Raw genomic sequence first — 72,089 nt, forward strand, 5'->3', positions numbered from 1 at the left:
CATAAGCCCAGTTTAACATACTAGAAATATCAAAGTAAACCAAATTGAGAAACAGTCTTCAAAATACCTGACCAACACTGCTCAAAACTGCCAAGGTCATGAAAAACAAGAAAGATGGAAAACTGCACAGACCAGAAAAGACTACAGAGACATGATGATTAAGTGTAACGCGGGATCCTGGATTGAATCCTGTAACAGAACAAGTATATGAGTGGAAAAGTTGGTGAAATCAGTATAAAGTCTAGAATTTAGTTAATAGTAACATACCAAAATTCATCTCTCAGTTTTGACAACACTACAATAGCTACATGATATGTTAACATCAGGGGAAGCTGGTAAAGGGTATGCAGGAACTCTCTACACTCACTTTGCAATTTTTCTGCAAATTTAGAATTATTCCCAAACAAAAGCTTCTTAAAAACAATAAATGTTTTAAAATATGATAAAAAGCCCTCTAGGTCTGGATAGTATTACAGTGTCTAGATCAGGTTTTGAGAGTATGTCAACAGCAGGATAAACTATTAAATATCGTACATCTAAATTGGGCAAAACTAGATAATTAACATTAAGGTGGCTTATTTATGCCTGAATTCACCTATGAACAAGTACAATCTGGTTTAAGTAAATGATTTTTTTACAAATCTTTAGTGTTAAATCCAATTAGCCAATTACGGTAATTTAAAATAATCGGGGACTTTGGGCAATAAATAACCATTTCAATTGAACTTTCAACTTGTTTTAACATTGCATTAAGATTTTCCATAGTCCTTATGCTCCTCTGATTTTACTAGAAAATTGCCTCTGAATTTTAAAGTGTGTGTTAATAGAATGGCAAGACGTTTAAAAGTAAGTGAAAAAGTGCCCTGTGTCCAGCAGTGCGAAATTTAAGTAGAAATAGCAGGGTCCTAAGAGTCATGGAAAAATTTTATGACACTAGAAGTGTTATTTGAATATTGTCTATAAATAGTTATGAAGGACTGATATATTGTGCTACTTGAGATTCTTAAAATTGTGAATTTTTAACTAGAAAATTTGAAATGTTTGAGAAAAAATAAATAGTTCAGTGTGATTCAATCTTCCTGCCTAGATTTAAGAGAGCTACATTCCATTAAAAGAAATAATACTCTATGACATAAATCACAGCAAGATCCTTTTTGACCCACCTCCTAGAGAAATGGAAATAAAAACAAAAATAAACAAATGGGACCTAATGAAACTTCAAAGTTTTTGCACAGAAAAGGAAACCATAAACAAGACCAAAAGACAACCCTCAGAATGGGAGAAAATATTTGCAAATGAAGCAACTGACAAAGGATTAATCTCCAAAATTTATAAGCAGCTCAGGCAGCTCAATAACAAAAAAACAAACAACCCAATCCAAAAATGGGCAGAAGACCTAAAGAGACATTTCTCCAAAGAAGATATACAGATTGCCAACAAACACATGAAAGAATGCTCAACATCATTAATCATTAGAGAAATGCAAATCAAAACTACAAAGAGGTATCACCTCACACCAGTCAGAATGGCCATCATCAAAAAATCTAGAAACAATAAATGCTGGAGAGGGTGTGCAGAAAAGGGAACACTCTTGTACTGCTGGTGGGAATGTGAATTGGTACAGCCACTATGGAGAACAGTATGGAGGTTCCTTAATAAACTACAAATAGAACCACCATATGACCCAGCAATCCCACTACTGGGCATTTACCCTAAGAAAACCATAATTCAAAAAGAGTCATGTACGAAAATGTTCATTGCAGCTCTATTTACAATAGCCCGCAGATGGAAACAACCTAAGTGTCCATCAACAGATGAATGGATAAAGAAGATGTGGCACACATATACAATGGAATATTACTCAGACATAAAAAGAAACGAAATTGAGCTATTTGTAATGAGGTGGATAGACCTAGATTAGAGTCTGTCACACAGAGTGAAGTAAGTCAGAAAGAGAAAGATATACCGTATGCTAACACATATATATGGAATTTAAGAAAAAAAAATGTCATGAAGAACCTAGGGGTAAGACAGGAATAAAGACACAAACCTACTAGAGAATGGACTTGAGGATATGGGGAGGGGGAAGGGTAAGCTGTGACAAAGCGAGAGAGAGGCATGGACATATGTACACTACAAACGTAAAATAGATAGCTAGTGGGAAGCAGCTGCATAGCACAGCGACATCAGCTCGGTGCTTTGTGACCGCCTGGAGGGGTGGGATAGGGAGGGTGGGAGGGAGGGAGATGCAAGAGGAAAGAGATATGGGAATATATGTATATGTATAACTGATTCACTTTGTTATAAAGCAGAAACTAACACACCATTGTAAAGCAATTATACTCCAATAAAGATGTAAAAAAAAAAAGAAATTAACATTTAAAAAAAGAGAAATAATAGCCATCTTCTCTTACATCCATTTCTCCCTTTCCTCCGTCTGTGACTCTCCTAATCCACTGCATCTCAATGTAGCTTCCAGGTTTTGTTCTTTATCTGCTGGCAGGTAGACGTAGGGCATAAAAACAATATTACAACTCCAGGGAAATCTTTTTATAGTCAACTTAGCTGAATTCATTCAGAATCGGGTAGTAGGACCTGGAATCTCAGTTGATTTATTTAAAGTCTTACGATGCTCTCCTCCCCTTTTCAGGGCATGCTTTTGTATTCAATGGCTGTCCTCAGCCTAAAACATTGTGGTGAGTTTAGTGGGTATGAATTCTACTCTGCTGTACTTGATGTAAGGAAAGTCACATTATTTTTATTTTTCTAAATGGAATTTAGTCTGATTCCACGCATCCCCTGATTGGATAGGTACATATTCCAATGTTAGAGTTGCTGGAACTTTCCATCTCAGTTGTTACTGGGGATCCCTAACCAAAAAAGAAGACGTGATTCTTCAGGGCAGGAAACAGGTTATATACAGGCCAGATTCAAACTTAGGAAAGATCTTTGGTTTTCACTGACCCCAGTTACTGCTGTCAGGAAGGAAGAAAATGTTCCTCTACCCTTCTAGCTTCTGGCTGGCCTAAGAAATAAATTGACATGAGATAAATTAACAGGAGAATATCAGATTTAATTTTGTATGTACGGGAATGCCACATACATGGGAGGTTCAGAGACAAAGCTAAAGTGAGGTATATATGCCATTCTGAGCTCATGAATGGGATGAGGCCTAGGGCTTCCAAGGACAGGAGGGTCATTTACAGGATGATAAGAAGAAAAGCAAAGGTTTGGTAATCAGAAGTTTGCCCTGCTATATAGATGAGGCCACTTAGATAAAATTTATCTCTGATAATAACTCTTTTCTAGGAAAAATCTCCAATTTAAATTATTCTAGGTAGTTAAGGGAAGGATAGTAGTTTCTCTTGAGCCTATAGGGTCTCAACTGCCTTAAGCTCAAAATAATCCTCCTACAAAAGTGGCACATTTTGAGGAGGCTCGTTTTGAACCCCTACACTGATTTTTTTTTTTTTTTTTTTTTTTTTTTTTGCGGTATGCGGGCCTCTCACTGCTGTGGCCTCTCCCGTCGCGGAGCACAGGCTCCGGATGCTCAGGCTCAGCGGCCATGGCTCACGGGCCCAGCCGCTCCGCGGCATGCCTACACTGCTTTTTTTTTTTTTTTTTTTTTTTTTTTGCTGTACGCGGGCCTCTCACTGTTGTGGCCTCTCCCGTTGCGGAGCACAGGCTCCGGATGCGCAGGCTCAGCGGCCATGGCTCACGGGCCCAGCCGCTCCGCGGCATATGGGATCCTCCCAGACCGGGGCACGAACCCGTATCCCCTGCATCGGCAGGCGGACTCTCAACCACTGCGCCACCAGGGAGGCCCTACACTGCTTTTTAATGCTCATTTGTCCAAGCCACTGTGGTCTGTTGTAGCAGGCAGCTCTCTGCTACATTAGAACTAAGCACCAGTGTAGGAGACTTCACCTAAATTAGAAAGTACCACCCAGCCATTCCTCGCGGAGGTCCTTGTAAGTCTTTGGGACACTAAAGGACAGGGTTCTGGGAAGCAGTGTGCCAGAGGTGGCTTGAACAAGCTTACAAGAATTGATGGTTAGGGCCTCCCTGGTGGCGCAAGTGGTTGAGAGTCCGCCTGCCGATGCAGGGGATACGGGTTCGTGCCCCGGTCTGGGAGGATCCCATATGCCGCGGAGCGGCTGGGCCCGTGAGCCATGGCCGCTGAGCCTGCGCGTCCGGAGCCTGTGCTCCGCAACGGGGGAGGCCACAACAGTGAGAGGTCCGCATACCGCAAAAAAAAAAAAAAAAAAAAAAAAAAAGAAAAGAATTGATGGTTAGCTTTTCAGAAATTTTGCAAGCTGGTTGCTAAACCTGAATATTATTGAAAAGTAAATAATGTAAACTTTAAATTATGTTGAAAACAAAGGTAGTAAATATACAAAGATTATCATTCCCTAATATTTTACTATACTTTATTATTTATGCTGAGTTTACTTATGTCTACTTTATCTGTACAATGCAAATACTATATGACAGTGGGCTACTTCACTTCTTTTCCCAATTCCTCATTCAGTGTCCTCACATCGGAGCCTTGAAGCCAAGGATAGTGGGAGGATTTACAAATGGAACAAATCAGAAATCCATAAAACTTGTGGATTTCTAGACTTAAGAAAGGGATAGAGAGAGAACATGCTGATAATGCAGATTAAACTTAAGCGTGCCATGCCTACAGCCATTACATTGTGAAAAATATACAACACACACACACACACACATACACACACAAATGGTAAAAATTGAGGAATTACCCTTCCAGTTTCCAAATACCCTTCCAGGAATTACCCTATTATTCAATTCAGCAAAGAAGTTTCTCACATCACCGATGAATGAGTGAGGTTACATTACGTCTTCAATTTTTCACTTCCATCTTTTGAAATAAATCAATCAACATTCATATTGGAACTACACTTCTTGGTCAATTACAATCATAATTTGGCTACAGATGTAAGAGTTTAGCAAAAACTAATGAAGATATTCTGTGAGATTCAATTGGTTACATGGAATTTACAATAAAGTATATTGAATATTTTCTTAACATTAGTGTATTGTGTGCTACACATCCTTTATATCAGTAAAATTTATTATGATCTCATCTAGTCCTATATTTGTGCACATGGTTTTTCAAGGAGCCAATGGTTAAACATTTACTAGCACCCCACTGGATACGGGACCTGTCGACACAAGAGAACAGCTAACTCCTTCCTACCCTTCACTGATCCTAGTCACGTGGAATTTTTCTAAGACACCCCGATTCCAGCATTTTTCTACCCATCCCCCTAAAAATTCCTCTTCCCTAAATCTCCCTTAAGAACCATTTTTCCCCTCAGCGGAAATGTAGGCACAAAACTCTGGTCTTCCTTCTTGGAGGTAAAGATGGGGAAATGGATGCTCAAAATTGTTAGGTTGCCTTGATATAGAGTTTTTGGAGTTTGGTTTTGATTTACTCATCCTAACTAACCCTGTTTATACAGGATGTTAAAGAGTTGTCTAATCTTAAAGGTCTAATCTTCCAGCATGGTCAGCTTGCTCCAAAGGTTTTACAACGCATGGTTAATTTCTCTCTCCCACTCTCTCCATCCTCCCCTTCTCCCGTTGATCCATAGGCTTACTGGTATCCTAATTAAACTGCTGAAACTGTAATATATATCCCCTGGGGACCTAAACAGAAAAGGTTAGATTCTCTGCCATAATGACTTGAGAAAACTGAGCTCTGATCACCCAAATACCACATCAATATAGTGTGAGAGCTAAGACAACATCTATTAAAAATTACAGATCCATGCTTTTGAAAAATAGGCAGATGGTTTAATAGGCAGATCAAGTCATTCCCTTTATAGGCATATTTTAAATGTAATCAAAGCAACCAATTCTTCATAGATGCTGGTAAAACACCTGAGTAATTGTAATGTAATAACTGGGGTAACCCTCCAACAGTGCTGAAATAACCCCAGAATCTGTGCACAAGAGAAGAGATCCAGAAATAGTTCTGGAATAGGATTCAGTTAGCACATACCAGTATTAAATGATGTCATGATGTCAACAAGCCAATTTACTGAAAATTTAAATCAAATCAGTATCTTGGTAGTCCTGTAAGCAAAATCAACCAAATAAACCCATTAATTATTTTTTTTGCATTGTTCAACCAGCCACTATGTCTCAGAATTCCAGCTTGTATAGCAAGTGGACGTTTATGTGGACATTTCTAAAGGGGATATTTCCGAAGGTGAACTTTTCATGATGATACCAAAATAATGTATTTATTCTCTTGATTAAAAGATCATATTAAATCAATTGTATAGACATTGTTTAAAAAAACAGCTGATTGTGTTGGCATAGGAATTACAACATTAACTCTCTATTTTTTAGAAACAAATCAAGGATTTCCCTGGTGGTCCAGTGGTTAAGAATCCACCTGCCAACACAGGGGACACGGGTGCAAGCCCTGGTCCGGGAAGATCCCATGTGCCTCAGAACAACTAAACCCGTGCACCACAACTACTGAAGCTGCGCCCGTGCTCTACATCGAGAAGCCACCGCAATGAGAAGCTCGCGCACCGCAACGAAGAGTAACCCCCGCTCACCGCAACTAGAGAAAGCCCGCGCACAGCAACGAAGATCCAACGCAGCCACAGGGGGGAAAATAAAAGCGATTTAAAATTTTAAACAACAAACCATGTGAACCAAATATAACTGGGTGTATAACTTTATTTTATCTTTGGATGGTGAATCAAGAAAGTAGAGGAAGGCAGGGTTATAAGAGTTTGTGTGTATATGTATACTTGTGTGTTTTTCCTATCACACCAGCAATTGCATTTTCTCCATGATTCCAAGCCTCATTAACTCTGATTTTCTCATTCATCTCAAATTGCTATATTTATTATAATGGCTTAACACATCTGAGGTATTCTCCTTATGGGAAAAAAAGGCCCTGATCTTTGTCACTGCCATGTGGCAAAGTTTAAGATGCAGGCTGTAAAATTCCATTTCTGAGTCAATGCCTGTCGTAAGATGGCTCAGCTACATAAACAAAGCTGATTGGGACAACACCAGGCATGCACCCAAACTGTTCATTTAGACAGGATCGGAGCAGATGCACTGGGTACAGTTAGAGAAGTACTGCTTCTCAAAAGCCTCTATGTAGCAACGAAAAAATCACCTGGTTAGGCTACAGAATATTTCTCATCACCAAATCTTATCACTATACATTAGCAGTACAGCACAGCTGAGTAGCAAGTTCCGTTTTCTGCCACGGCTGAATTAATTTTTTTAATATTCAAATTTGATTTTCATTACACAGAGTCAGACTTCACAATAGAGACCTTGACCTCTCTAACACGCGCATATCAATTCCTTTCAGACCTTAAGATACCTGTAACTTCAGAGAGAATGTTTCAAGTTTAATATCCTTGGGAAATTACCAGAATGAATAAGACCAGACACTAATTTCTCTCTAAAAGTGTTGAATTTTGGAACCAACCTTTAGTCTGTAGATATTTACACCCTTGATTCATCAAACAGATAACAAACACAAGGTTGAAACAAAAATCTAACTCCCATTCTCCACTCTCTTGTTATATATCCTGAATACAGATGCCTGCTCAGATAATAGATCTGTCATGAAGGCTGTGAAAGGCAAGGTGAAAATTACACTATTTTTAAAATACCTTCAATCATAAGAGGCCTGAACATTAGGTATGATTTTTAGGGGAGCTGCAGAGATCTCATCGAAACTCATTTGCATGCGTAGCTTCTAGACCTCAAAGCAGAGATGTTATCAGCTTTCAATCAACAGGTATTTATTGAATCCCTGATAGTCTCTTAGAAAGCTGCTAAGTTCTGTGGAAAATTCAGGAGCAATAAAAACAAATAGCATTTACTCACAAAGACTTGATAGGTTGGGTGTGAGAGATAAGACACATAAAATCCTCAGTAAATAAAAGTGCATATAATCAGGTTATCAGCACCAGAGTTAGCACCCTGGTTGCTATAGCTCACGGGGTCCTGAAATAACAGACTATGCAAGAACCCTGAAGATTATATCAATAGTTTGGCATCAACCAAATCATGAGATTTTACAGTGCCTGGTGCCTGGTTCAAATCTGAGTTTACAGAGCAATTTGCAAGAATTGTCTAAGCCCCAATATTTCAGTAGCTTCCGAAGTTCAGCTTCTTTCTATGATAATAAGAGGAAGGGCCACAGTTATCTTTCTGAGACCTTGCTCCTTTCTCATTTTATGAGTAAGTTCAGAACGCACCTTGTGATTCTAAATTTTCCAAACTTTATCTAGCATTAGGACTGAATTCTTATAAGAGGAATTTGAGGACAAGGGGGAGATATCAAAATCAATTAGTTGAGTCTAGAGAAATAACAAAAGATAAAACAGGGAAGTCATTACTAGATGTACCGCCATCAGATGCTACAGAGGGGAGATGGTTAGATAATAGGCAAAGAAGCAGACTCAAAAGTTCTCTGCCCATCACTCCAAATCTCTTTGAATATAAGGTACTGTTAAGATTAAGCTTTTGTAACATTAGCCCCCTGCAGCTTTAAATCATTAAAATTCCACAGCTGTGCCAAATATTATAAACAGACACAGGAGAGAGTAATATATGCAATAGGAGGAGAGGTGGGAGAGATGGAGAAATAAACCAACATTGAGTAATCATTTTTCTACGGGTAAAGCCATGAGCGAGGCACATTCAGTATTATTTCATTAACTGCATCTGGGATATGAGGTGCCCACATAATTCCTATTAGCACATGAAAGAAGTGACTCTCAAAGAGAAGATGAGGTCACATGCCAAAGCTCAGCCAGCAAAGTTTCCACTTTGGGAGCCAAAGGAGAGGTACAAGATGAGGGAAGGAAGATCGGCCCTCCCAGTAAGGAGATGAAGAAGGAGTGTAGGACGGCTTGCAAGGTGTGAGGACAGTCAGCTGCTGAGCCCACGGGCAGCCTTCTACTTACTTCTACTGACACTCGTCCTTAAAAGAAAAATCCACGCCCATCATGTGTATGCCACAGTTTATGAAGCTCAGACAGGTCAGAGGATAGAGGGTTTTGTCTTGTTTGTCTTTGTTTTTTAATGTACAGCTGTGCTTATTCTCTTCTGAAGGGGGACTGCGCCCACTTTTCTCTTTGTGTCTACTAGTCTCCCTCTTGTTAAAAAACAAAATTCAACTGAGTAAATCTGAAGTTCTAATTGGCTTTATTCAACAATTCATAAATCGGGCAGCATCCCATCAAGCAAGCAGAAAGGGGCTTCAAGGAGTTGTTAAGATTAAGCTTTTGTAACATTAGCCCCAAAATAAGAAAAATAAACCCAAAATAAAAGGTTTATTTTTTGGTTTGGTTTGGTTTCGAGTTTTCGTTTGTTTACTCTAAATTTACTTGGTAATTGGAGCAGCCACCTGTGTTGCTAATGCCTTTTAAAAAATAATAATTTTATCATATCTCTATGACCTGAACTAGTTTGCAACTTGGAGCCAGCACCAGCTGAAGTTAGGGTCCCACCTTCCCAGGAAACTAGGGGACAGGGGGCCCTCTCTTCCTTGATGATTACATTTCAAAGAGATGGTTCCCAGGTCCTTAAGGAAAATACTCCTGAGTTACAAAATTGGCAGGAGGCTTATTTAGCTTTTAAAAAGATTTTCATACCAAAATGGGAGGGTTTTAAAGGCAGAAAGGGGGTGGGACAACGAAGTCACAAACAAAAGAAAGGATTATTTCAGACAAGGTCAGCTTCCTTTGGGGGAAGTTCCTGGGGTCTGTCATGCAGATTACCTAACTCTGTGGGTCTCAGTGTCTGTGTATGTGTGTCTTGTCTGCCGGCTTCCTCTCTTCTCTAAGTAAGCCAGAACCACCTTTTTCCCCAGCATTATTAAACACGGGAGTGAACAACAGGAGAGGAGGTCAGCGTACCCAGAGTGAGTTTACTATCTACCTATAATTGAGGACATGTCTCTTAAAGGGGAGCAGACTTTGTCACCCCAAAGTATACCTCTTTGGCATAAGGATTCTTTTAGGCTAATTATTTTTAAGAAACAGCAGACAGGAGAAACTCTGAAAACCAAGTAGAAGTGACCCTTTTGTAAGAGACATTTACATTTATAAGGGAAATCTCCATTTGAAAGGCTCTTTCCCTCTCTCTCAAGAGGACGATGCTCTAGAAACTCTTATCAATGGAGAAGGCAGGGACTAAAATCTGCATAACAACCTTACCCTTGTTTACTGGGTTTTCCTGGTCACCTCCCATAACTGCGCCCCACCAACGTCTTCTTTTGTCTAGCTGGAGGTAGTATTCAGTGTGGTAGCTTGGGCCATTTGGGGGAGTTACTCACTTTTCCTGAGTGTCTCCCATGTATACAGGAGGTATACATGTTCTTAAACATCTGCTTTCTTTTTCCTGTTAATCTGTCTTTTATTATGGGGGGGGGGTCTCAGCCAAGAACCTAGACGGGTAGAGGGAAAACTCTGTTTCTTCCCATACACCCTGTTGAGCCTACTACCTCGAGCCATCTCGAGCTCCCTCTTCTCATTCCCAATATCCCAGAGGGGAAAAAAGAACAATTCGAAAGGAAAACACGGGCACGAAGATAACTTAGAAAATAAATGAAGGTTCAAATGTCCACCACTTTCTAGATAAAAGAAACAATTAATACAACAAAGTACAAATTTCAACCAAGCTTCTACATCTTTCCTGTGTGTGCCGTGAGAATCTTCACTTGAACTTTAAAGAACCAGGAAAAAAAACTGCAATTCTTACTTCTCAGGCCAAATACCCTAAGCAAATACACTCGTTTGCAATTCATTAAGAGGAAACAATTTGGAAAGATGGGCTAGTTTTACATAATGGGTTTAATTACACATGCAAGTTTTATTTGTTTGCACCATGATAAAAATCTTTCTTTCAAAGAAACAAATTAAAAAGGAACCATCATTTGCATTGTATCTAATTTCTGATTTTTAATCTGTTGTTATCTAAGAGCTAATATTTCCATTTCTCATATTTAATTCAAACAGATAGGCAGAGTCCTAGCTACAAAGCATCCTCAAAGATTAAGAAACGTCCCTGCAAATATCAGATCAATTATAAGAAGAATACTCTGATTAGATGTCATTTGAATTGCATTACCATTCACCAAAGGGTATTTTGGGCAAGTATTTGCAGTAGGGTAGAAAATGAATTGGAACTGCTAAAGGTTGACACCATTTGAAAATAAGCCAATATGGTCTTTGAAGCCCAGGGTGAGAACTTCCTCTTCTCTGGAAGATGTGCTCTCAGCCATTATCTCATCTGCATCGGTCCAATCTAAACAGAGAGATTAGGACTGCACACTAGAGCCGACAGAGATTCAAGGCAAATCCTACAATATCCTTGTGACAACTAATCTTTAAACAAAAGGTCAACATTTTTTAGATCATAGTTATAACATTTTTCTAACCAGGGCACCAATGAAGGGCCTTTTGAAAAAGTTATACCTGTAGCCCAAGTCTTCCAGAACTTTTTTTTAAGGCATTTTTGCAGTCATTTGAAGTTCATAACCTTCATTTTGGAGCAGTTTTACGTGGAAGGACATATCCTGTGCATTCTGCAACTATTAGAGAATTTATCGATAGGAGTGCATCCTCCTTCCCTTCCCACCTTCCTCCCTTCTTATTCTCCCTTCCTTTCTTCCACAAAAATATATTGAGATCTGAATATGAAACACTATAAAGCAGTGTATTGTTCATATACTTTTAAATTTTCTATATATTATATTTTGATTTTTTTTTTTTTTTCCAATTTTCAACATCTGACAAAACCTTTCTGGCTGCGGGGAGACTCCCCTCCCAGGGCTAGTCAATGCTTAGAGCAAAGGGCCAGCCTGGAGCCCTCCTTTGATATGTAAACCAACCCAGAGCCACACTTCCTCTACCTGGCCTACACACCCCAGGAGGTAACAATATCCCTCTACCTTATTCATCCCAGGTCCAGGTGCCAAGCAGCCAGGGACCACGCCTGCAGCCCAAAGCCCACTGAATTGATTCACACTAGCCAGTCTTACACTGTTTACTTTGCCCCACTTTGCCTTTCCTGCAGAAACCCCAGTAAAGGCCCTAGCCCTGGCTTTCTACTCCTGTCTTCTGAAATCTGACCAAAACCTGGCATTTCCCCTGTGACGCTGGGTGGCACATGGCGACACCTTCCCTGGAAACTAGGAGTATCATGAACTTTGTTTTTCTGAGTCTTTCCTGTGTCTCCTCTTGTGGCCACACCTGAGTGACCATCACATAAAGGAACATAGAACAAGTAGCCATTAAGCGCACAGGGTTTGGCAACAGGGCAAAACTTGCTACCACAGGAGCAAAACTACTTGATAATGAAATTGCCCAAGAGCAAAGAAGAGTGGCAAAGTGGACAGGAAATTACAGAGAAAGGGAAGAGATTCAACCAAGATGAAATTATGTGAGCCCTGGAATAGAACTGAGCCCGGACTTTTAAAGTTGTGTTGACAGATTCTCTCCAAGGCCAAACTTTCATCAGGCTCTTCTGAGGTTTTTTTAAATTAGGCCTGACTTTTGGGCTTTTGTGTTCCTCCCTGCATTTTCCAATTGTAGTAAGAATCCCGCTAAGTAATTTTAGCCAGAATTCCCCATCTTCCCAATCTAATTGCCCTGCATCACCTGGATCTCATCAGTCCTTCAGCCTCCAATATGCCCCAGGTGATGTCTGATCATCCTGGTCTGTTTGCAGCAAAACTCCTGTTAGGTCAGTTTAGCCAGATTCCCTCCCTTACCCCTAATGCCTCCTCTTAGTAATTTTCCACCCACTGTGCCCACCCTGCTCCTAGGCTATCAATTCCCACTTATCCATACTGTATTTGGAGTTCAGCTCATTCTCTCCCCACCACAAGACCCCATTGCTTTGGTCCCTCCATCCATCCCAACCATACCCCTTGAATAATGTCTTCCCGATCATCTCTAACAAGTGTCACGAATATTATTTTTTCTTTGACAATGTGCTCACGAATTCCCCTCTTTACTTATAAACACATTTTAAGTTGTGCTCATATCATTGGCAACCGAATCCTAATTAGTAAAGCATTTTGTTTTTACCAGAGAATTTAATGTATTTCATCATTTATTCAGTATACCACACCCGTAATATATTTTAGGTCTTATGTGGCAAAGAATGATAAGAGTAGGAAGATATGGTCCCTTGATGGGAACACAGACAAACAAATACTTGCTTCTGAAGTGTTAAGTGCTGCTCATATTATAGATTTATGTCAGGAAGGATTTTACTAGGAATATTGAATTTTTTTCTGATACTCAGTGGCTTAGTAATCTGAAGTAAGTAAAGACGTAAGAAAGAAATTCCAATAACTCTGATCTATTGAATGGCCTCCTCAGTATATTTCACACTCAGTATATATCAACACCAGGGTAGAGTGGTTCCTTAAACTCACATTTTATTTCCTTCATTTGGGAACTTAATTCTACCCATACCTATTACTGAATTTGTTTTCTGTGCCCGGTGTAGCTATATCTCAATCAGATCTCCCAGGTTTCAAGGTTTCCTTTCCTTACTCAAGATACTTTGAATGGTGTTCTATACCATTTATAGAACAGGTAAAATAATGAATCTCATACAGATAAAAAATCAGCCTGCATTAAAGTTTTTATTTAATATTCACTGATTAAATGAGGAAACCAGGCAGATACAACCAGTTCAATGGAAAAGTCAAAGAAGCATAATATATAAGGAGTAAAACATTGAAATGAATTATCAAATGGGCACCAAAACTAGCTTTTATTGGGAGTGGAGCAAAATTCATTTACACTTCAACGGACAGGACTTATTTTGCATTGTTTCGGTTATTTACAACTTAGAGAGTTATAGACTAGATTCCATAAAATCAGAATCAGATAACACAAAGGGTGTGCTCTAGATAATGTACAATTTTCAATAAGGAACAAATTTCTCCTACAGTACTTTGTAAACGAGCAACATCAGTTTTAATGAAAATAAAAAAGTCATCATTGATGAAGTGCTTATATTGGTCAGGGTCTGTGCTAAACATCTGACAAAGTATCCCCTCATTGGATCTATACAACTACACTCTCTTCACAGACAGAGAAACTAAGGCTTAAGAAATCTCAAAGTCACATAGTTAATTAGCGTCAGTTTTAGGAACTGAACCCAGAACCCCACTGTTCTTATCCTGAAATTGGCCAGCAGGCATACATTGTGGAGGGTATTTTGTTAAACGCCCAATATACTTAAAAGATGACATCAGTTTGTAACTTAGTGTATATTTTCTTCTATCTGACTGCTTCATTTACTTATGTTACCTGCAGGCTCCCCTGAATGTGTTTGTGGTCTCTCTCTATACTTCCATTCAAACACATATGTACCACATATTAAAAAAGAAAGCTTAGAGTCTTGGGGGAGAGAGGGGTGCATGTTGGTTGAACAATGATTTCCAAAAAGCAAAAACTGTAAGTATCGTTGATTTTTCCTTTTCCCTCTACTCCGTATCCAGTGAATACTATAGATCTACATAATAGTATGAAAATAACAATATAAACTAAATCAAATTCCAGACAACTCTACTTCTGCCATGCCTTTTGTCACAATCATATTCCAGCAGAACCAAAGAATTCATGCTCTTATTCATAGCAGGTTGCAGTGGCATCTGACATCCATTTGGCTTTGACTTAAAGAAAACCTTTGGGAGCAAGCATACATCATTTCCCTAAGCAGGCGCAGAAAGGTAGTTTAGCGAACTAAAGACTGGATTTACTGGATTAAGCACCTGGTTTAGGGAGATTTAAATCTGATTTAATGATACTGCCAGTCCCTGGAGCCACTGGTTCAAATCCTGACTGAAGCTTTCGCTCTTCAACAGAAAATGCCAGCAAATTTGCCTTATTCTGTGTAGGTCGGGGTAAACCTCAGAAACGTTTCCATGTCTCCTCTTCACAAGATAAATACGAATTTTCTGAAAAGACAAGTCACTGCCTCACAGAGGATCTTGTAAATTCCACCAGGCCAGATTCTAGCTCAGAACCCACTCTGTTCCCAAGAAAGAATTTAAGTAACACTGGACCAAGCGTTTTGTCTTCCCCATCCCTCTCTCAGCCCTTCTGGGTCTTTGCTCAAATGTCATCTTCACAGTGAAGCCTTTACTTTAAACCTTTTTTTTTTTTTTAATTGCCACCACCTCCATTTTCATATATTCCTTCCCTGCTTTGTCGTCACTGTTCTTACTACCATCTAGTATGTTACATATTTTATGTATTTTAGCATCTGTTTCCCCATCTAGCATTAAAGCTCGATGAGTATCAGGACTGCATTTGTTTAGCTATATAACCAGAGCCCAGAACAAGGGCTGAACATAGCAAGGTTCAATGTATTCTTGCTGAATGAACACATGAATCTCAGTAAATGGCTTCAGCTTTCTAAGGCCCACAAGGTATCTCCCACCTCTGCTCCTGTCCATATATTTATCCCATCCCTGTCTCTTCATCTTGTTTGTGGTCCTACACAGCCCCACCACCCATGCAACTGCATCTTTTCAATCCTACTCCCTTTCACTTCCTTGATTACTAACTCAGTGTCTCTGTTCAAATACTCAAACAGGGGAATCTGACTGATCATTGATTATTCAATGGACTGGCTAGTTTTGGGTCATGTGTCTATTCCTTGCATGTCTAAAATATGGCACAGATACCATGGACTATGTCACTTTGAAAGGAATGTTGGGCTCTCACCATTCTTCCCATGGACAGACAGTTTCCTTGACCAGTACTGGCTAGTAGACCAGGCACCATTTACCAGCCAGATAGGACTTCCACCAATGGCCTGCTATCAACAAGACCTGCTGTTTTACCTATTTATCTAGGTTTCCTCATTATGATCATTCACACATTTATTCAATAAATAATTACTGAGGGTTAACTATCTGCTAAACCCTCTGCTACCTGCTAGGGACACAGTAGTGTCTGTTTTTATGAAACTCACTGCCTAGTGAAAGATAAATAAGTAGCTTTCCCTTAACATCTCATAGATAAATCTGTGAGCTATGGAAACACGTAAGTAAATAATTTACACCTGGCAGAGGGACATGGGCACTGGGGGATTTGAGATAGAGGTCTTACCGAAAGAAAATGAAATTTCATTGAGGCTTGAATGGAAAAAAAAATAAAACTTAAAAGAGTCAGCTAGGCCAAGAAGAATAGGAGTGGGAGGAGATTTCAGATAATAAGAACAGCACGGTCCAAGTCCAGAGGTGAAATGTGCACTGTGCTTTTTGGGGAGCTAAAAGAAATTCACTTTGGCTGCCATGAAGATAGTACAGTAGTTCTCCCTGATCCACAGGGGAAATGTTCCGAGAGCCCCAGTGGATGTCTGGAACCAGGGATAGCATCAAACCCTATATATGCATGTTCTATGTTTTCTCCTACAATGATGGGTGGGTAGCACATACGGCGTGGATAAACTGAACAAAGGGATGATTCATGTCCTGGGTTGGATGGAGTGGGACAGCATGAGATTTCACCATGCTACTCAGAATGGTGTGCAATTTAAAATTTATAAGTTGAAATAAATTAAAAATAAAAAAATAAAAGTTATAAATTGGTAATTTCTGGAATTTTCCATTTAATATTTTCTGATCCCAGTTGATCTCAGGTAACTGAAACCACAGAAAGTGAAACCATGGATAAGGAGAGACTACTGTATGGGATAAAGTGTTGAAGAAGTAAATAGATGTCAGATGTCAGCAGGACTCATGAACCAACTTAAGAAACCTGAGTTTTGTTATGAAAAAATGAAAGGATATTATGGGTTAAAAAAAGGATATTAGGGTTTTAATCAGATTAGTACCACCATCTTGCTACTTGCTTCTGGATCCAACACCATGTATCAACTCCACACCCAGCCTCTGAATTCTAATCTGTTCTTAGTGCTAGTGAATGCTTGGTAAAATCTGACAATTTCTAATGTCTTCCTTCCCACAATATTTGAAGCCGTAACGCTTAGCTGAAGGAGCACAAGCTAGGCATTTTTGAAAACATTACCCTACCTTTTTCTGAGCTTCAGTTTCCTCATTGATAAAATAGGGATAGACCTTTCCTCACTGTGTTATCATGGTCATTAAATGAGACAACATATGTGTAGAACAATATCTGACATATAGAGATCCTCAATAAATGACAATTATCAGTCAGCCTACATCATTTCTGATGGCTGTTATTGTTGTTTTCATATGCTAATAGAACCAAAACAACTATTAGAATCACCAATTTAGTTCTGGGAGTAGAATAAAATAAGTACGGTGAAGGGACCTTCAAGATGGCAGAGGAGTAACACATGGAGATCACCTTCCTCCCCACAAATACATCAGAAATACATCTACATGTAGAACAACTCCTAAAGAACACCTACTGAATGCTGGCAGAAGACCTCAGACCTCCCAAAAGGCAAGAAACTCCCCACGTACCTGGGTAGGGCAAAAGAAAAAAGAATAAACAGAGACAAAAGAATAGGGACGGGACCTGCACCAGTGGGAGGGAGCCGTGAAGGAGGAAAGGTTTCCACACACTAGGAGCCCCTTCACTGGCAGAGATGGGGGGTAGGCAGGGGGAAGCTTCGGAGCCATGGAGGAGAGCGCAGCAACAGGGGTGCAGGGGGCAAAGAAGAGAGACTCCCACAAAGAGGATCGGTGCCAATTAGCACTCACCAGCCCGAGAGGCTTGTCTGCTCACCCACCGGGATGGGTGGGGGCTGGGAGCTGAGGCTCAGGCTTCGGAGGTCAGACCCCAGGGAGAAGACTGAGGTTGGCTGCGTGAACACAGGCTGAAGGGGCTAGTGTGCCACAGCTAGCCAGGAGGGAGTACGGGAAAAGGTCTGGAGCTGCTGAAGAGGCAAGACACCATTGTTTTGGGGTGCGCGAGGAGAGGGGACTCAGAGCACCACCTAAACAAACTTCAGAGATGGGCGCGAGCCACAGCTATCAGCGCGGACCCCAGAGACGGGCATGAGACGCTAAGGCTGCTGTTGCCGTCACCAAGAAGCCTGTGTGCAAGCACAGGTCACTATCCACACCTCCCCTCCCGTGAGCCTGTGCAGCCTGCCACTGCCAGGGTCCCATGATCCAGGGACAACTTCCCCGGGAGAACACACAGCATGCTTCAGGCTGTTGCAACGTCATGCTGGCCTCTACCACAGCAGGCTCACCCTGGATTCCGTACCCCTTCCTCCCCCAGCCTAAGTGAGCCAGAGCCCCCTAATCAGCCACTGCTATAACCCCCTCCTGTCTGGGTGAAGAACAGATGCCAGAGGGCGACCTACATGCAGAGGCGGGGCCAAATCCAAAGCTGAACCCCAGGAGCTGTGTGAACAAAGAAGAGAAAGGGAATCTCTCCCAGCAGCCTCAGGAGCAGTGGATTAAATCTCCACAATCAACCTGACATACCCTGCATCTATGGAATAACTGAATAGACAACGAATCATTCCAAATTGAGGAGGTGGACTTCAGGAACAACGGTAGACTTAGGGTTTGTGGTCTGCGACTGACTTGTGTCTGATTTTTATGTTTATCTTAGTATACTTTTTAGCGCTTGTTATCATTGGTGGATTTGTTTAATGATTTGGTTGCTCTCTTTTTTATTATTATTATTACTTTTTATTTTAATTATTTTTTTATTTTAATTTTTTTGACTTTTTTTTTTTTTTACTTTTTTTCTCCCTTTTCTTCTGAGCCATGTGTCTGACAGGGTCTTGGTGCTCCAGCCTGGTGTCAGACCTGTGCTTCTGAGGTGGGAGAGCCAAGTTCAGGACACTGGACCATGAGAGACTTCCCAGACCTATGTAATATTAATCAGCGAGAGGTCTCCCAGAGATCTCCTTCTCAACGCTAAGACCCAGCTCCACCCAACAGCCAGCAGGCTCTGTGCTGGACGACCCATGCCAAACAACTAGCAAGACAGGAACACAACCCCACCCATTAGCAGAGAGACTGCCTAAAATCATAATAAGGTCACAGACACCCTAAAACACACCACTGGATGTGGCCCTGCCCACCAGAAACACAATATCCAGACCCATCCACCAGAACACAGGCACCAGTCCCCTCCACCAGGAAGCCTACACAAGCCACTGAACCAACCTTACCCGCTGGGGGTAGATACCAACAACAATGGCAACTACAAACCTGCAGCCTATGAAAAGGAGACCCCAAACACAGTAAGTTAAGCAAAATAAGAAGACAGAGAAATATGCAGCAGATGAGGAGCAAGATAAAACCCACCAGACCAAAAAACTTAAGAGGAAATAGGCAGTCTACCTGAAAAATAATTCAGATTAATGATAGTAAAGATGATCCAAAATCTTGGAAATAGAATGGAGATAATACAAGAAACATGTAACAAGGGCCTAGAACTATAGAGCAAACAAACAATGATGAACAACACAATAAATGAAATTTAAAATTCTCTAGAAGGAATCAATAGCAGAATGACTGTGGCAGAAGAACAGATAAGTGACCTGGAAGATAAAATAGTAGAAATAACTACCGCAGAGCAGAATAAAGAAAGAAGAATGAAAAGAATTGAGGACAGTCTCAGATACCTCTAGGACAATATTAAACACAGCAACATTTGAATTATAGGGGTCCCAGAAGAAGAAGACAAAAAGAAAGGGACTGAAAAAATATTTGAAAAGATTAGAGTTGAAGACTTCCTTAATATGGGAAAGGAAATAGTCAATCAAGTCCAAGAAATGCAGAGTTCCATAAAAGATAAATCCAAGGAGAAACACATCAAGACACATAGTAATCAAACTATCAAAAACTGAACACAAAGAAAGAAAAAATATTAAAAGCAGCAAGGGAAAAACAACAAATAACATACAAGGGAATCCCCATAAGGTTAACAGCTATCTTTCAGCAGAAACTCTGCAAGCCAGAAGGGTGTGGCAGAACATATTTAAAGTGATGAAACGCAAAAACCTACAACCAAGATTACTCTACCCAGCAAGGATCTCATTCAGTTTTGATGGAGAAATTAAAAGCTGTACAGACAAGTAAAAGTTAAAAGAATTCAGCACCATCAAATCAACTTTACAACAAATGCTAAAGGAACTTCTCTAGGCAGAAAACACAAGAGGAGGAAAAGACCTACAAAAACAAACCCAAAACAATTAAGAAAATGGTAATAGGGACATACATATTGATAATTACCTTAAATGTAAACAGATTAAATGCTCCAACCAAAAGACATAGACTGGCTGAATGGATACAAAAACAAGACCCGTATATATGCTGTCTACAAGAAACCCACTTCAGACATGGGGACACATACAGATTGAAAGTGAGGGGATGGAAAAAGATATTCCACGCAAATGGAAATCAAAAGAAAGCTGGAGTAGCAATTCTCGTATCAGACAAAATAGACTTTAAAATAAAGACTATTACAAGAGACAAAGAAGGACACTACATAATGATCAAGGGATCAATCCAAGAAGAAGATATAACAATTATAAATATTTATGCACCCAACATAGGAGCACCTCAATACATAAGGCAAATGTTAACAGCCATAGAGGGGCAAATCAACAGTAACACAATAATAGTAAGGGACTTTAACATGCCACTTTCACCAATGGACAGATCATCCAAAATGAAAACAAACAAGGAAACACAAGCTTTAAATGATACATTAAACCAGATGGACTTAATTGATATTTATAGGACATTCCATCCAAAAACAACAGAACACACTTTCTTCTCATTGCTCATGGAACATTCTCCAGGATAGATCATATCTTGGGTCACAAATCAAGCGTTGGTAAATTTTAAAAAATTGAAATTGTATCAAGTATCTTTTCTGATCACAATGCTATAAGACTAGATATCAATTACAGGAAAAAAACTGTGAAAAATACAAACACAGGGAGGCTAAACAATACATTACTAAATAACCAAGAGATCACTGAAGAAATCAAAGAGGAAATCAAAACATACCGAGAAACAAATGGCAATTAAAACACATGACCCAAAAGTGACGGGATGCAGCAAAAGCTGTTCTAAGAGGGAAGTTTATAGCAATACAATCCTACCTGAAGAAACAAGAAAAACTTCAAATAAACAATCTAACCTTACACCTAAAGCAATTAGAGAAAGAAGAACAAAAAAACCCACAGTTAGCAGAAGGAAAGAAATCATAAAGGTCAGTTGAGAAATAAATGAAAAAGAAATGAAGGAAATGATAGCAAAGATCAATAATACTAAAAACTGGTTCTTTGAGTAGATAAAGAAAATTGATAAACCATTCATCAGACTCACCAAGAAAAAAAGGGAGAAGACTCAATTCAACAAAATTAGAAATGAAAAAGGAGAAGTAACAATGTCACTGCAGAAATACAAAGGATCATGAGAGATTACTACAAGCAACTATATGCCAAAAAAATGGACAACCTGGAAGAAATGGACAAATTCTTAGAAAAGCACAACCTTCTGGAGACTAAACCAGGAAGAAATAGAAATATAAACAGAGCAATCACAAGCATTGAAATTGAAACTGTGATTAAAAATCTTCCAACAAACAAAAGCCCAGGACCAGATGGCTTCATAGGCGAATTCTAACAAACATTTAGAGAAGAATTAACACCTATCCTTCTCAAACTCTTCCAAAATATAGCAGAGGGAGGAACACTCCCAAACTCATTCTACGAGGCCACCATTAGCCTGATACCAAAACCAGAAAAAATGTCACAGAAAAGAAAACTATAGGCCTATATCACTGATGAACGTAGACGTAAAAATCCTGAACAAAATACTAGCAAACAGAATCCAACAGCACATTAAAAGGATCATACACCATGATCAAGTGGGGTTTATCCCAGAAATGCAAGGATTCTTCAATATACGCAAATCAATCAATGTGATACACTGTATTAACAAGTTGAAGGATAAAAACCATATGATCATCTCAACAGATGCAGACAAAGCTTTTGACAAAATTCAACACCCATTTATGATAAAAACTCTCCAGAAAGTAGGCATAGAGTGAACTTACCTCAATATAATAATGGCCATATATGACAAACCCACAGCCAACATCCTTCTCAATGGTGAAAAACTGAAACCATTTCCACTAAGATCAGGAACAAGACAAGGCTGCCCACTCTCACTGCTATTATTCAACATAGTTTTGGAAGTTTTTGCCACAGCAATCAGAGAAGAAAAAGAAATAAAAGGAATCCAAATTGCAAAGGAAGAAGTAAAACTGTCACTGTTTGCACATGACATGATACTATACGTAGAGAATCCTAAAGATGCTACCAGATAACTATTAGAGCTAATCTATGAAGTTGGTAAAGCAGAAGGATACAAAATTAATGCACAGAAATCTCTTGCATTCCTATACACTAATGATGAAAAATATGAAAGAGCAATTAAGGAAACACTCCCATTTACCAATGTAACAAAAAGAATAAAATACCTAGGAATAAACCTACTTAAGGAGACAAAAGACCTGTATGCAGAAGACTATAAGACACTGACTAAACAAATTAAAGATGATACAAACAGATGGAGCGATATACCATGTTCTTGGATTGGAAGAATCAACATTGTGAAAATGACTATACTACCCAAAGCAATCTACAGATTCAATGCAATCCTTATCAAACTACCACTGGCATTTTTCACAGAACTAGAACAAAAAATTTCACAATTTGTATGGAAACACAAAAGACCTCGAACAGCCAAAGCAATCTTGAGAAAGAATAAAGGAGCTGGAGGAATCAGGCTCCCTGGCTTCAGACTATACTTACAAAGCTACAGTAATCAAGAGAGTACGGTACTGGCACAAAAACAGAAATACAGATCAATGGAACAGGATAGAAAGCCCAGAGATAAACCCATGCACATATGATCACCTTGATAAAGGAGGCAAGACTATACAATGAAGAAAATACAGCCTCTTCAATAAGTGGTACTGCGAAAAGTGGACAGCTATATGTAAAAGAATGAAATTAGAACACACCATAACACCATACACAAAAAAAACCTCAAAATGGACTAAAGACCTAAATGTAAGGCCAGACACTATAAAAGTCATAGAGGAAAACACAGGCAGAACACTCTATGACATAAATCACAGCAAGATCCTTTCTGACCCACCTCCTAGAGAAATGGAAACAAAAACAAAACTAAACAAATGGGACCTAGTGACACTTAAAAGCTTTTGCACAGCAAAGGAAACAATAAACGAGATGAAAAGACAACTCTCAGAATGGGAGAAAATATTTGCAAATGAAGCAAGTGACAAAGGATTTATCTCCAAAATATACAAGCAACTCATGCAGCTCAATATCAAAAAAACAAACAACCCCATACAAAAATGGGTGGAAGACCTAAATGGACATTTCTCCAAAGAAGATATACAGATTGCCAACAAACACATGAAAGGGTGCTCAACATCACTAATCATTAGAGAAATGCAAATCAAAACTACAATGAGGTGTCTCCTCACACAGGTCAGAATGGCCATCATCAAAAAATCTAGAAACAATAAATGCTGGAGAGGGTGTGGAGAAAAGGCAACTCTCTTGCACTGTTGGTGGGAATGTAAATTGATACAGCCACTATGGAGAACAGTATGGAGATTCCTTAAAAAACTAAAAATAAAACTACCATACGACATAGCAATCCCACTACTGGGCATATACCCTGAGAAAGCCATAATTCAAATAGAGTCATGTACCACAATGTTCATTGCAGTTCTATAGCCAGGACATGGAAGCAACCTAAATGCCCATTGACAGACGAATGGATATAGAAGATGTGGCACATATATACAATGGAATATTACTCAGCCATAAAAAGAAACGAAATTGAGTTATTTGTAGTGAAGTGGATGGACCCAGAATTTGTCATACTGAGTGAAGTAAGTCAGAAAGAGAAAAACAAATACCATTTGCTAACACATATATATGGAATCTAAAAAAAAAAAGTGGTTCTGAAGAACCTAGAGACAGGACAGGAATAATGACGCAGACGTAGAGAATGGACTTGAGGATACAGGGAGTGGGGGAAGGGGAAGCTGGGACAAAATGCGAGAGAGTCATTGACATATCTACACTACCAAATGTAAAACAGATAGCTAGTGGGAAGCAGCTGCATTGCACAGGGAGTTCACTTTGGTGCTTTGCAATGACCTAGAGGGGTGGGATAGGGAGGGTGGGAGGGAAGCTCAAGAGGGAGGGGATATGGGGATATACATACACATATGGCTGATTCACTTTGTTATACACAGAAACACAGCATTGTAAAGCAACTATACTCCAATAAAGATGTTAAATTAAAAGAAATGAAAAAGAAACAAAAACAAAATAAAATAAAATAAAATAAAATAAGTACAGTTATAGTTACTCTTGCAACAACAAACACATAAAATCAATACTCAGTAATATACCATCAATAATCAATGCACTCCCTTGGCCTTAGTCCCAAGTACAAAGGAAAGAAATAAGTGTTATCATTAATATATGCAATTCAGTAGTCATTTTCAATATAATTCAAAGGAATCAAAAATAATCTTCCCAATTATTGTGCTTTGTTTTCTCTCAATTATCCATCATTTCTCAGTGAAATCTTACTTTGTCTTAAACCATTCTTGATAATAGAAATGCATAGAAAAGCGTAGCTGGAAGGTATCTCTCGCCAATGTTCAGCAGGAGTTCATAAGTACTCAAATTATGTTAAACTAACCCAGATCCTTCCATGATTGTTTTGTATTCAGTTAATTTATTCCTTCCTGTGTCTCTACTTAAGCATAACTCCCTACTGTTTCATTAACAACTGCAGCTGTATTGCTGCCTGAGTACATTAACTTAATGGAAGAATCTATGAAAAACTGAACGCTTTCTGGTTGGCCTGGAAAAGTTAGGTATCTCTCAAACTCATTCATTTGTTCATTCACTCATGTCACAAAAACTATACGAGCAAGAATGTCTAACTTTGGTACCTCCACAAGTAGACCGAAAGACAACAAGGACTTGAGTGCAGGTAGATTATTTGGGAGCTGATGCCAAGGAGCACAGTGAGAGAGTGAGGAAAGTGAAGAAAGCAAATCAGGGAAGGGGAAAAAGCGATAAAGCATGAGGCAATGAGCAAGTTCTAGGCACCGGCACGCAGGCAGTAATCCCTGGGGGCCCTTTATGAAATCATGTAAAACATGCCTTAGAATGATCCCACTAGGGGCTGCGGAGGCTGTGCCATTTATGCAATATCTCCCATCTGCCATTGGTTGAGAGTTGTGCATCCTTCTGGTCCAGCAAGCTCCCAGGATGGAGAAACCAGAGAGACAGGAAGCGTTGCAGGTGCCCAGGGCTGAGATGGGAAGGTGCCTTCTGCAGCTGCTAGTGAGTGCAGGTGGGCAGCGGTGGGGCAGAACATCTGCTACAAAGAAGCACCTTCCAAAAGAGTGAATGAATTCATACATTTAAGTGCTTTAAAGCAACGCCTGGCATGGAATAACTGCTGTATAATCTTAGCTCCTGTTATCTTGTTTAAGATACACTAGGCCCTATTCTAGGCACCTGAGAGAAGAATGACCCAGTTCCTGCCCTGGATAAGCACATAACTATACTCAATTTCAAAAACAAAACCACCTCTCAGAGAACAGTGTCCACCTGCATGTATATTCACTGCAGTTCCAGAACTACAGTCTTATAATTTAGGGTTCTTTGGATGTCCAATTAATTTCTGGTTTTTATTATATTCTTGTTGCACAATGGAGACAAAGTTCAAATGAAGAAGAAGAAGGACCAGAGGATACATATTTTTCTTTCTTGTGCATCAAGAGAAGAATAAACAAGGAAAAATTCCTGAACTTTCAGACCTCCTGTTCCCCACTTACAGTGTTTCAGAATACAAAAGTTACATCTTTAGGCTTTAGAAACGAGTGAATCTGAATCCCTTAGAAATATGCTCTAAATTTCACCTATAGGAACGCATTTCCGTAATTCCATTAGGTATTATCTTCAAAATCGCAACCCTGGAAATATGACGGGGAAGAGAAAAGCAAAATGAACACAAAACATTCACGTCTATCTGACACCTACTGTCTCGTCAGTGGGTTCGTATATGATCAGAATTAATGTGGCAGATGGAGCCAAATGAATAGTGACTGCTACCTTCCTGGAATTATTTCAGGTTATTCTATAGCTCCAGCCATTTATCAGGAACAATAAAATGGGACAGACACACGGACACACACACACACACACACACACACACACACACACACACACAGTGATCACTTATGAAAAAAGAAAAGTTCGGGAAGTCATGACTACAGATCTAGCAGACCCAAAATCCTTTAATTTATTCACTTTTTGTTTCTGGCTATAACATAACTGCTAGTGATTTGTAAACCTCTCAATATAATTGCCCATGTGCATTAGCCTTCAATGAACTTCCAAGTCAGTTTTTCCAAGAAATGTGAAGTAATCTCCTCTAGTCTCTGACATATTTAATGGCCCTCTCTGCATCAAGAAAACCATGTCTGTGTAGCTGGGGGAAGCTGTGCATTGGAGGCATTATCCAGAGACGTTGATATAAAGACTTTAAAAATGGATAAGCTGGGTTTTCCATCCTCTGAAATATTTTTCGATATGCATTATATTTTGATTTTCAGATATTCAATTGGTATTCTTGCTTTCTAATACTTTGTTAATCTCCAGGTATCTTTTAAGTAGCACCCTGTAAGTTTTCTGGTTAGAATCAAAGCCCATATTTGAGTAATCAACCTCTTGTGAAATTGGCTGTTAATACAAATTAACTTTTTTTTTGAATAGTGGAAAAGGTGAAGTGGCCAATGGGTGAAAAAAAAAAAATAGAAGCATCTAAGGTTATGGATCTCATTAGAACCAAAGACTTCAAGTGTTTTAATTGAAAAAAGGCTAATATTAAGGTTTCAAATGAAGCCCTTGAAGAAGCAGAAGTTAAATCTCAAATTTGATGCTAGGAATATTCTAGCTTAAAATTAAAGAAAATATTCTCATATACCTTTACCAATCTAAAACAAAGAAACATAATTCATAGTTTAAGATGAGCAAATCTTACTGTTTTCTTTATTGGTGTTTTAAGTGTATTTGTTTTAAATCAGAAAAAAAATCAAAATAAGAACTAGTCCAAATGGGTTTTTTTCCATCAACTTCAGAATTATTTGTTATCCATTTATTCCAGACACACATTCTTTAAGAATTTCCACCTCTCACTCAGCTCCCCTGTCCAGCTTTGACAAGATCCAGTTCACATGGGAGAAAAGAGTTCTAATGTTTGGGACAACTGAGTCTTCTTTGCTGAACAATTATTGATCATTCAAACTAATTTTCCTTGTGATAAAGCCATGTTAAGACAGCCCACTAACATCTCTTTTTATATTTGAACAACCAAAAGAGAATACCTTAGCTATCTCCATATCACAATCCTTCACCTTGCATAATTGCATTATAGCACTTATTTCTACAAATTATATGGTCATTATTTAGATATAGGATATGTGTTTAGATATAAGGTGTCTTTGACTCCACCCTTAGATTGCACATGCCATGAAGATAAGGTTAGTATTTTCTCACTGCCCCATATCTGGAAAAGTTAGTAGTGAACAAATAATGGTTTAATGAATGCTATTTGAAAGGTTATTGGGCTTTAAGATACACTTGCAGGGAAAAAAAGATGCACTTGGCTTCTAAATCATAATGGTAGACAACTAATCTCTCTTGTGATTAAGCTTCTTCATCTGTAAATGAAAGTCATACTTATACCTACTTCACACTGTTTTGAGAATTAAATAAGTTATTAGCTATTAAACACTTAGAAAAGTTCCTGGCATATTGAAATGAGACTTCTGTAACTGTTAAATATTGATGTTATTATTTTTTAAATTATTATTATTATTAGTTTCTTCCAAGCATCTATCCCCCTAGTTCAGTAATAATTCCTCTCCCTCACCCCCCTGCAGTCCTTGAGCTACCCTAACTCTCCCTGCAGCTTCAAGGAGGTAGGGTAGGGAACCCAAGTGCACCAAATGTTCATGCTCTGTACCTAAGGGCACAAGGCCAGGTGGGGTCAATATGAGCCATTTTCCCATTTAAACAAGGCCAACAGAAAGTAAAGCTGAACATAAGATGGTTGGTAATATGCAGAGAGGGAAAGAAAGAAAAGGAAAGGGAGGAAAGGGGAGGTGAGGAAAGGGAAGAGGACAGAGAGAAAAGGAAACCAATGACATCATTTGAGCCCCTGAATCTATCAATCTATCATCTAGACTTACACGAGCCAATACATTTCTTAACTTCTCTTTTTCAAGTTTTAGCCAGTTTGATTTAGATATAGACTCAGATTAGATCTAGACTTCTATCAACTGCAGCCAATCAGAAGCCCTGACAAAGACAACCATTGATTCTTTGTCTGACAAAGGAAAGAGATGACAAAATTATCTCCATTGAAATTCTAGAGACTTCCGGGTAAGATGGCGGAAGAGTAAGACGCGGAGATCACCTTCCTCCCCACAGATACACCAGAAATACAGCTACACGTGCAACAACTCCTACAGAACACCTACTGAACGCTGGCAGAAGACCCCAGACCTCCCAAAAGGCAAGAAACTCCCCACATACCTGGGTAGGGCAAAGCAGAGAGATTCCCGCACAGAGGAGCGGTGCCGAGCGGCACTCACCAGCCCGAGAGGCTTGTCTGCTCCCCCGCCAGGGCGAGCGGCGCTGGAGCTGAGGCTCGGGCTTCGGTCAGAGCGCAGGGAGAGGACTGGGACTGGCGGCGAGAACTCAGCCTGAAGGGGGCTAATGTGCCACAGCTAGCCGGGAGGGAGTCCGGGAAAACTCTGGAGCTGCCGAAGAGGCAGGAGACTTTTTCTTCCCTCTTGGTTTCCTGGTGCGCGAGGAGAGGGGATTAAGAGCGCCGCGTAAAGGAGCTCCAGAGACGGGCGCGAGTCGCGGCTGAAAGCAAGGAGCCCAGAGACGGGCGTGGGACGCTGGGGCTGCTGCTGCCGCCGCCAAGAAGCCTGTGTGCGAGCGCAGGTCACTGTCCACACCGCCCTTCCGGGAGCCTGTGCAGCCTGCCACTGCCGGGGTCCCGGGATCCAGGGGCGGCTTCCCTGGGAGAACGCACGGCGCGCCTCGGGCTGGTGCAACGTCACGCCGACCTCTGCCGCTGCAGGCTCGCCCCGCACTCCGTGCCCCTCCCTCCCGCCCGGCCTGAGTGAGCCAGAGTCCCCGAAGAGGCTGCTCCTTTAACCCTGTCCTGTCTGAGCGAAGAACAGACGCCCTCCGGCGACCTACACGCAGAGGCAGGGCCAAATCCAAAGCTGAGACCCAGGAGCTGTGAGAACAAAGAAGAGAAAGGGAAACCTCTCCCAGCAGCCTCAGAAGCAGCGGATTAAAGCTCCACAATCAACTTCATGTACCCTGCATCTGTGGAATACATGAATAGACAACAAATCATCCCAAATTGAGGAGCCAGGAGTCAGTGCTGTGCCTCTGAGGTGGGAGAGCGAACTTCAGGACACTGGTCCACAAGAGACCTCCCAGCTCCACATAATATCAAACGGCGAAAATCTTCCAGAGATCTCCATCTCAACACCAGCACCCAGCTTCACTCAACGACCAGCAAGCTACAGTGCTGGACACCCTATGCCAAACAACTAGCAAGACAGGAACACAGCACCACCCATTAGCAGAGAGGCTGCCTCAAATCATAAAAAGTCCGCAAACACCCCAAAACACACCACCAGACGTGGACCTGCCCACCAGAAAGACAAGATCCAGCCTCATCCACCAGAACACAGGCAGTAGTCCCCTCCACCAAGAAGCCTACACAACCCACTAAACCAACCTTAGCCACTGGGGACAGGCACCAAAAACAACGGGAACTACGAACCTGCAGCCTGCAAAGAGGAGACCCCAAACACAGTAACATAAGCAAAATGAGAAGACAGAAAAACACACAGCAGGAGAAGGAGCAAGATAAAAACCCACCAGACCTAACAAATGAAGAGGTAATAGGCAGTCTATCTGAAAAAGAATTCAGAATAATGATGGTAAAGATGATCCAAAATCTTGGAAATAGAATAGACAAAATGCAAGAAACAGTTAACAAGGACCTAGAAGAACTAAAGACGAATCAAGCATCGATTAAAAACACAATAAATGAAATAAAAAATACTCTAGATGGGATCAATAGCAGAATAACTGAGGCAGAAGAACGGATAAGTGAGGTGGAAGATAAAATAGTGGAAATAACTGCTGCACAGCAAAATAAAGAAAAAAGAATGAAAAGAACAGAGGACAGTCTCAGAGACCTCTGGGACAACATTAAACGCACCAACATTCGAATTATAGGGGTTCCAGAAGAAGAAGAGAAAAAGAAAGGGACTGAGAAAATATTTGAAGAGATTATAGTTGAAAGCTTCCCTAATATGGGAAAGGAAATAGTTAATCAAGTCCAGGAGGCACAGAGAGTCCCATACAGAATAAATCCAAGGAGAAATACACCAAGACACATATTAATCAAACTGTCAAAAATTAAACACAAAGAAATCATATTAAAAGCAGCAAGGCAAAAACAACAAATAACACACAAGGGAATCCCCATCAGGATAACAGCTGATCTCTCAGCAGAAACTCTACAAGCCAGAAGGGAGTGGCAGGACATACTTAAAGTGATGAAGGAGAAAAACCTGCAACCAAGATTACTCTACCCAGCAAGGATCTCATTCAGATTTGATGGAGAAATTAAAACCTTTACAGACAAGCAAAAGCTGAGAGAGTTCAGCACCACCAAACCAGCTTTACAACAAATGCTAAAGGAACTTCTCTAGGCAAGAAACACAACAGAAGGAAAAGAACTACAATAACGAACCCAAAACAATTAAGAAAATGGGAATAGGAACATACATATCAATAATTACCTTAAATGTAAATGGACTAAATGCTCCCACCAAAAGACACAGACTGGCTGAATGGATACAAAAACAAGACCCATATATATGCTGTCTACAAGAGACCCACTTCAGACCTACAGACACATACAGACTGAAAGTAAGGGGATGGAAAAAGATATTCCATGCAAATGGAAACCAAAAGAAAGCTGGGGTAGCAATTCTCATATCAGACAAAATAGACTTTAAAATAAAGACTACTAGAAGAGACAAAGAAGGACACTACATAATGATCAAGGGATCAATCCAAGAAGAAGATATAACAATTGTAAATATTTATGCACCCAACATAGGAGCACCTCAATACATAAGGCAAATACTAACAGCCATAAAAGGAGAAATCGACAGTAACACACTCATAGTAGGGGACTTTAACACCCCACTTTCACCAATGGACAGGTCATCCAAAATGAAAATAAATAAGGAAACACAAGCTTTAAATGATACATTAAACAAGATGGACTTAATTGATATTTATAGGACATTCCATCCAAAAACAACAGAATACACATTTTTCTCAAGTGCTCATGGAACATTCTCCAGGATAGATCATATCTTGGGTCACAAATCAAGCCTTGGTAAATTTAAGAAAATTGAAATTGTATCAAGTATCTTTTCCGACCACAATGCTATGAGACTAGATATCAATTACAGGAAAAGAGCTGTAAAACATACAAACACATGGAGGCTAAACAATACACTACTTAATAACGAAGTGATCACTGAAGAAATCAAAGAGGAAATTAAAAAATACCTAGAAACAAATGACAATGGAGACACGACGACCCAAAACCTATGGGATGCAGCAAAAGCAGTTCTAAGAGGGAAGTTTATGGCAATACAATCCCACCTTAAGAAACAGGAAATATCTCGAATAAACAACCTAACCTTGCACCTAAAGCAATTAGAGAAAGAAGAACAAAAACATCCCAAAGTTAGCAGAAGGAAAGAAATCATAAAACTCAGATCAGAAATAAATGAAAAAGAAATGAAGGAAACGATAGCAAAGATCAATAAAACAAAAAGCTGGTTCTTTGAGAAGATAAACAAAATTGATAAACCATTAGCCAGACTCATCAAGAAAAAAAGGGAGAAGACTCAAATCAATAGAATTAGAAATGAAAAAGGAGAAGTAACAACTGACACTGCAGAAATACAAAAGATCATGAGAGATTACTATAAGCAACTCTATGCCAATAAAATGGACAACCTGGAAGAAATGGACAAATTCTTAGATATGCACAACCTGCCAAGACTGAATCAGGAAGAAATAGAAAATATGAACAGACCAATCACAAGCACTGAAATTGAAACTGTGATTAAAAATCTTCCAACAAACAAAAGCCCAGGACCAGATGGCTTCACAGGCGAATTCTATCAAGCATTTAGAGAAGAGCTAACACCTATCCTTCTCAAACTCTTCCAAAATATAGCAGAGGGAGGAACACTCCCAAACTCATTCTACGAGGCCACCATCACCTTGATACCAAAACCAGACAAGGATGTCACAAAGAAAGAAAACTACAGGCCAATATCACTGATGAACATAGATGCAAAAATCCTCAACAAAATACTAGCAAACAGAATCCAACAGCACATTAAAAGGATCATACACCATGATCAAGTGGGGTTTATTCCAGGAATGCAAGGATTCTTCAATATACGCAAATCAATCAATGTGATACACCATATTAACAAGTTGAAGGAGAAAAACCATATGATCATCTCAATAGATGCAGAGAAAGCTTTTGACAAAATTCAACACCCATTTATGATAAAAACCCTGCAGAAAGTAGGCATAGAGGGAACTTTCCTCAACATAATAAAGGCCATATATGACAAACCCACAGCCAGCATCGTCCTCAATGGTGAAAAACTGAAACCATTTCCACTAAGATCAGGAACAAGACAAGGTTGCCCACTCTCACCACTCTTATTCAACATAGTTTTGGAAGTTTTAGCCACAGCAATCAGAGAAGAAAAGGAAATAAAAGGAATCCAAAGGGAAAAGAAGAAGTAAAGCTGTCACTGTTTGCAGATGACATGATACTATACATAGAGAATCCTAAAGATGCTACCAGAAAACTACTAGAGCTAATCAATGAATTTGGTAAAGTTGCAGGATACAAAATTAATGCACAGAAATCTCTGGCATTCCTATATACTAATGATGAAAAATCTGAAAGTGAAATCAAGGAAACACTCCCATTTACCATTGCAACAAAAGGAATAAAATATCTAGGAATAAACCTACCTAAGGAGACAAAAGACCTGTATGCAGAAAATTATAAGACACTGATGAAAGAAATTAAAAATGATACAAATAGATGGAGAGATGTACCATGTTCTTGGATTGGAAGAATCAACATTGTGAAAATGACTCTACTACCCAAAGCAATCTACAGATTCAATGCAATCCCTATCAAACTACCAATGGCATTTTTCACAGAACTAGAACAAAAAATTTCACAATTTGTATGGAAACACAAAAGACCCCGAATAGCCAAAGCAATCTTGAGAACGAAAAATGGAGCTGGAGGAATCAGGCTCCCTGACTTCAGACTATACTACAAAGCTACAGTAATCAAGACAGTATGGTACTGGCACAAAAACAGAAATATAGATCAATGGAACAGGATAGAAAGCCCAGAGATAAACCCACGGACATATGGTCACCTTATCTTTGATAAAGGAGGCAGGAATGTACAGTGGAGAAAGGACAGTCTCTTCAATAAGTGGTACTGGGAAAACTGGACAGGGACATGTAAAAGTATGAGATTAGATCACTCCCTAACACCATACACAAAAATAAGCTCAAAATGGATTAAAGACCTAAATGTAAGGCCAGACACTATCAAACTCCTAGAGAAAAACATAGGCAGAACACTCTATGACATAAATCACAGCAAGATCCTTTTTGACCCACCTCCTAGAGAAATGGAAATAAAGACAAAAATAAACACATGGGACCTAATGAAACTTCAAAGCTTTTGCACAGCAAAGGAAACCATAAACAAGACCAAAAGACAACCCTCAGAATGGGAGAAAATATTTGCAAATGAAGCAACTGACAAAGGATTAATCTCCAAAATTTATAAGCAGCTCATGCAGCTCAATAGCAAAAAAACAAACAACCCAATCCAAAAATGGGCAGAAGACCTAAATAGACATTTCTCCACAGAAGATATACAGACAGCCAACAAACACATGAAAGGATGCTCAACATCTTTACTCATTAGAGAAATGCAAATCAAAACTACAATGAGATATCATCTCACACCAGTCAGAATGGCCATCATCAAAAAATCTAGAAACAATAAATGCTGGAGAGGGTGTGGAAAAAAAGGAACACTCTTGCACTGCTGGTGGGAATGTGAATTGGTACAGCCACTATGGAGAACAGTATGGAGGTTCCTTAAAAAACTACAAATAGAACTACCATATGACCCAGCAATCCCACTACTGGGCATATACCCTGAGAAAACCATAATTCAAAAAGAGACATGTACCAAAATGTTCATAGCAGCCCTATTTACAATAGCCCGGAGATGGAAACAACCTAAGTGTCCATCATCGGATGAATGGATAAAGAAGATGTGGCACATATATACAATGGAATATTACTCAGCCATAAAAAGAAATGAAATTGAGCTATTTGTAATGAGGTGGATGGACCTAGAGTCTGTCATACAGAGTGAAGTAAGTCAGAAAGAGAAAGACAAATACTGTATGCTGACACATATATATGGAATTTAAGAAAAAAATGTCATCAAGAACATAGGGGTAAGACAGGAATAAAGACACAGACCTACTAGAGCATGGACTTGAGGATATGGGGAGGGGGAAGGGTAAGCTGTGACAAAGTGAAAGAGCGGCATGGACATATATACACTACCAAATGTAAGGTAGATAGCTAGTGGGAAGCAGCCGCATAGCACAGGGAGATCAGCTCGGTTCTTTGTGACCGCCTGGAGGGGTGGGATAGGGAGGGTGGGAGGGAGACGCAAAAGGGAGGGGATATGGGAACATATGTATATGTATAACTGATTAAATTTGTAAAATAAAAAAATAAAAAAATAAAAAAATAAATAAATAAAATAAAAAAAAAGAAATTCTAAAATCCTGTGTTGCTTTGGCAGTAATCTCAGGCGAGTCCACAAGTGGCTTAGCGGGTCTGTAATAAGCTCACCATCTCCTACTCCCTAAGGATGGCTGAGGTTGTGGGGTTCTCCTACAAGGCTGGCGCTGACGCAGAACATTATTTCAAATACCAAGTCCTCATCCCAGGTAGAAAGGGAAAAAATGGATAAAATGGCTACACTTCCTACTAAACAGAAGTGCACTTCATAGTGAATGCGGCAGGATGGCAAGATGTAAAAAGAAAATGCCAACGTCCTAATATGCCACAGTGTTTCATAAAGGGAAACTCTTTTCATCTGGTCACAGTGGGTTTTCAAAGCAATTGAGGAAAAGTAGACATCTGTGAACTACAACTACAGCAAGCTGCCAAGGGATTGTTTTTTTAATTTTCTGAATTTAGAAAAAGAGCCGGTCAGCTCTGTGGTAGCCAAGAGCATGGCAGTGAACCTGAGTTCTAAACTTGACACAATCACTCAAAAGGTAAAAGTAAGTTGAGTGAACTCACTTGAAGCTTGAACTTCAGTTTCCTTACCTGGGATATATGAGCCTTGGGAAAGGTGATATCCAAGATCCACAACGGCTCTTCAGTTCCACAATTCTACAAGCTCCTAGAAGATTGGAAGTGTGGGCAGAACCTCATCGTAAAGAGGAAATCTTTTCAGATGAAAGCTGTAAGAAGGAAAAAATCATTTTACGCGTGAACACTGAAAACAAGGTATGACAAGTAATCATGGATTGGTAAACCAGAACTGTCAAGGAGAGACAGCTTTTTAGAGAGGAGTTATTTAAAGACCTTTGTAGAAAAATGCCCCATAACATCTCCAATCTTCAAAGCCTGGAGACTGAAACATATAATATTCCTTGGGAAAGTGTCATTTTATTTTTTAAGTGTTTTTTTTTTTTTTTTTTTTCTTTTTGCGGTATGCGGGCCTCTCACTGTTGTGGCCTCTCCCGTTGCGGAGCACAGGCTCCGGATGCGCAGGCCCAGCGGCCATGGCTCACGGGCCCAGCCGCTCCGCGGCATATGGGATCCTCCCAGACCGGGGCACGAACCCGTATCCCCTGCATCGGCAGGCGGACTCTTAACCACTGCGCCACCAGGGAGGCCCTTTTTAAGTGTTTTAAAGGGGATTTTTCCTTCTCATTTTTTAAAGATGTGTATTAGCAAAGGACAACATTTACATAAGAGGCACAGGAAAAAAGATAAACAGCTTCCTCTTCCTGCTATCAGGGCTTAAGTGTTTTTTCTGTTTGCTTTCCTCTGTTAAACTAAGATAAAGGTTGGTGGGGGGGGTATAGAGGAAAGTGAAAAGGTGCTGGAAAAGTTCCTCTTTCAATTAGTATCTTTATCTGGAGCTTTGGCCACACTGAATGCAGTAATGTTCCTTGACTCTAATGCAGTGGACACAGCAGGGGGAAGAGATTTCGGGTTAGTGACTCCTGAGTGTCCTCCTTACATTTCCTGACTCCCAGGCTCATCCTCACCCTGCAATTCTGTCTTGGAGATTCAAACTTCTAACCTCAATATTTGTTCTTATAGACGCTGATGTTAATTCACAGTTTTTAAATCTTATTCACTCCAATCTTTGTCAGAGTTTGTCTCCACAGCACAGATGACTGGGGAAGTCATTTACTGAGTAAGCCCCTTGGAAATGGAGACTTGGAAGTGTGATTTCTATTGGCTGTAAAAGCCAAGAATGTCAATATTCATTATCCTGGCTTAGCAGGAAGCTACTTTTCATCAATTGTCCCAGAGATCCACCTTAGCAAACCAACCCCACCACAAGAAAAATTTAAGAAGAGTACCTAACATATTTAATTGATTAAGTCAAGAGAAATTAATAGGAAGGTCTTTTTTCTATCTTATCATAAATCAATTGCCCTGAAGAGTTGATAAAATGATTTTGAGTAGTTATCAAACTTCACTTATCAAGGACTCTAAGGAACACTGGAAGAAATTAAACCAATGCTTTGTTTTTCCTCTACGTCCTGAATCCATGTCTGCTCCCATGTACTTCAGCATATAATTTACACATCCAACTCAGTTTTGCTTAAAAATACACTTGTTTGCTAGAAACAATAAATGCTGGAGAGGGTGTGGAAAAAAGGGAACACTCTTGCACTGCTGGTGGGAATGTGAATTGGTACAGCCACTATGGAGAACGGTATGGAGGTTCCTTAAAAAACTACAAATAGAACTACCATATGACTCAGCAATCCCACTACTGGGCATATACCCTGAGAAAACCATAATTCAAAAAGAGACATGTACCAAAATGTTCATAGCAGCCCTATTTACAATAGCCCGGAGATGGAAACAACCTAAGTGTCCATCATCGGATGAATGGGTAAAGAAGATGTGGCACATATATACAATGGAATATTACTCAACCATAAAAAGAAACGAAATTGAGCTATTTGTAATGAGGTGGATGGACCTAGAGTCTGTCATACAGAGTGAAGTAAGTCAGAAAGAGAAAGACAAATACTGTATGCTGACACATATATATATGGAATTTAAGGAAAAAAATGTCATGAAGAACCTAGGGGTAAGACAGGAATAAATACTAGAGAATGGACTTGAGGATATGGGGAGGGGGAAGGGTAAGCTGTGACAAAGTGAAAGAGCAGCATGGACATATATACACTACCAAACGTAAGGTAGATAGCTAGTGGGAAGCAGCCGCATAGCACAGGGAGATCAGCTTGGTGCTTTGTGACCGCCTGGAGGGGTGGGATAGGGAGGGTGGGAGGGAAAAAAAATACACTTGTTTGGATATCTCTCAACATTTCAGATCTGGCATCTTTGAAAAAATCAGTTTCCTAGGTACCCTATAAGATTCTATAAAGATTCATTACAACCAGAAATCAAATTCATCATCTACAAAACCTCTTAAAAGTCAGAGGAAAAAAAAAAAAAAAGTCAGAGGAACCACACCCTTCCTATGCTGTAATGTGAAATGATTAGGTTGCAATACGGATATTAACAATTGGTTTCCTGTACTGTGGCATGATCCTATCTTTTTGTGGCTGGAGAAAACATTTTGCAGTACCTTTAAATCTAGTTATATCAACACCCACAGTTAATTTTTTAGAGGTGCCAATAGCTTGATTGATTAGAGTATCAGCTCTTGATATATTCTTTCATTTGAATACACACCCAGGGTTATAGTAATGAGATGTAAATGGCCTATACCACTTATTCCTACATAGGCTTTTATTTTTTAACTAAGAGTACAAGTAACACCCAAAAATCCATCTGTGTCTGAAAAAAGGAAGAATACTTATACGCATAACATAGGCAGCATCTGGCAGCCAAATGTTTATGAGCAAAGCACAGTTGTCACTGAATAGCTGCTAGTCTGGAATGAATCTATAAAATAATTTCTAGGAGCTAAAAATCCTTAATTATTTGTGGATAATGGTTGCAATCTTTTTTGGTGACTATTACTAACTCACATTTTACCGTCATAGTAGTAAGTAGTACTAGTAATAATAACAGCAACAAGAACCTAAGTTGAATATTTTATAAGGTGTTCTCCTATACATCATCTCATTTGATCTTTACAATGTCTCTGAGAGGCAAGCATAATTATTCTTATTATTTCACACATGCAGAAATTGAGTTTCAGAAGACTTAGGTAAATTGCCCAAAGATGTTCATAGCAATTCCAACCTGTGTTTTCTGATTCCCAAGCTCCTTTTCTGTCTACAAGATCACATGGCCACTGAAGGTCAGCAGAGCCTGGGCCACAGTCACCTGCCTGAAACACAGGGCAGGAGCGAAGCTCAGCAGAGGATGCTGGTCAAAGCAGGGTTTACAAGCCTCAAAGATCTGGGTTGAGGCTTAGCTCTACCACTGACTAGCTGGGGTGGCCTTGAGAGGTACTTTACTGTTCTGTGCCTCTAGTTGTTCATCTCGAAAGTGGACTTGTTAGGATTAAATAAGGTAATACATGTAAAGATCTTGGCCAAGTAATTGCTCAATAATTTGTAACTGTTTCAGAACAGTCCTATCACCTTTTATAGTCATCTAGTCTTTATGATTATTAAAATTTTTAATTACTAAAAATAGTCCTATAGTCTTTATAATTATTACCATCACTAATAGAGAATGATAATAAAAAGGATGAGATCAGTTCTAGGAAAAACTTTGAATGGCAGGCAAAGGAGTGTGGGTATTAAGTTACTCATCTTCAAGATCATCCCTGCTGTGACTGATTCTGTGAAACCTTCCCTGACTGCAGCCAATTGAGTTGTCTCTTTTTTCTTCCTTCTCTTATAGCCTTTAATAGGCCCTACTGCAATATTGCGGTCTCCTTTTAGCATCTTCTTCTTTAGACTAAGCTTTCCATAGCCAAGGATTCCCCAAATTCCAGCATAGTACCTGGCATAAGACAGACACGCAGCTAACAAACGTTTGTCAAATGGAATTAATTAGAGATGGCTGCATGGCATCAGTTACAATTGCTATCTATGGGAATGGCCTTATGATGGTTTGAGCATTAGGAAGATTTTCAACAAAGTAGTTTACAGGGTGGTTGGTAAAGAGAGAAGGACCAACAGAAGAAGAGAGCATAGATAGGAAGGAGGATGCTACAATTGGCAAAGTAATATGGAATTCAAAACTAGCATCATGGACAAAGAATTCAACATACAAAGGTGAAGCTGTAGGCTTGGGGCATAAAGAAGGGGCAGATTATGTCATGGTGACTCGGGGGATAGGTACTGGTGGTGTTATCAACCCAACTGAGGGGACAAGAGGATAAGTTTGCAATGAGTAATTGATTATTATAATTTTGAACATTATCATTATTTATTTAATGATATGAATAATTCTATACTTTTTTCAGAATCACTATGAAAATTCATATCAGCCTAAACATAGACAATAATACCATAAAAGCAAATGCTTATCCTGTCTAAAAACACAATGTATAAGAAGCTATGTTTATAGGACTTCCCTGGTAGTCCCGTGGTTAAGAATCTGCCTTCCAATGAAGGGGATGCGGGTTTGATACCTGGTCAGGGAACTAAGATCCCACGTGCCACGGGGCAACTAAGCCTGCGCTCCACAACTACTGAGCCTGCGTGCTCTGGAGCCCATGCGCCACAACTAGAGAGAAGCCCGCATGCTGCAATGAAAGATCCCACATGCCGCAACAAAGGTCTCCGCGACCCGCAACTAAGACCCGATGCAGCCAAATTAATAAATTAAAAGAAAAGAAGCTATGTTGTTTAAACCTTTTAGATTATCCTCAAAGCCCAAATGTATTTCCACCCACTATATCCTTGAAGTTTGAAAAGTATTTAAAGCCTTCAACAATCTTTTTCCATTAAAAATTACGGTCCTCTTGAACTAAGCCATAGAGATAACAAAATAGCAAGGTAGGATTCTTTTAATATTAACAGTAAAACTATTATCTACACATTTTAGATATCACTTCCTGACTCAGTTCTCCACCCCTCAAGTTATAATGCCTGAAAAATAAGGAACTGATTGAAGGATTTTATTTGGAAATACAAATACATGTTTTACTTTGGCTTAAAGGAGATTAGATAGCTTTAAAACATTGTCTGTGATCAACTATACAGAAAGAATTAATTTTAAACTGCCAAAAACTAACACACTAGAAAAAGAAAAGTATTCCCACCCAGACTACAGAGGGTTTGTTAAAAATGTCATGAATAACTTATCAAGCTATTAAACAAAGTCATTCACAATTAAGTGGCTGAGTAGAGACCTATCCATGAAGCAGCAGGAAAATCATCACTGAGTACTCAATGTGTGATGTTAAAAAGAAAACATTTATTTTCAAATTAAAAAAACAGTAAGAACTAGAAAAAAAATTATTAAGAATTAGAAAAAGCAGTGTAGAAAACTGACCAATCTCTTTCATCAGCATCCATGAGCCAATTGGTCAGCAAAGAGGGCTTTGACTGCCCTTCCTGTCTGCCCTGCATAAAAGAAACACATTTCACAGCTGCTTAATAACATGTTTTCTCAAAGTTTCTGAGTAATGAGATTGTCTGGGCAAGGAAAATAGAACATCATGCTCTAGCAAGAAAAATTAATCAAGTAACTGAAACCATCGCCAATCCTGTTCTTTCCTACCTGCGGCAGGTCTCAGCCAAAGCAAGACGGGACACCTGTAACTGAACACTGGCCTCTGCTTACTATTTAACACAATGAGAACAGTCCGGACTTTTATGATTTAAAGCTCTGAGAAAAATATTGTTTAACCTCAGCCCACTTGACTGGGAAGTTACTGATAGCAGAGCCACCTCAGAAACTTTGGTCTTAGGGAAGCCACAAACTACAGGGCAGAACTGGCCCAAACTTCCTCCACCTGCCTCTCCTCCCACTTTTGTTTAGAAGGAAGCTTGTTTTCTCCTCTGAATACCACAGCTCCTCTGCTTAAGTTCCGGAAGCATATTCTGATGCTCAATTCACAACCACAAGGCTTGGCCTTAAAACAGAACAATAAGCACATACACATACATGAAGACAGAAATACACACATACATACTGCATGTATAAACACCTATAAATATATACACACACACATGTAATTGTGCACATAAACATACACATATGCACATGCATGGATACACACATATACTATATATATATATGCGCACACATACACCTGAATATCTATATACACACATACAAACATAGATATATAGTTATATAAATATGTACCTATACATATATTTGCATATATAGATGAGTATGCATATACATATAAACATGTATACATACATGCATGCATTTATATATATAAACATGCATATAAATGTACACATACACACTTAAACACACAAAGGCATCTATGTGAACCCATGTATCTATATACATGCATACATGCATTTATGTGTACATTACAGATATGCATATGTGTAGTACTTAATGCATATATATATGTATACGTGTAAATAAACCTATATATACATATACACATTGACAAAGGTGATACAAAGTTCATAGTAACCAGTATGGTTTACAAAACCCATGAAGGAGAACTATCTCTCTTCTCTTGGAAGCACAAATCTATATACCTCTACATCAAGTAGGTATTGCCCTGGATGGAGCAGACAATGAAATCAGGAAATGGAAAACCATCATGGAAACCAGGTAAAATATTTTAAAGAAAATGGGGAGTAGAGATTTATGAGTTGTGAATGATTCGAGCACTAGATCTTTTTTTGTTTGTTTTTAAACATAGACTCCTTGGCAATACAATGAAAGTATAGGCCTTTTGCCCAGAAAAAAAAAAAGTAATACACTCAAATCTATATATAGGAACTCAGTCTGTTCCAGATCCCCCAAAAGTTACGAATACTTTGGCCTGGAGATTTTTTTAATTAATTAATTAATTTTATTTTTGGCTGCGTTGGGTTTTTGTTGCTGCACATGGGCTTTCTCTAGTTGCAGCGAGCGGGATCTACTCTTCTTTGCGGTGCGCGGGCTTCTCACTGCGGTGGCTTCTCTTGTTGTGGAGAATGGGCCCTAGGCGTGCGGGGCTTCAGTAGTTGTGGCACATGGGCTCAGTAGTTGTGGCTTGCAGGCTCTAGAGCACAGGCTCAGTAGTTGTGGCGCACGGGTTTAGTTGCTCCGTGGCATGTGGGATCTTCCCGGACCAGGGCTCGAACGCATGTCCCCTGCATTGGCAGGCGGATTCCTAACCACTGCGCCACCAGGGAAGTCCCTGGCCTGGAGATTTTTTTTTTTTTTTTTTTTTTTTTTTTTGCAGTACGCGGGCCTCTCACTGTTATGGCCTCTCCCGTTGCGGAGCACAGGCTCCGGATGCGCAGGCCCAGCGGCCATGGCTCACGGGTCCAGCCGCTCCGCGGCATATGGGATCCTCCCAGACCGGGACACGAACCCGTATCCCCTGCATCGGCAGGCGGACTCTCAACCACTGCGCCACCAGGGAGGCCCCATGGCCTGGAGATTTTTAAGTAAGTTCTTCTAACCTCAATTTCTCTTCCTGAGAGAGCACAAATTCATCAGAAAAATATTGGTCATAGTACAAACCCTCCCCTCATTTGTATTTTCGTAAGTCTCTGAATTTTATTTGCTATAACTGTCTAGTATTAAAATATGTTAAATATACTCAGAAATGTAATAGGGGCTAGTGATTTTTTAAAATATGGAACTAGAAACTATGGTAAAATCTCTAACTCAAGTTTATAACATCTTTTATGAACTTGATGAAAAAGAGAAGTCAAATGTTAATATGAGAAGCATACACAGGATCTATATGTTAGGAGATATTTTCTCAATATTAAATTACAGCTGCAAAACATACATTTAGACTGATCGATGTGGGCAAATCCTTCGTTTCGGAAAGGGCACTGGGCAACTATTAGTATTTACAAACGCAATTCCTTTCTTGAGATCAGTAAAACACATCTCTTTACTTTTGAAATTTGGATCTGATTGTACTTTAAAGCCTTTCTCTAGAAGACATCTAACTTGAAAGAAAAATCAAACCAGTCAGGCACAAGAGAAAAAGATTCTGTAATGAGATTTAAAAAGAGCCAAAGGCAGAACCACACTTTTGAGGAGAGAAATAACTAAAGGGCACCCACTTCTGTCTGTACTGCCGACACCATCCATGATTGCCAATTTCAGAAGGTGACAACAAAAATCTCTAACCTTCAAGAGCAGCAACCGTTCTCTTGTCTAGCTATGTAGTAAACTATTTGAGGAACAGGAACAAAGGAGAAACATTTTTGACTTGACTACCTGAGAAAGGAGGTATAGATACACAGGGGGAAATGCTTTTGTCCTAATGAATGAGAGATTCACAGGGGCCAGCTGGACAGGTGGACAATTTTGGAATATGTTAGCTTGATGTTACCATATCACTCAATCTCCCATCCTCCTCCACTCTTGCCAGACAGGTATCTGGAAAGCAAATATGTATCCGCTACCCAGATGTAATGAAATGCAATTAAGAATTTATCTTTCTCTGACAATTATAAGAGCAATCTTCAGAGGAAACCATCTAAACTTACAAGGATCCTACTTTATCTTAGAGTTCCACTTTAACTAATGGTTTCTAAATTACTTGAGTGGAAAATTAAGAATGCAAAACTTCACTTAAGGATGCATTAGGAACAAAGTGCTTTTGCAGTAAAACTTTCATTAAGGAAGCTATGTACACATGCATTTAAAAACACACATCTCTTTCTTAAGAATATAGGTAAAGAGATAAAGTAATCTGTTTGAATTATGATCTCTGGGACCATGACTTGGTTTAGACTTCTAAAATGGATAAATATCCAATTTTCAAAAATTACTGTTATCCAACATTGAGTTCCAAATGCAACCACTTTCTCCCCTACTTTCCCATTTAAGGTCTAAAATGATTTCTTCTTCAAAAACCATTTTGAACTGTTTTGAGGGGGGAAAATGGAGGCACTACTTTGTCAAAAAACTGCATTGGAAAATTGGCAAATAAAAGGCAAAATGTAACAAACATCAAATGCCTTCTAAACTAGTGCTTCTTAAACTTTAACGTGTGATGTACATTTGGATCCTCCTGGAGATCCTGCTAAAATGCAGATTCTGATTCAGTAGGTCTGGAAAGGGGCCCAAGATTCTGCATTTCTAACAAGATCCCATGGGGATACCAATACTTCCCACCCTCCCAGGACCATAATTCCAGGATGAAGGAGCCAGAAAAATAGCTCTCAGCCTGCCCTCTGTCACATAACCCATAAAGAACATATGTAAGTGTATAGGAAGTACTTTCTTAAGCATACCCGGGGGCTCCAAGTTCCCAAGATAGTTGGTGAAATTTCACCCCTATGCACTCAAGAGAGCATATTAGGACACTGTCACAGTGAAGTAATTATAAGTAAAATCTTGAGTTGGCACTACTTTATAATAACAACAGTAAATCATCTGCAAGGCCTACTACTTTATCATCACCATACTGGCTAGCCTCCTGGCTATTGCTGTTCCTCGGAAGAATTAAGAGGCATTATTAAATGAGTAAATACATTCCTGCTGCCATTTATCCTGGAGCAACTCTACAGAGCTGCCCATAGGAGAAGCAGCTCATTAATCAATCAGTTTTTGAATCTGGGAGCCAATACCCATGTAACTATTATCTGAGTCTCCTATAAATGTTAGTGATTCTTTTTCTTCTCTGGAGTCACTTAATAAGCATGGCCTGCCTTTTCTGACCAGAAGACATGTAGGCCTTTCCCATCTTGGTTTCAGCTGGTCTGAAGGATGACAGTGTCATTGAGGAACCTTCCAAGATACACACACCCACAACAACTTGTCTTTATACTACTCAGAATATTTTAAAAATTATCCATCCCAGAAGTGTTCTCCAAAATTGGTAAAGAAAAAAAAAATTCCTCGAGCCATTTATATGGAAACAGACATAGAAATTTCACTTATTTCTCAACTCAATTCCCAAGTATTATTTGATGACTTTTATGATACTGTGATAAGAACTACTGTTCTAAATAAGAAAATAAGATGTCCTAACACAGTTATATTAACAGGATTAAGCTTAACAATAGAATGTTGGTCCGATATTCATATGACAATGCCTGGCACATGGTAAATGCACACAAAAAAGTTTGATCGTTAAATAAATCTGGAGACTCAATAAACAGTATTGCCTTAGAAAACATCATCAGACTAAAACACACTCTCCCACTCATGACAGGTACACTTCAGCTATAACTCATTGAATTAATCAGGATTTTTCACTTAGACTCATCATTTTTAATGCAAGAGGCTAGGAGCAGGAAATTAAAACAGCCTCCTCCAGATCCTTTGTTCCAACAGCCTGTAACTAAAAAAATGACACAACAATTTACTCAAGATATATTTATCCAATCACAACACCACGTACCATGGCTTATGTCAGTGATTGCATTCCATTCTTCATTTTCAATCTATTACATTATATTACGTTCTATTACATTATATTTACATTGAAAATAAGACAGATGGACCGTAATTTGAGAAAACAAGAATGCCCTGAACGTATCTTCCTCTTGGTTTGCAAACTGGCCCCTGAATACGGAGGTCAGAGAGGGTCAGAAGAAGGAGCCATACTGCTCTGGATGGGTAGGTGATGATTTTAACAAACAAGGGAACTTATACCTGGAAGAGGAGGAGATCTCCGCACATGTGTGCCAGAATCTTGAGTTTATACGGTAACCTTAACGGAGTTCAGGCACTTAGTCCAGATGGTCTAACAACACTTTGCTACCTCAGGGCCACATCCTCCTAACAGCTTCTACTGTGGGAACATCTGGCAGAGTGTAGATTCCAAGGATGGGGAGGGGTGAGGAGCCTCTGATTGCCTGGGTCCACTCCAGGATGAACTGGCGGTCACGTCCTCTCCATGACCTCCTCCAACACTCACTTCTGTCCTCATACAGCAAAAGCACAGCTAAAATCTTACAGCAGGGCTTCCCTAGTGGTGCAGTGGTTAAGAATCCGCCTGCCAATGCAGGGGACACGCGTTCGAGCCCTGGTCCACGAAGATCCCACATGCCGCAGAGCAACTAAGCCCGTGCGCCACAACTACTGAGCCTGCGCTCTAGTGCCCGTGAGCCACAACTACTGAAGCCCACGTGCCTAGAGCCCGTGCTCCGCAACAAGAGAAGCCGCTGCAATGAAAAGCCCGCGCACCGCAACGAAGAGCAGCCCCTGGGTTTCCCTGGTGGCGCAGTGGTTGAGAGTCCGCCTGCCGAGGCAGGGGACACGGGTTCGTGCCCCGGTCTGGGAGGATCCCACATGCCGCGGAGCGGCTGGGCCCGTGAGCCATGGCCGCTGAGCCTGCGCGTCCGGAGCCTGTGCTCCGCAACGGGAGAGGCCACAACAGTGAGAGGCCCGCGTACCGCAAAAAAAAAAAAAAAAAAAAAAAAAGAGTAGCCCCCGCTCGCTGCAACTAGAGAAAGCCTGCGTGCAGCAACGAAGACCCAATGCAGCCAAAAATAAATAAATAAATAAATTTATTTTAAAAATAAAAATAAAGATAAAATCTTGCAGCAGAGGCCTTCCGGGTGTAGTCAACTGAGAGTCACCCAAGGACCACTGAATGATGGAGAACCATGTTGGAGAAAAATAATTGAGGTAAAGGGAAAAAAATAAAATAAAATCCAGAAATGGCCATTTTTAAAAGAACGAGGCAACTGTAGATGCAGGCGGCTAGACTGACCTTTAATCACGCTGAACGTTTTTTGCTGTGTCCACGCGAAACCAAAATGACTCATCAGTTGCAAGGGTCAACTCTAATAATAGCAAACCAGAGCAGGCGTGACCCTTTCCTCGGCTTCTACTAACGATGGATTCGTGTTCCCACTAGTCAGAGTGACACCGTAGGGGCACAGCTTGTGCTACCCACTCGAACAATCGCACAAAATGAAAACAGGCGGAGCTACTGGACACAAGAATGACCCTGAAACACCTTCCCTTCTGTCTAGTGTTTTCCATTTCCGTTCTGATACACTTTCCAACAGAGCTTCTAGAAGGAAGGAGAGTTCTGACTGGTGCTTCTCCCTAAAGAATCCAGGTGGCTCTTGAGGTAAAAGTGACACCTTACAGCCTTCTCAACCCCAAAGCAAATCCATTTTCCGAAAGGACCAACACTCACTCAAGGTCAGGAATTACACAGGGAGAGGGAAAATGTGCTGCTTTGCTATTCTGTCAGTTTGCCCGCTTGTCCTTGAAGAAATAAAAGCCCACTCTGAAGAAACACTTCAGGAAAACATCTGTTCAAGAAAAAAAAAAGTACTTTTCTTTTTCCCTTTTTTCATGTTGTTTTTGCTTCTGTAGTTGTCCACATCGGTATCATGGTTTAAAAGAAAAAGCTGGAAAACAAGACAATGGAGCAAACTTTTGAGATGTGGTCTAGACAAGAAAGGCGATGAGGTGCACTGAGAAGCGGATGCTAATTTTGTGTGAAAATCGATCCGTTTGTTACCAACCTTTTCAAGCCGGGGTCCCACAAGGGTCCTCCTGCCGGGTGTTGCTGGCCCCAAGGGAAAGCTTCGTTCTTTGATGAACGAACTCCGAGACGAGAGCTCGGACACAAGCGAACCCCGACTCCACACACGCGGTGGGCGGGGCTGCTTCACAGGGTCTCTCGCGCGGGGGTGGGGAGGAGTTCTCGCGGGATGTGCTCAGACGCTCCAGGAAGCGTCTCTGCGCACAGCCCGGCGCTGGCATCTCGAGTTGAGGGTCGTGGGCGGGACTTCTGCACACAGCCCGCCAACGTGCCATGGAGACCATGTTGCACCAGGGTCTCTGGTCTGAAGGGCCAGGTGCAAGGCCTCTCTGCACACGGTCCTCAATGAGCCAGTGACACCAGACGAAGCACAAAGGGAAAAAAAGGATAGACTTTATTACCCCAATCATATCTTTATTTCCCTGGAATTGTAAATGGGCTTTGCTGGTGACACACTGAGGTATTTTATTAAATTAAATGGTTGGATTGGTTAAAAGTAGTGCTTTTTAAACGTTTGGGAGCTGGAGATGTTTCCCTTTTCACTCAATGCTTGTGATGACTCACTGGTAGGGACGAAAGCAGATCAGTGCCCCGCCAGACGTCGAGAGGAGCCGGCAGCGCACAGGGGAGGAAGGAGCCCTTGCTGTGCAGCCAGTTTCATGAGGATTCTGGAAACTGGGCCGAAGGGCTCAGAAAATACGCACCTGTGGCTTCCAGACAGAATATCCTTTACCATCAAAAGGAGGGGATAAAAATCAAAGAAAGTTGATTCTCACTTGGCTTGAGGAGTATTTTAGCAGTCATTTGAAATGTATTGAAAATATTCCTATAGATAATCAGAGTCAATAATCATTATATAACATGTACGCATCTCAGTCCAGATTTTAAACTATATGCTGTTTTGAATAAAATACAACCTCGTCTAGAGATATTTATTATGAGACATCTTGAGATAGTCAAGTCAGAGACTTAGGCATCGACCTCGTGTCTTTCCCTCCCCCTTCTAGATTACATCAAGCTCTGTGCCAGATCAGATTCGTCGTCTCTTCTCTCTCTCTGCCACTGCCTGGGTTCAGGCCTCGATTACTCCTTGTCTAGATCTAGGGCAGCAGCTTCCTACCTGCATTCCCCATTACACCCCACAGGGCTGATCGTCACGCAGGTGTTGCCCACCAAGGGGGACCAGGGTTGCTATCCAGTTATGACTTTACTCCTCCTCCCCCAAATAGTGAATTAGGCACCAGGCTTTGCAGTCTCCCTAGAGAAATGAGCGCACTTTCAAAATGTATCAATCACTCAGTGTGTGCTTGCTAGTAGTAGCCCTACTATCCATCAAAGTTAATTTTCTAAGATGACCCTTGCTGAAAACCTTTCTTTTCAAAGGCTTTGAGACCATTGCTCTTAGGATGAAATGAATAAAGCCCACCTTCTTTTTAACATGGATTACAAAGCTTTTAGTAATGTTTGCACGCTGTATCTCCTTACATTCACTCTCTACAACTCATGCTGCAGTCATATGACACCAACTGTAGGTACCCAACCCAACATATGGCTCCATGACTCAGTTCAGAGCTCTTTCCCCCAAACGTGAACCTCGAATATGCATCCATCAGTGCACTTACTGGATGGACACAGTCCATGCTGAATTCATCTTAGAGCCCCTATTGTCTGGTATGGACTTTGGTACCCAGGAAACATTGAATTAGTAGTTGCTGAATTGATTTAATTGGACATCAAAAGTTACAGATTTTTTCTTCTAATGATGGTCCCAAAGCCTCGAAGGTGCTCAGGTGGAGAGAGTTGACTGGAGAGGAAGTAGAATGGATTTGGAAGATTCAGGCTCTGACACTTATATTAAAAATCTGTCAAGGAGAGGGAATGAGAAGCATATTAGTTGCATTTACTCCACTGTGACTTTAAATGATATCCTTGTCAAGAAAAAGCATGTGGGGAATTACTCAGGATAAAATGATAGAAAAGAGTCAACCATTAGCAAGAAGTTAATTTTGCTTTCAAATCCTCGGTTAACTTTTGAGTTGATTTTGATATGTTCATTTGTAGCTCTCTTTATAGTAAAACTTCTAAAGATGTATGAAAGGTGTGGCAATTATAAAAGAAAGAGTTCAATGGAAGAATATGGGGGTCTTTGTGTGACACACGTGTGCACATGCGCACACGCACACACACACACACAGAGTAAATAAAACTTTACGATAAGGTCATTTTGGTTGCCTAGATCTTATAAACCTTAGCATCAGCATTACCTACCTACCACACTGTAGGTATCCATATAATTAGAAACCATGTTCCACTTGTGCTTAAAATTCTCCCATGGCTCCCCACCAAATCCTGAGCATGGTGTGCTGTATTGTTCATTATCCAGGTCGTTCCCACCTCTCTAATCACGCAAAGCACCGTCCTTTGCTATGTTACAAGAAGCTCCTCACAGTCCCCAAAGTAGGCTGTGCTCTTTCCGACATCCTTCGCTTTATGCCTATTCCCTCTGCCAGTCCCTTCTGCAATATATCTGCCTGTCGGAAATGCCTTTTGCCTTTCAAAATGCCACGCTGATATAATCCCTTCTGTAAAATCTCACTATAGTGAACATCTCTTACTTTTGTTTGCCCAACAACGTTATGTGTCAATTATATCTCCATAAAGCTGGAAAAAAATTTTAAATAAAATTCTCTGTTTCCCAGATGGAGGTCCTTGTATCAATATTTCTCCATCCTAAGGTTGGACTGGACCCAGATCCTGGGCCAGAGTTTAGCCCATCCAAATCCTCAGGCTCAGCTAAATGATCTCACATTGGAGATGAATGGGCTAAAAGTAACCAAGCAGGGCCTCCCTGGTGGCGCAAGTGGTTGAGAGTCCGCCTGCCGATGCAGGGGATGCGGGTTCGTGCCCCGGTCTGGGAGGATCCCATATGCCGCGGAGCGGCTGGGCCCGTGAGCCATGGCCGCTGAGCCTGCGCGTCCGGAGCCTGCGCGTCCGGAGCCTGTGCTCCGCGACGGGGGAGGCCACAACAGTGAGAGGCCCGCATACCGCAAAAAAAAAAAAAAAAAAAAAAAAAAGTAACCAAGCAGATCTTCACACAGTGTGGCACAGCACAGCATGGTAGAAAAGGGATAGGCTCTAGAATAGGCAGGCTCTGGAACTTTCCAGCTTTGTTACCATGAATAAGATATCTGGATTTTTCTGAGCCTCAGTTTGCCCATCATTAAATGGGGATAATGATGTTGGCCTAGCAGAGCTTTTGTAAAGATTATAAATGATATACACAAAGCACTTAGCACAGCGTCTGAATCATGGTAGTGTCTCTGTAAATCCTAGGTTTCATGATTATAATCTTTAAGGAAGGAAGAGTTTCTGACAGTGCAACCTGCCTAGGTGCCTATTAAAGGTGCCAATTCCTGGGCCCTACAACCAATCCACTGAGCCCACTGAACCAAAACTGAGGCCCCCAAATTGCATTTCAGCACACTTCCCAGGTTGTTCTTAAATAAGAATCATACATCTGAAAGTCCCTGAAGTAAGGTGGAGACCAAAGAAAGGAAAAAGATAGAAGGGACATGAGGCTTGCTACTGCTGTTGACCATCACAACGATGATAATAGTAAGAACAACAGCAAAAACAACAGCAATAACATCAATAGGAATAATAGTAATATCAGCTGGTACAAAACACTATTGCCAGATTGTTCTAAATGCTTTAATATATTAATTTTTTAATCCCCACAACCCCACGAAATATGTCCTATCATATTCGCACATTTCAGATGAAGAAATTGAAGTTCAAAGAGACCAAGTAACATAGCCAGGATCACAGAGTGAGTCAGCGGTGAAGCTACAAATAGCCAGGCAGGCTGTTTCCAGGGGACAAGCTCAGCCACTGTGCCAGCATCTCGCCCACACAAGCACAGTTGCTCACCCATGTCTGGCCCAATGTGGCAGCGCTCACCCCTCCCATGTGTCTCTGCTGACTGCCAGGCATTGTCCCTGTTTTCACCCCCCTATCCCCAGGGCCCATAGGACAGCATGTCATACATAGGGAGGCACTCAATAATTAATATGTGTTCAATAATTGATCCCCCAGGGTGAGCTCAGAACTCCACCTACTGTAAGTTCTTCAGACTGCAAGAATAAACATTTGCAACTTTATTTTTCGCTCACGGAATTTCTTTCAAGTCCCTTATATAGATATCATCTAACCTATAAACCCAGCTCTCCCTCCTTCTCCAGCCTTCTTCAGAGGCTCCCCTTAATAATGTGTATCTGTCCCCTTAGACCCAGAGTCAGGTTCAGCTGGTGTTTATTGCATGCTACTGTGTGGCAGGCACCATGCAGGCAGTATGACTAGTGGTTTCCAGAGGGCACCACATAGTAGGTACTTAGTCAACATTTGATAAACACTGAGGTTCACATTAGGCCCCCAATGAACAGGGGATGAAACTGAGTCAAAGATGATTTGAGAACTTACAAGACTTAGGGCTTCAGGCTGTAAATTCAGTGTCCTCTCTACCAAGTAAGGTAGAGATGGTTTAAAAAACAAAGAGTTTAACACAACAGCACTACAAGCTTTGGGTAAATCTTCTAACTACAACAGTTTACATTTTCTTTCAGGCCTACGTATCATGAAATATTTATTATCAGCTAACAGTACCTTAAATGTGTGTAGTACTTAGTATCTCTTGACTGGATTTCACGTGAATTAATTTTAAATGGGCAGTCCTTGAAAAAGGTATCAAGTGATTTATTCAGATGTTCTCTCCATGTACCCTGTAGTGCCTTAAATTTACAGAAGTTTCAAACATCGGAAAAGCACATCTAAAATTGACAGGAAAATCACCAGAATATGGGGCTTCCCTGGGGGCGCAGTGGTTGAGAGTCCGCCTGCCAATGCAGGGGACACAGGTTCGTGTCCCAGTCCAGGAAGATCTGATATGCCGCGGAGCGGCTGGGCCCGTGAGCCATGGCCGCTGAGCCTGCGTATCCGGAGCCTGTGCTCCACAGCGGGAGAGGCCACAACAGTGAGAGGCCCGCATATGAAAAAAAAAAAAAAAAACCCCACCAGAATAACATTTAATATAACATTTTATCATGACACGAATCCATGGCTGATTTATCAAATTCTGATAATGGGTCACAGAGATGACTATCAGGATTGGAAAACGATGGATCCTTCCCTCTCAAGTGTGGGCTGGATCTAGTGACTCACTTTTAATGGACAGAATACAAAAGAAGTGAAAAGCTGTCACTTCTGAGATCAGGTTACAACAGACTGAATCCGTCTTGCTTGTTCACTCTGGTGAAGCCAGCCACCGTGTTGTAAAAAGCTCTATGGAGAGGCCCACATGGCAAGGAACCCAGGGAGGCCAACAGCCAGCAAGGAACTGAGGCCCACAGTCCAGCCACTCCTGAGGAACTGTCAGTGACCACATGAGTGAGCCAGGAAGCATGTCCTTTCCAGTCAAGTTTGAGATGAGGTCAAAATCTCTGTAGGAGCCCCTGAGCTGGGAAGGCCCTGCTAAGCCACACCTGGATTCCTGACCCACAGAAACTATGAGATAATAAATGTTTGTTGTTATAACTACATAATTTACTATTGGGGCAATTTGTTACACAGCAGTAGATAACTAATACAGCCTGGAAAGGATGCATGCAGTGAATGCCTCTGGCCTCATTCCATCCTGGGCCCACTGTGGACATGAGCTGTGGCTGCAGAGAACAGTTCCACGTGAGCTCAGGCTCACTTCTAACTGACAGAATCCCACCTGGAGAATACAAAGTGCTGCTTCTTCCTGGCCCAGGAGGCTGCTTCAATGCCACAGGATCCCTTGGCTGGAAGAGCAAGGAAATTAATGACCATGGAGTCAACTACACAGAGGAGGACCCAAGCAGGTGGATAAATGCCCAGACTTCCACCCTTCAGAGGGACGGTTTTAGGAGGGTTTCTGCACACTTCTCAGAGGCTGCCAGTGAGCCAGCAGAATTGCGCTGCCCTTGCCAATAGCAATAACCTTGCTAAAAATTTCTTACGTGGTCCTTTTTTCCCTTCCCTGGCTCACCTCCCATACTCCTTTACTTGTTTCCCATGATCACCTCTCAAAAAAATCACCTACATTCAAAGTCTTGTCTTAGGCTCTATTTGAGGGGAAACCCATACTAAGACCATGCTGATTGAACTGTCCACTATGGTAGGATTTCGGTAAGCACAATGGCTAATGGTAAGCAAAGGGCATGGGAGAAAGGAAGTATGGGTCATGTTTAGGGGATGGCAAATGATGTGGTTTGCTTAGGACAGTTTCCAAACTTGTCTGAAAGATTTGGGTCAGTTGTTACAATGTAAATTCCAAGTCCCTTTTCCTAGAGAATCTGATCCCCGGGAGGAGGCTTAGGAATCTGAATTTTTAACTCATATGCATCTGTTTTGTTTTTTTTTTTAGCAGTCAAGTTTGGGGAACAGTGAGCTGGTGAAGGATTGGCCTTGGAGGCAAGGGAAGGAGGAAAAGAGCAAATTTGGTTAAAGCCATGTTTATGAAGAACCTCAAAATCTTTCTTTAAAGACTGGAATGTATTCTGAGAGCAGTGGAGAGCCATTGAATGTTTCTGAGCAGAGGACTATGATGATTGAGTTATTGTGAAATTATTTGAGAGCAGCAAGACATAAATGGATTTCCGGAGATGTGAGTTTAGGTGAGATACACTATGAGGAATATGAAGGCCAGTAAAGAGGTTATTGCAAGTGTTCAGGTGATGTGGAATAGAGATTCAACTAGATAATTAATCAAAAAAAGAGAAATAGCTTTTTGTGAACTAAGCCTGAAATTTGAATTAAATAGGCTCGCTTCACAACATTTCCTTCTCTGTACCGCCTGCAGACTATGTAGGGCCTCTGTGCATTTTGTTATCATTCTTGGCATGCAGTATTAATCTCTCTCTTTTTCGTAAGTAATTACCCTTACATTATTCTCAAAGTTATGGAATTTTCTCAGAGGAAAACTACCGTGCACTTAAGAAATGGATGATTATTTATGTAGTTGGACCGCTTGGAAACATTTACATTTTCCCTTTATGATGATTAAAGCCTAATGCAAATAGAGTTTTTAACATAAGTTCCAAACATATTTTAATGTGTATAACTGGAAGTTTGACACTTACCTGAGTGTTAGTTTGGAAGTGAAGCAGATTTTCTAATTAAATCAAAGAAGAAATTCACTACTGCCTTAAAACAAAATATTATAACAAAAAGAAAGAAAGGAAAAATACCAACATAGTCTTTTGGTTTGGGCTGCATTTTGGTTACATGTTTTTGTCTTTCGGGCAAAAGGATTAAGCAGTAACTATCACGATATGGTTACCCGCATTCGTAAGACTGAGTAATTTTATTATTTTAACAGCAAATACATTTCTCTCTCCTCCTCCTCTTCCTCCTTGTTCTCCTCCTCTTTCCCTCTCTTCTTCCTCCTTGTCCCTCTCCCTCTCTCTCATTTTGTAAGAGTACTTATAAGTATATGGCACAAGAATAGCCCATTAACCTCAAATGAGATGGAGCCTTTCTCTCTGTGACACGCATCCCAAGTAAAATATAAGAATGTGGACTGTAGAGTATGGAGTCAGCCTAGTAATTGTCATCCCAGCCATGGTGTTGGCATGCTGTGTGCCCATGGGCAATCATGTTAGCTCCAACCTCATGGGGTGTCTATATAAAGATTGAATTAAGCCACATGGATGAAACTCTTGGAAGAAAGCCTGGTGCCTGGTAAGAGCCCATATAGTGGTGCTCTGTCTTTATTATACCTCACCCCCTGGCGCGGAAGAGCCTAGCCACCATCTCTGATGCAGGCAGTGGTGGTGGTGGAGGTGCTGGGGCACAGGGGCTCCCCATGGACCTCTTACGGCTACCTTGTTCATAGATTCCTCTCCAGCACCTTCATGAATAATGTTAAGTCCCCATTAAATGAAAGTGTGTTTATTTACTGTGAATGAGGAAATTTGTGTTTTGTGTGAATCCCTAAACTTTTATTAGCTCTGAAATAGGTTGTGCTTCCTTCTTCTTCAGTTGATTCAGCAGATAATCTTTCCTCATTCATCTGCTATAATGGATGGCTGAGAGGATACTGAAATTAAGCAGCATCTTATTTGTCCTTTCAGAATGGTCTAACGGGGGTGGGGGGAGGGGGGCGTTGAGGAAGGAGAAAGATACTGCTATTTGTATAGTCTAATTGTATTCTCTTTAGGGCAAAAGCTCAGAAGAAGGCCTCTAAGGGAGCTTCTTGCCCTAGGTCACCTAATTGTCAATATGCATAAGTCACACACCCTCAGCCTGTCTCTAGGAGGTCAACTAATCAATCTATTAATGCGCTATTATTAAACCTTTAGTGGAATTGATGGAGAAAGAAAGCCTAAAGGAAAGCAGAAGCATTCCAAAAAGGAAGATAAAAGCCAGAGAATTAAGAAAGGGAGACAGGGCTTCCCTGGTGGCACAGTGGTTGAGAATCCGTCTGCCAACGCAGGGGACACAGGTTCGAGCCCTGGTGCGGGAAGATCCCACATGCCGCGGAGCAACTAAGCCCGTGCGCCACAACTACTGAGCCTGCACTCTAGTTCCCGTGAGCCACAACTACTGAAGCCTGCACGCCTAGAGCCTGTGCTCAACAAGAGAAGCCACCGCATCACAACGAAGAGTAGCCCCCGCTCGCCGTTACTAAAGAAAGCCCACGCCAGACACAACGCAGCCAAAAATAAATAAATAAATAAATTTACCAAGAAAAGGGGGAAAGAGAGAGACAGAGATATGACAACACTCAGTAGGAAAAAGATCAGAACGATTAGTTTTAGATGCAGCACATCAGGTTTAGTTAATAAGAAAAGAAAGCATTAAGTCAGGGAATTCAGGCAAACATATACTTAGGAAAACAGCCAGAGAAATGGGCAAGAGTTCATGCTGTTGCAACCAGTGCAGAATATAATTAACACTGAAGGCACCCACACCACTCCTGGTGGCCTCAGCAACCAGAACTCCCCTTCATGCAAATAACGCAGAGATTAGAAAAGGCATATGTAAATAAAATAAGCATTCTTCACAGAAAGAACCAGCACCACGTGGGGAATGGTCCAGAGAGCAACATGGGAGAGGTATGTGCAATAGACTGAGAATGAAATCTTGAGGGCATGGACTTGGGTTGGCCATACAAGTGATTGATTAACAACTCCCCAAACTTAAGCAATTTTGTGTTGTGAATACATGTCAAGTGGCTTCTAGTCCTTATACATAAATAAGTATTGGCAAATCACTGGCCACTGCTCCAGGGAAGCAAAGTCTCAGATCTGGGGAACACCAGGGCTAATTATTCTAGGGGCAAAAATTTGCCTGAGTAGCTATGAATATCCTCCCTGGCTTATTCTCCAGTCGGGGACTGGGGTAGATGGACACGGGCATTAATAAGAACAGTGGAGAGAGACAGGATATAGGTTTGTCTTCTCTTCCTCAAACCTGCCTGTTTGTCAGGTAGTGTGTAGTTTTCTCAGAAGGTGAGGCAACAATGAGCATGGTCATGAACACATACTAGACCTGAAGGTTAAATAAAGTTGAGAGGAAGAACACTTAATGGCTATCCTTGTGTATTTAGAAAGGGAGACGTGGAAAAGCCAGAGTGAAAACACACCAGTGCTTTTAGCCATGATGATCATTACCAGCCTATGAATTTGGTGGTGAGGGAAAAGGTAATTTGCCACATAAAACACTATACAGAAATGTCTGTGTTGCTGCTGTTTGCCAGCTTTGAGGCTTACTATTTGCCCAACTCTGTGCCGAAATCATATGCATAATCTCATTTAGTTCTCCCTACAGACATGTAAGATAGATACTGTTATGATAATCCCAGTTTTGCGGCTGAGGAAAAGTTGAGCTCAGGAAGTTTTAATACCTTGACCAGAGTCATAAATGGATTGTAAATGTCAGCACTGGGTGCAGATCACACTAATCTTCATCCAAAACTCATTCTCTTAGCTTCCCTGCTGTATTCCCTCCCAATTTAATCTTGCTAAATAAATATACTAATGTAATCTATAGTGAGAATCTAAGCTACCTGTATCAGATTTATCTATGATGAGGGATCCTGAAAGATTTAGAGGTATAATATGACAGCATTCACAGTCTATGAAACCAATTAGCTGGAGACACCTGTAATGATTAGAGTGTTGTTCTGGAAAGAAAACAGAGGAAAAGAGGAAGCAGAGACATAGGATCACTTATTTGGGGGAGCATATCACTCTATGAGAATGTAAAAGAATCACCTATGTTTGCTGCTATAACTTCCCTAAAGTTATCTCCTGTTGGAGACTTTCCAAAAGCATATATCTATATTTTATTTCACAGGGAAGACGAACCGTAGGGCCCTTGGTATAGAGATTAAAAAGAGGGCCTGCTGAAGGAACACATACAGAAGGGCAACATCCACAAGGGAAGAGCAGAAGAGGTTATTTTAAATTACATTTTCTTTGGATATAAAGCCCGCCACCAAGATAAACCACATTCTTCTTTCAAAGAATACATTTAACCAAAAGAAATCAAAGTTGTTTTCTTTTTCCTTTTTGAAGTCACGCCTGTGTTGACTTCTAGACAGCTTTACGAGATACGTGCCAAATGCAAAGTAGATACTGAATTTTGATAATACACGGGTTTGGCTTATAATCATGTGAACCACAGGGACTGCTAATTTTATTAGGTAAATAATATAGAGCACAATGCTCATGCAGGCTTTGATGTCATTAGGAAATAAAGAGAAAGAGGAATAACAGTATTATTGAAAGAAAAACGCCACAGTGTGTTTTCAGCTCAAAGTGGCAATGTGAACTTACCTATTTACCTAAACTCTTTACCCAAATTCTCATTCAAATGACCAAAATCCTATAAAAATAGAAAGTAATCTATTTCAGAACAGAAGCCATAGAGGAATCAGCCACCTGTTTGCAAGAAAATCTACCATTGTAAATTAGAGTTAATATGTGATTACAGAAGAAAGATACAGATTGTGAGTAGCCTCAACACATGAAAGAAGAGTCCTCCAGGTGGAAGGACTACGAGAGAATCCATATAAAGATGCAACTGAGGAAAAGCCAAATGGTGGGAACCAGGGTAAACGAAGCCATGTTGTTTGAGGGTGGAGTGGGGTATGCTTTAATCTTCTACTGCAAAAGTCAAGAGTCCAGATAATGTTTTGTATGGGTGGTATGATATATACAGGAAAGAATAGGAAATATCTGAACACAGAAACACATAAACATGCACACACAAGAGCACAGACAAAAATGCTAAAGTAAACCCAAATAACTTGTGAATAATAAATATGAAAACAAACAGCCTTATTACAAGACAGAAGATTTTAGATTGTAATAGAAAAAATAAGTTTAACCAAATGTTGATTACAGGAAACACAACTAAAATAAATGGTAGAGGAGAAAAAGAAAAGAAAAACAATCATTTATGGAGCATTTAATACCCGGCATTCACTGTTCTAAGTATTGTACAGATTTTTATCTTATTTTAATGTTTTTGTTTGTTTGTTTTTTGGTGGTTGTTTTTTTTTTTGCGGTATGCGGACCTCTCACTGTTGTGGCCTCTCCCGTTGCGGAGCACAGGCTCCGGACGCGCAGGCTCAGCGGCCATGGCTCATGGGCCCAGCTGCTCCACGGCATGTGGGATCCTCCCAGACCGGGGCACGAACCCGCGTCCCCTGCATCGGCAGGTGGACTCTCAACCACTGCGCCACCAGGGAAGCCCTATCTTATTTTATATTAGTAACTACTACACAAGGTAGTACTATTTTATTACTGTGTTACAAGTGAGAAAATAGAATCACAAAGAAGTTAAATAACTTTCTTAAAGCCACACAGTTTACTCAGTGGTAGATTCATGAAATTTCTGCCTTAGAGGCAAAAAAGAAAAAAAAAAAAGGCAAAGCATAGTTGGCAGATTCAAACAAAAGAAAGACATGCAATATTAATATAAACAGTACTATTTCTCCATTTGTTTGGTGCTGAAATATTTCAACAGGGAACTACACACATTTCGCATAAAACAAAAAACTTTCTTTAAAAAGGACAGAAAAGATAAGGAGGACAAATAGTTATAAAAAAATCAAGTGAATTAACAATACTTATTAAAATATATAGAATACAAGGTAAATCAACCAGGTACTTAACAGTATCTACAGAATTTTTTTCTTTATTCTTTTTTTTTAATTTGAAGTATAGTGATCCACAGTGTTGTGCTAGTTTCGGGTACACTGCAAAGTGATTCAGATATATATATATATATATGTATATATTTTCTTTTTCAGATTCTTTTCAATTGTAGGTTATTACCTACCCATAATTTTAAATTGATAAAAGGTCATACATGTAAATGTCATGAGTTTTTACGTAAGGAATCTTCCTAGAAAGAGCAGGGACCAACCATGCATGATTTTCCCATAAGTAAATGAAAGAATACATGAATGAATGAACACCCATTTGTTTTTGACAGTCCAAGTTGATAAGAAAATTATTTCCTAAATATAATACATTTTAATTTAAGAAAACACACACAGGGCTTCCCTGGTGGCGCAGTGGTTGGGAGTCCGCCTGCCGATGTGGGGGACGCAGGTTCGTGCCCCGGTTCGGGAGGATCCCACGTGAACGGAGCGGCTGGGCCTGTGAGCAATGGCCGCTGGGCCTGCGCGTCCGGAGCCTGTGCTCCGCGACGGGAGAGGCCACAGCGGTGAGAGGCCCGCGTATCGCAAAAAAAAAAAAAAAAAAAAAAAAAAAAAACACACACACACACGCACACAATTAAATCCTAAAGGCAGAAAATAAAGGCAGAAATTTCCTGACTATAGTGTAACAAATATTTTTAATTAGAAATAACAAAATAAACCACTTATTTTAAGCATGCATAATGCAATATGATGTATATAACTGTATATAAATGTAGTGAGAAAAAGATGTGGGAGTTGGTGGGTCTTAAGAACATATAGATGAGTTTTTTCATCAGTGCTTTTATGCGCATGCATTTTTATGTATTTGCATTACAAAGTTGGTAAAAATGTGTTAAATATACCAATTTTTTGTAATTCCTTGAGTGTATTTCATGTTTTTTTCTAATATTCTGTCTATTGTTTCTCTATAAAGTCTTCAAATTATTCTAAGAAAAATACAGCCTTGTCATATAATTAAAGAGATCCTCCTTCCCACCTCAAAAAAATCTCACTGCATGTTAATTTTTCAAGAAATTTTAAAATTGTGGAATAAATTTTATAAGTAAAGGGTGAGTCTTTTAACCAGGAGTTATTGAAGTAAAATGATTGTCCCACGACTGCCTTTAAGAGACTCATTTTTAAAAGACAAAGTGTGACATATATTTTTATATCCTACTGTATTCCTTTAAGAAAAAAGAAACTGTCTCTTTTTCCTAATAAGTTAATTACTGTGCTGTAATTGTGAAATTGGCTTTTTTAAAAGGAATCTATCTCATCATCTTTAAATTTAAAATAACTTGATGACAGTAAAAGTCATCATTACATTCTTCCAGTGTCAGAGTCCCAGATGGCATGATAAAAAAATGAATAATCAATAACAATTCAGTACTCATTATATGTATAAAAAATTATAATGATTAGATTCAACTTTTGCATATATTTTCCAAAGATGCACTTATGCATAAAATTCGGTTTTGTTTAATTTTAATTACATGTTACATTCTTTTAAACATAATTATCAAGGTATATTCTTCAGTTCCCTAAATTACTACATGAATAAAACAACAATTCAAAGTACTGTTAAAGAGGTACAGATGAAGGTATACATGATCCAAAGAAACAAAGCCTTTTGAAGGCTTCGTGAAGATGACTGCAATTACTATGCATGATGAATAATGACCAGGGTTTCCAAGAATATAGTAAGGGATGAGGACAGCCAATGACGTGACATATAGATCCCTGGGCGGGGAAGGGCGCAGGGTCAGGGGGAATGCATTCTGTCTGCAGTAAGTTAGCACTTTTACTGGAATCACATGATTTGAAAAAAAATAGAAAATAAAAGAAAAATTTAAATGAAGAATATGACTAAGACAGTATTTTCAACAACTTCAAATAACTGACTCAGATGCTTTTACTCAATTCATTAGGCGATGGGGAGTCATGATGGTTGTTTTAACAGAACAGAATATATATATATATATATATATATATATATATATATATAACTTCACTTGAGGGATATTTGATATTATACTAACAAAAGGTCAAGGAAAGAAAGCCTAAATTCAAGGCAGTCAATTGAATCATTATTCTATTCCAATGGTTCTCAAACTTTAGTGTGTGCATTAGCATCACCTGCAAGGTTTGTCAAAATATAGGTTGCTGGGACCCATTCCCAGAGTGTCAGATTCAGTAGGTCTTGCATTTCTGTATGTTCGGATGCGGTGCTGATACTGCCGGACTGAGGACCACACCTGGGGAACCACTGGTCCAGTAGTTCAGTGAGAGTTAAGGGTACCTGGACTAGTGTGCTTCATTAGGATCATACTGAACTAGAAATGACAGAAAATCTAACTGTGGCTAAATAGAGGGAGTTTATTTTCCTCCCTTACAAATTCTAAAGGAATATCTCTGTGGATCATGCAGTTGCTCAAGAATGTCATTAAAAATCCAGGCTCATTTGACATTTCTGATCTGTATGGTATGTGGCTTTAATCCTCGTGTTTTCACCATGGCTGCTGTACCTCCAGGCATTGTGTCCCTGTTCAGGCCATTAAAAAGGCAAAGCCTCCTAGAGAGGCTTTTTAAAATTTTTGTTTAGAATGACTGTCTTATCCAGGGATTTATACCAACATCTCAATAGCCAAGCATGTCATAGGACTTTCTCTCTCCAGCTCTAAAGGTGGTTGGATAGAAAGCAAAGCAGATTACTGGCTGGCACATTTGTCTTTCTGAACAAAAGTCAGGATTCTTCTAAAAAGCAGTGGTCATGGGCATTAGGTGGGTGACTGGCAGTGTTTGCCACACAGAGGAGTAGAGTGTGATTGTAGACATGAAAGGCTAGAGTGAGAAGATGTAGCTCTTGAAAATTGATTTCTGAATCTTTCACATCCTTCCAGCCTCAGTTTAAATGTAATTCCTCCAAAAAGCCTTACTTGGCTTACAACTCCCAAGTTAAATTAAAGGCTTCTATTATTCAGCCTTGGCAACTGGAATAATTAATCCCCAGGTCATTCATTGGAGAACAGCATTCAGCACATCTAGGACTGATAGGGCTCCCACCCATAGACAAAAGGGTTATAGCAGAAGCCTTAGTAGAACAGTTTTTTCCAGAAAAGTGGTGATCTTCCTGGGGAAGGGTCTTTGTGGGAGTTTTGGAGCCTGGGAGAAGGGTGCTATAGGCTCTGGTGCTGGGTGTGGAGGGAAAAAAAAACATAAGAAGGAAGCTCTGCCTATAAGTGAAAGTCATTCGTTTATCTCAGGAGAAATACTGCATCCTTTAAAAAAGAACAGGCTAGGGAGATCAGCTCGGTGCTTTGTGACCGCCTGGAGGGGTGGGATAGGGAGGGTGGGAGGGAGACGCAAAAGGGAGGGGATATGGGGACATATGTATATGTATAACTGATTAAATTTGTTATAAAGCAGAAAAAAAATATATATATATATAATATGTTAAAAACAAAACAACAAAGCTTGTGGGAAAAAAAAGAACAGGCTATATTAAAAGGGAGCAACGAGAACATTTTTAAAAGGAGAGTTTGGAAATGGAAAATATGATGTGGAAATAAAAAATTCTATGGAGGGACTAAGAAATAAAAAGGGCAGAGCTCAGAGTCACATTAATGTGCTTGAAAAAGCTAAAGTTGAACAAGTTTTCTACATGAGAGAAAGAAGGGGAAAAAAGAAGATGGAAATTAAAGAGAAAAGTTTAAGACATGAATAAAAAGATCCAAGGGGCCTGGAATTCAGCTAATAGGAGTTAGAAAAAGTAGAGGACAGAAATAGGAAGAGGAAATAATCAAAAAATGATAGACTGGAATGTCCCTAGCTGGAGAAAAGCATTAAGTCCTTAGACTGAAAGGACATTTTAACATACTGAGTAGAAAGAAATATAATACATTCAGAATGACAGTGATGAAAAAGATTTCAAAATATTTACAGAAAAAGGAAAGCAAAAGAAAACACACGCAAAAAAAACACATTCTACCTACAAGGAGCAAAAAATATCAAAGTATCAAAATTCACTAAGAAACATAGATGCTGGAAGACAACAGAGTTCAATGGCAATAGAGTTTAGAACTTTGAAGTTCTGAAAAAGTTCATATGGAAAAGAAGTTGAACTCAGAATTCTATAATCATTCACATTGATAATAGCATTTTATAAACAAAGTATCAATCAGGAATGAGGGCAAAGGAAAGATGATATTACACAGGTAAGAATTCTAAAAGGTTACTATCAATGCACCCTGTATATTCTAGCTTTGTTGAGATGTAATCGACATGTAACATTGTATTAGTCCAACATGTACAACATATGATTTGATATATGTATACGTTGCAAAACGATCACCACAATAAGCCTAGTTAACATCTGTCACTTCACACAGTTGCTTATGTTTTTCTTGTGATGAGAACTTTTAATATCTAATCTCTTTGCAGCTTTTAAATGTACGATAGGGTATTGTTAACTCTGTCACCGTACTGTACATTACATTACATCCTCAGAATGAAGGCAGTTTGTATAACACTTTCCATACTGGACCACAGGTAGATTTGCAGATATTTCTTCCGTATCTCTTTCTTCATGAAATATTTCCAGCTCCTTGAGACAGGAGCAATATTTAATTCATCTTTGCATATATGCACCTTGCACAGCCTGATAAACCACTGTTCAGTAATGTTTAGTAAAGAAAAGAAGGGAAAAGGGAAGGAAAGAAGAGAAAGGTAGTTCTGTTTCAGGGATCAGTCCCATCCCAGACACCTTGGACTAGCATCACTGAAACTGGCAATATACTTCTGCAAGTTGGACTGATTCCACCACCTCCAGAATTATCTGTTCTAGCCCAGTCTCTGCTAGGAGCAAACACAATGCTGAAATGCCTAACTACTCTCTCTATGCAACAAGAAAGCCAGGACACAGAAAGGGCTGGAAAGAATAAAATGGAAGGATATGGCTACGTAAGAATAAGTAGCCAACTCACAAGTGGGAGAGGCAGCCCTGAGAGAGGATAACCGTTGTCAGAGGGGTACTTTCAGCTTAGGAATCCCTACGTGGAGCAGGTTCAGTTGGATGCTGTGATTGAAGGAGTGGTCATTCCAGTGAGAGGCCAGAATGGCCTGGAGCCCACTGACAAAGAAGTTCAGGAGCAGTGTGGCCAAAGTAAAGGACAGTCATCACACGCGCACTGAAACTCTACGTTGAAATCCGTCCGGATTGCCCACATGAGGTCAGGAGGACACAGCATGCCTGGTGTTAGTGTACCTTTGTTTAAAACCCCTCAGTGGCCCCCCACGGGTCTTAAACTCTAAACTTGTTAATATGGCTACACGGCTCAACAGAGTCTCCTGCAATTCCCATGCGCACTTATTTGCAGCAACTCGAGTTAGGAAACCAGCCTCCTCTGTGCCTCGAGCGCAGTAGCTCCTTCCCACTCCGGGGCCTGTGCTCATGGTATGTCTCTGCTTATAACACCCACCACCCTTCCCTTCACCCTCTGCTTACAAACCCCACTAGTTCTTCTATCTCAGTTTAAATATTTCTTTCTCCAAGAGGTCTTCCCTGCGGCACTGGCAGATCAGGTCTCCCTGGTGTACACTCTCCGCAGCACACTTCCCTTCACCGTGCCTGTTGCCACCGTCATTGGAGTTATTTGTTCATAAGTTTATAGCTTCCCGTCTCCTCTGGGTTTTAGTCCTTTGAGGGTAGAGGCAGGTCTGTCTTTGTAGCAAGCTCAGGGCAGCACAGTGTCCAGCACATGCATTCTCAGCGGGAGATGTATCACCCCCAAAGGGGCAAAAGTGGGTTCTTTGTGGAGATAAGAACAATCTCACTCCCTTTATGTGTAAAGCATAGATCTACATACAGAACAAAAACACATATTCCATGTATTTTGTGGTATTAAAATTTCATGGGGTGCAGGAAGGCAATTAGAGAATGTCTAAAAAGTTTCCTCGGCTAGATGATAATGAAGACAAAACAAAACGCTGATCTAATGTCCTCTAGCACAGTGCTTGGATAGACTTGACCCCTAACTATATAAATATTGAGTGAAAAAAAAAAGTCAAGGTAGAAGGAAATCATCAACTTTGATGTGGGCTAGAAAGCAGATAACCTTGCATATCCCCTTATGAACCTTGATGAAACATTCTCACTTCGCTGTTCTCCCCTGTCTCTGAGCATAGGGAGATTGCATGGTAAGACACAATCTTTCAGGGAGTTTGCTGTTGCCTTATTTGTTTTAAATTCATATAATTTTAGACTTTGCTTTTTAAAAAACAAACACTAGAAACAGAGCAAACAGGAACTAGTTCCGAAAAGGTATGTCGATCACTGCATAGCTCAAGTTTGCAAATTTAGTCAATGCACAGGGTTATATTTAAGGTAACTTTTCAGCTTAGATGCTGACCTTGCTGGATGCCCACAATGCTCTACTTTCCTCTCACAAAATTTCCACACTTAATACTGTTATTAAGTACGATTACAATAGGCACAGTGACAGCAAGTATGCTGCCGGAGAGGGTACACCAGGGAGACCTGATCTACTAAACATGACGATTTCCATCTAGTGAGCAGGGACCCTTGCTAATTGTATGAGATAAAGCATATTTAGACAGAGTCTAGCACATATTAAGCACTCAGTAATTATTAGCTGTTACTAATAGTAGTGGTAGTAATATTTTTAGTGCTGTTATTATTCATTTCCACACTTGTATCAGCACACCAAGCCCAGCATTAAAGTAAGCACTTCATTAATACCTGACAAATAAATAAAATACAATTCTAGCCAGGGAATCTCTTTCCCCTCCATTTTGACCCTTTTACTTTTTTTTGGAACCAGTATTGGATAAAAACAAAACACCCTTTTATTTAACATTTTTTTAACATTAGTGTTAATGTGCCAGGGACTTCCCTGGTGGCACAGTGGTTAAGAATCTTCCTGCCAATGCAGGGGACATAGGTTCAAGCCCTGGTCCAGGAAGATCCCACATGCCACGGAGCAACTAAGCCCATGCGCCACAACTTCTGAGCCTGCTCTCTAGAGCCTGCGAGCCACAACTACTGAGCCCACGAGCCACAACTACTGAAGCCCGCCTACCTAGAGCCCGTGCTCTGCAACAAGAGAAGCCACCACAATGAGACGCCCGTGCACCGCAACGAAGAGTAGCTCCTGCTCACCGCAACTAGGGAAACGCCGGGCACAGCAACGAAGACCCAATGCAGCCATAAATAAATAAATAAATAAAATTATATTTTATAAAATGTTAATGTGCCATACCTGGGATAGAGTGTTAGCTTCTTTACACTTGATCTCAGATTATACTGAATATGTTTATGATTCTCAAAATTAACACTGAAGTTATTACCACATTATCTCATTTTTATCCAATAAGCCTATTTCTTCCCAAATCACAGCCCTTCTTATTTCGACGCCACAACTGATAAAGTCCACACGTGACCCAGAATAATCATTGCCACTTATTCACTCTGAGGCTGTCATCATACATGCCACCAAACGTTAATGAGAAGAGACTGAGGCCTGTGGCTGCCTCAGAGAGCACTCACGAGGGAAAATCAATCTCGGAGCGAGCATCAGGGCGAGAGGATCCAGCACGATAGCGTGCTGAGCTGACTACACGGAGAAGCTCAGCACCTTTTGCTTATCAGAGACGACAAGTGAGCCTCGGATGAAACATGTCTGTGAGATTTTAGCTGCTCAACACTGAGCACCCAACTCTGAAATGTGATAATTATCCATCAGTGTTGAACGCAATCTGGAGTCCCAGAAGCAGATTTTGCCATTTGCAGATTATAGTCAACATAAGAAACTCATGGGTGTCAGGTTTTTGTACATACACACAACATACATATCTATGTCCTTTTCTTAAAAGATACACGTCAGCGCTTCGAATGGAAAGCTCAGGCATTCCAACAGAAAAATTCTGTGCCCCTGACCCTGCTCCCTCATAAAAAACTACCTCTTTCTGGGCTTCCCTGGTGGCGCAATGGTTGAGAGTCCGCCTGCCGATGCAGGGGACACGGGTTTGTGCCCTGGTCCGGGAAGATCCCACGTGCCGCGGAGCAGCTGGGCCCGTGAGCCATGGCCGCTGAGCCTGCGCGTCCGGAGCCTGCGCTCCGCAATGGGAGAGGCCACAACAGTGAGAGGCCCACGGACCGCAAAAAAAAAAAAAAAAAAAAAAAAAAAAACTACCTCTTTCCATGGTGTCTGTTTACATATATTACAGTGGGAAAATTGAATAAGAACAGCATAGCCGTTCCTTGAGCCTGCACTGCGAGCCAAATGGTGTACCAGCCTATCACATTTGATCTTTCCAAAAATCCTGGGAGGTAAGAACTTCTGTGTCTGGTAGATGTTCAAACAACCAAGGCATGGAAACATTACAGTCTCTGGCCACACATGGCAGACTTGGGCCTGAATTTGTCTCTCTCAAAACTCATAGTTTTAACCATTGTCTGGAATCATTAGAGTATCTTCTAGAACAAAAAGCCAGCTTTCCGTGGTAATAAGCAAACACAAAGTAAAGAACACATTGAATTACCTGTCCCATAAACACCTTCTATTTAGTAGTATAATCTGAAACAACATAAATTTGTTTTATCTTTGAAACTTTAATATATTATCACGTACCATTAAGTGGTTGTAAAGCTGGTAAAGAATATATTCAGGTCAAGAAATACAGCTTGAGATGAAAATGTTCCTTGGGAACACTGGGCCTTAGATGGGACTTCATTTGGAAACACATTGGGAGTTGATGCAAAAGATGCTGAAATTCAGCATCTGGTATAACCGTTCTGGAGTTGACCAGGTAAGGTGTGAGTCCTTTCTGGCTAACTGCTGTATCTAGCACTGACATTGCAGCATTTATAAGCAATAAAAATCCATAGCACCATTGTTCCCACTCCATTTGGCCCACACTGGGACAACACAGGGAGCTGAAAAAATACTAATATCTGGACCCCACTACTAGATATTCTGACTTGATTGGTCTGAGATGGATCCAGGCACTAGTATATTTTTAAAGCTCCCCCAAGTGATTCTTTTTATATATATATATATAAATTTATTTATTTTATTTTTGGCTGTGTTGGGTCTTTGTTGCTGCACGCGGGCTTTCTCTAGTTGCGGTGAGGGGGGCTACTCTTCGTTGTGGTGCGCGGGCTTCTCATTGTCGTGGCTTCTCTTGTTGCACAGCAGGGGTTCTAGGTGCGCGGGCTTCAGTAGTTATGGCACGTGGGCTCAGTAGTTGTGGCTCGCAGGCTCTAGAGCGCAGGCTCAGTAGTTGTGACGCACAGGCTTAGTTGCTCTGCGGCATGTGGGATCTTCCCGGACCAGGGCTCGAACCCGTGTCCCCTGCATTGGCACGTGGATTCTTAACCACGGCACCACCAGGGAAGCCCCCCGTAAGTGATTCTAATGCACATTCTAAGTTGACACGTACAGATATTAAATGAAATAAAAGGAGGGAGGATAAAATTTACATGATGGATAAAATAAGAGAAAATATTCTTGTTGCTATTTCTCTGGGTGTTAGGATAATACTTCAGAAACATTGATCATTTACTTTTCCCTAGTATTTTCCTTTTCTCCTTTGTCCTTAATCTCTGTGCACTACTATACTTTTCTCTGCTAATTGCTTCTGGAAAGGAATGTAAAGGTAGAAAGCAAGAACAGAAGCAGCCCCCACTCGTTTCTTTTTTAAAAGAATTGGGAGCATAACTTGTCCATCTCTCCCTAGTAGAAAATTTTCTCAGTGCAGACAGAAGGGTGAAAATTGGAGGTTAAATCATTTGAGTATATCTTCTCTGTGGGCCCCAAAGGAAAGAGCTATGGACAATATTCTTGCAGATTGAAGACTGAACAACTCCCAAAAGATCTGAGGTAAACAAGAGCAGGGGTGTCCTGGGCCTTATTTCTTAGGTAAGGTCCCAGGGAAGCAGAACGTCTCCAGAGGAAAATAACAATAGCAGCAGCAGCACATGTATCTAGACAGGGGATTTAAACAACGTTCTGTAAGTATTTCATACAAACAGCATGAAGTAGAGCCAATGGAGCGATTCCATCAGCCCAAGAGGTACTGAGATAGCAGAGGCTCACTGGCCTTAGAAGGAACTGGAGCATCTCCATGGTTTCCTGTGTAGACAGGTGACTGATAACTAGACAACCCAGGCAAGGAGTGTCTCAGCAGACACTAAGAACAAGATGTCCTTCCCTTCCTCCAAGGCCTTGGCATTTTATAATCCAAGTTTTAGACACAATTCAAGAAAGAAGGTTAAGAGTCTCTAAATTGCCTAAGATTAAATTTCATAAAAATTATCGTATTAGGGAAGAAATTAGCTCTGCATTTATGGACTGACATTGGCACCCACTACACTTTTGATTCCACTCACATTCCCTCTGATTCATTCACCACACCTGTCCAGCTTCGGTGTGCTTTTGCTTGCAAACATCTGCCCCTGTGTCTTTCTTCTGAAGCCACTCTGCCCACTGAAGCAGAGAGCCAGAAGGTTGTATGTCTTTACAAAGCCAGCGACTGACGGATGCAAGGGTCTAAAAAGCCCAGCTTCCTTGGCTGAGGCTGGGACGACTCTGAGACATAACCTACACTCTAGAGTCCACTGCAGGATCAGGCTGACGATACTCTCCGTGGGATCTAGATCCACCCCTCACCCCCCAGCCAAACCTCTTTGCTGTTCTGCTTCCCACACTTCCTCAGCACTACCTCCCGGGAGCACCCCCCCTAAATGATTTTCTCATGGATCCTCATCTCAGAATGTGCTTCTGGGGAACTTGACCTAAGAGAAAGGCACACTACTGTCCCATGCAAACTCTCTTGCTTCAGTATGCCTATTTCCACATGCCACATTTCCTTCCCACATGCCGACCTCTTTAGCTTGGGATATAAGGCCTTAATTAACCTGACCTGTATCCATCACTCTAGTTTCTTCCCTCATCAATCCCTGCCTTACCATTAGATTCCAGCAGCACCAAACTCTAATCCTTGAAGACTCAGACTGTTTCACATGTCCGTGTTTCCCTGTGTTGATTACTCAGTCTGAAGTGTCCCTCCCACCCTTGTCCACCTGGAAAACTCCTATTTCAACCATAAAACACAACCTTCTCAAGAAACCTGTCTTGACTCCTCTAAGTCATCAACTCCCCACCCCCAAAAGAAAAAAATCTCTTATTATTACAAAGATTTAATTCCTCCATCTCTATGCTTTATTTTCTTGTACATAGTTCTACCTTGTTTTTAAGCATACTCAGCTTTTCTTTTTTTAAGAGAAACAACTTATTTTATTTGTAAAATAAGTACTGGAGGAACAGAGAGGGTGTTGCTGTGCAGAGTAACATCAGCTTCATAGAGAAGACAACCCCACTCATTGCCACGTGATAGAGAGAATTCCAACGACCAGAATGAGAACCTCAATCATTTGGGCATTGGAGAAGCCCAGCTAGATAGCTTTGAGTATTTCCTAAACTATCTAAAGTAATGTTGGAAGATATTAGCATTCATATCAGAATGTATTGAATATTGGAATTACAAAATAACCCTCCTTTGAAGATGTCAAAAACAGCAGAAATTATTAACCTTCATTGTTGTAATTGCTACAGAGTGAAAAAAGATAAATATATCTTATTCTGGCTCAAGGTGGTAACAGTAGCT

The sequence above is a fragment of the Mesoplodon densirostris genome, chromosome 16 (genome assembly GCF_025265405.1).
Source record: "Mesoplodon densirostris isolate mMesDen1 chromosome 16, mMesDen1 primary haplotype, whole genome shotgun sequence".
Taxonomy (NCBI): domain Eukaryota; kingdom Metazoa; phylum Chordata; class Mammalia; order Artiodactyla; family Ziphiidae; genus Mesoplodon; species Mesoplodon densirostris.